General features: G+C 39.9%; 1 protein-coding gene across 2 annotated transcripts; it reads left to right on the forward strand.

The window, feature by feature from the left end:
* The first annotated feature begins 6667 nt into the window (after window positions 1–6667).
* Window positions 6668–57036, forward strand: MN1 (MN1 proto-oncogene, transcriptional regulator). 2 transcript variants are annotated; one of them, XR_015876507.1, is made up of 3 exons: window positions 6668–10969; window positions 43134–43238; window positions 49538–49622. XR_015876507.1 is itself a non-coding variant. In XM_088465362.1 (2 exons), exons 1-2 carry the CDS (start codon window positions 7510–7512, stop codon window positions 49720–49722), a joined length of 3645 nt encoding a protein of 1214 aa, XP_088321488.1. In that variant the 5' UTR covers window positions 6668–7509; the 3' UTR covers window positions 49723–57036. The 2 variants fall into 2 exon arrangements, 1 of the variants encoding a protein (XP_088321488.1); XM_088465362.1 differs by lacking the exon at window positions 43134–43238 and having other exon boundaries at window positions 49538–57036.
* The last annotated feature ends 15053 nt before the right edge of the window (window positions 57037–72089 follow it).

A 72089-nucleotide genomic window follows, 5' to 3' on the forward strand; every position in this document is an offset into this window, starting at 1 on the left:
ATTGGCTGGCACCTTATGACTTCCTTATCACTTTTCACTCTATCTCCTAACACTGCTTAGTAAATAGACCCCATAAACACAAAAGACTGACCGACTCATAATCGCACAAACTTCTGGACTTAAAAACATGAAATTTGGAGAGTATATTCCTTCCATGACCAAAGCACTTGCTAAGCAGGGAATTTCAAAATTAATCTCGTAAAGGGTTGAAAAGGGGTAAAATGTTTCCTCTCGACTGAGGTGTTTGGGTGGCAAAGCAACATGGCCCAAGTTCTGCTACACTGTAAGCTCATTGTCTGGGATGAGTGGCGGCTCCAGAGTTGTGGCTGCAGTGCAGTCCAGTATTCAAATAGGGGAGCCACAAAAAATGCCAGTGTTCATCGGCTGTGCTCGGGGGGAGTGAGTGTTCATATCACGCATGCCACTCATACCATCAGAATACCCCTTCAAGTTCATGAGGCTGCAGTTCCCCCTCAAGGTCTACTTTACAATGACCATCAACAAGTCCCAGGAGCAGTCGCTGAAGGTGGCAGGGATGGACTTGAAGGAGGACTCCTTCTCACATGGGCAGTTCTACATGGCCTGCTCCAGATTGAGCTCACCCAGCAGCCTGGTGATCCTAGCACCTGAGGAGAGAACCACCAATGTGGTTTACAAAGAAATCCTTAAGTAGAGAAAAAAAGGTTTACAAACATCTTATAACCCACTTTCAATTCATTCATATTTAAAAAAAAAAAAGTTTAAAAAATCAATTTATCTAAACTAAGCATACGAGGTATAAGTTTAGTTAAAATGGGATGAAGGAAATGGCAATAGTAAATATCTAAGGTCTACTCTGGCGAAACCGGGCACATCAGTTAGTATATTCATAAATAGGCATAAAAAAATCTTATGTTATCAAATTAGATGTTTTTTTTTTGTTTCTTCAGAAAAAATACAGTAAGTAACACAATAAGCACATATTAGAACCATACAAGACATTTGTTTTTCATTTTACCTTACTTATATGCAAAAAATGGGATTTAATGGTTAAAATACTGTTCCATGGTAATAGGGCAATATTTTATGTTGTGGACACATGTTGTCCACTCAAGTGGACACGTGTATACCTTCTTTAGCTTTACAGATTAAAAAAAACTAATTTTTTTTGTGTTTTTATAAGCCCTGAAGACTAATAAAAAACATTTTTAAATATGCTTGTGTTAGGTTATCATAATTCATGCATGAAACAATTAACTGATTAAGTATATTTAAATAAATATATTGTTATTTCTTAAGCAAAAATGGATTTTTGAAAAATGTGGTGTAAGGTTCAGCTATATTCATTGAATTTGATCTTAGTTTATAAATTATATTGTGGGATATGGAATGTAAAGCAATAATATACTAATTTGTTATTGTTAAAAAAGTGGAAAATATCTATCTATCTAATATGTTATCTATCTATCTATCTATCTATCTATCTATCTATCTATCTATCTATCTATCTATCTATCTCATATGTACTGTATGTATGTATGTATCTATCTGTCTATCTTTCTATCTATCTACCATAATATATAGCTCATATCTATGTATATCTATCTATCTATCTATCTATCTATCTATATCTATCTATCTAACTATAATATATATCTCATATCTATCATGGAGACCTGCACATGTGCATTACCCTCTGGCGCAGTGCCTTTTGTGATGTCTTGGCATAATTATTATTATTATTATTAGTGATCAGTTCAGTTATTACAGCTCTATTTTACCATTTTTTTTTACTAAAATAGTTTGAAAAAGGGTATTTTCACACCCGTTTCACATTATTTTAGTTTCACTGAAATGTATTAAAGGGCAATTGCAGTAGTTTTCATGAAAAACGACTCCAAGCCCTTTAATTCGCATTTCTGTAGTGCTGGCCCACATTTTTGCAAAATAATACAGTGAGGATAGTGCGATGATGATTCGCAGGGACAGAGCTTTCTTGCAAGCTCTGTCCCTGCTTGAGAATGTTGATACATTGAGAAATGTTGATATCACGTGATAACTCCTAAATTCGCAATGCGAATTTAGGTGAAATTATCACACTACAATCCATAATTAGGGGCCTTAATATTCTATCTATCTATCTATCTATCTATCTATCTATTTATCTATCTCCATCCATTTAACTATTGTTTCTGCTGATTTGGATGAATATCAGACAAAACAACTGAGAATAACAAAACAATAAATGTAGAAAAGACTAACAGGACCCTAGTTTTAAACCCACAAATTAATCTGGAAATGGAAATGGCTGCTGAGTATTCTACATTTTTCACAAACCTTGTTATTGTGTAGAAATATTTGTTGTTGTCACATATTTACCTTTATTAACATGAGTGAGGGCTGATATATTTCTCAGTTATGTCACATTAAAATATTAGCAATAGATTCCAAAAATAAAGCACAAAATACTAGCTCGATCATAACAACAACAACATCATACAATAAAACATGTTTCAGACATGGGAGATCCCTAGTTCTACTGACCAAGAACAGTTAATATACTGGATGCACTCTGTATTTTTAAGATAAATGATGTTTCAGTATTAAGTCCATTTAAAGCAAGCACTACAAGACATCCAGACCCAGTGGTGGGAGTGTCCTTTAAAACTATAACCACCAATCAGAAGCTAGTGTTAGCTGCTCCAGAACAAGTTAGACCAATGACATCTAGTGTCTAATAAATCACCAGCAATAATGGAAGGCAAGAGGCTGCCATATTTATCTAGGCTCTTTACAATAAACTAAAAAATGGCTTGAAGCAAAGTGAAGATGAACTCAATGCTAGAACATAATAAAAATTATTTAACATTTGTATATTTAATAATACGGTCATAAGAGCATAAATCATAGGAACCGTGTGCTTGTGTATATAGTATATTTAAACATTTTTAAGGAGGATGCAGCTGCAGTTGTTAATACTGTCATTTCCTCCTTTAGAATTAATAGCTTCTCACTTTTCAGCATGCTGCAAACAATAGGTACTGTAGCTGCATTATCACTAATTAACTGCTAGTATTGTCTATATTCTAGGTAGCCTGTGCCAGGTTAATTAATTAAATAGGGAGATGACCCCAGATAAGAATCACCTGCTGTGAAATGCTTTTGTGGGACACATTGGATGGCTGAAGTGAGTCTTATCAACAAGGTGCATTGTGCACAAATATTCTGTAACCCAAAACTACAAAACAAATTCTGTACTAAGTCTACAGCAGCCTGGAAAATGAAAGCAAATGTCTGATTGGTTGCTATAGGTAACAGAACTTTGTGACTACACTACCATATTATTTACGTATTAAGCCATTGTGATTCCAAATAATTAAACCAGAAAAGCGCACAAGATGATAACATATTTTTGGATCATAAATCTAATGGATTTATGGTTTATTTAAAATCACACCAACAAATATTTATTAGTAGTCTAATCTCAGGTCATATACAAATGTAAAATACTAATTTTCTGTCTTAAATATTAAATTTTTTTTTTTTAATATTAAATATTTTCACAACTAAGAGAGATGTAGGAGTTTAAAATAACATAATTATTAATAATGCAAAGACTATAATACATATGCTTGTTATTGTGAATTTGACAACTGCAGACTATATTTGTGGAATAGAATACATAACATTTATAAAATAACTATCGTGAAGCAATATCATATTGTAATAAAACTTTGTTAAAATAAAGCTTTCTTACAAAAGGTTGTCAGCACACAGCTCATAAAATCATATATATGAAATGGTTTAAGCATTGTTTTGTTTAAATAGACTTTACTAATAATTCAATATATACTATAATATAGGGCTAGTCTACATGTTAACTTTTAATGTAGGATTTCAATCAAAATGCAATACAAATATATTTAACATTTTTGGATTACATCCACTAAAAGAAAACAAAACTGCTAAAGAAACTGGAATGATATTTGGATTTAATAGCAGAGCATATGATCTATCTCTGGTTACTTTACACCTATGCAAATGGATGTAATATTATGGAAATGCTATTAGATGTGAAAGTGAATGTAATTCCTAGCTACCAGGCCACAAGGTCTAAACGCTGCTGGAATATTCATAAGGATTGCGTTTCCCAAGAGAATTTTCTCAGTGTTAGTTTCAGTAGAAAATAGATTTTTTGTTGTTGTTGTAAATACCATAGTCTGTACAGGCTTCCTAGAATGGTATTAAATGTAACTAATTTGTTGAGCAGCGCAGATGACTATATTATATTAAAATAAGGCATTAAAAGAAAAGTTACTTTAATATGAGTGGTACAAATCAATTGCTGCCGAATGTGTTTTTTTCCTCAGGCCACAGTAATTATTTTCGTGCGCTAGGGGGCAGTGTGGCTGTTTCGAAAATAAAGACCTGCTACTGGCTCAGTTGCCCATTCGTACACTCTTATAAGAAGAATCAGCTCCTCTTGAACTGACTTTGAACTAAAAAAAATGTCATTGTTACATATAATGAGATAGAACCCTTTTGGACTTGGGCTACTGATAATTAGTCTTAGATCTGCCTTTTTATGTTGTAGAAAAACAAGTTATAAAGATGCCATTTACCAACATTAAAATGCACAACAAAAGAAGACTCCTCAATTCCTCTATAATACCTCTGATGCAATTTAGGAACGTATCAATTCAATAAAAGAGTTCTAAAAATGTCCCTCGATTAATATAAGTAGATTAATATAAGTAGTACAATTGTTTTCTTAATCAAATATATCTGCAACATGACTGCATGTTTATCTGAAGGATGTATATATTATTACACCGTATACCGACTCAGTGATCGTACTGCACTGGATGCTCTCATTTTATATATACCCTATAAACTGAGCCAAGAGAACTGGTCGCAAGTCCCCATTCTCCCGTCACTTTGCAAAGTAATAATTTCCATGTCCAAATCCATTTCTTTTCTACTTCTGAAATCTCTAAGCCATCAGCAAGGAGGATAGTTCACATGAAAACTAATTACACAAAATCAATATTTAATCACAGCACAGCATCCAGATCTTGCAGGAAAAAAAAATCCTTTTAAAATCTGCTGCAATATACAAATTGGCTTCCACCTCCTTTAATTTACACATGTCAAGACTTAGATTATTTTTATTTATTATTTTGTAATATTGTGTTCTAGCAGCGCTTAATTGATTACAGGTCTTTTATTGTACCTTATAGTGCGATAAGAGCTTCTCCCATAATACTTTGCTGTTTATCTATATATATATATCTATATATATATATATATTATATATAGACCCTACGATGTATAAACTGTGTGTGTTTGTTAAAGACGACGATGTTGGTTACTTTTGTTTCAAATAGTAACATTTTATGTCACACATGCCTAATATAAAGTGTTCCAATACCATATTAAATATTGTGCTTGAAGTTCATGTACTTGTTATGGAGTGAAAGGTGTAACACTGCTGTTTTCATTTGTTGGCTAAAAGCTGATACATTTTCTTTAACCGTGTTAATAAGTTACCAAATAGTGATCTTATTTTGCTGAATGTTATTCCATAATGCAGTGTAGCACTTGATAATGGCATGAGATTTGTGCGTGCCATGCTGACTGAGATAAATATTTCATACAGATCAGAGTGAGATATTAAATTACAATGATCGATTTTTTGTATCAAAACAATTGCACATCATAGTGTCAGCGGACTAATTGATCTTTAAGGAGCCTTTTGTTCGCTATAAACCATATTATTAGTATCTAAAAATAAAATTAAAAAAACATTCACATTTTATTTCACAGGTTTGATAACTGCAGATGTCCAGTACTGTATGCTGTGACTAATGCACCCAGCGAGTCAGAGCCATCATCATGGCTAGTGCAAGTCCAGCCATAGCCCCAGTGATTGATAAATACACAGCTTAGCAGTGCAATGGGAAGGTGCAGAATGGTAGGGTCTCTAATATATACATACGTAGAACAGATCTGTAAGTGCCAGCATGTCAGAACATATTAAATAATAAAATACTCTATACCAAATCCAGGTAAGTAGGTCATTATTCTAACAGACTCGTGTGAGTTTTAATGAATGCACACAAAGGAGAAGAGGGAATTGTTCACCAATATTGAAACTACTGCATTGCAAATATATAAATGATATATGCATGGCATAATATGAGGATCCCATAGAGACCAGACTGATTCATCTGTTCCACAACTTCAGCAAGTGCATTAAGGACAGTCTGCAGCAATCCCAATGCACCGTGTAAGCTGAGCTAGGTCTGACTTGTCATTATACAACTGTCCCCTCCACACCTCTAAATAAGCATATTGCTCTGTATGTGTCAGTGCTCAGCCTGTGGTGCCTGCCAGGGGGAGCCGGCAACAAAAGGATACTGCGTCCTGATAGCCAGATAGCGCTGCTCTCCCAGCAGTCAGCTGCGCCTCTAGGAACGGGACAGGCTCATCTGGGTACAGACAGACGGAGCCAGCTAGAACATTGTTACAGGATGGAGATAAATGGCAGCAGATCTGTATAGGTGTGTGACTGCTGTAATGTGGCAGGACCACCTTAAGAGATCGCCGCGCCCCCTCCGTGCGCTGACATTGGCTGGGAGCTAGTGTGAGGAATTGATTGCTGAAATGCAAAACTTGTTGCTGCTCTCTGGGGCTGGCTGATCGGCGAGGGGAGACACACAGAGCTCACTCATATCGCCGGACCGCCACTAGCACAGAGGACGCATCTGCTGCGCTCACCAGGGCGCCCTGCAGCTCTGCCTCACAGCCCGGCAGCTTTACATTCAGCGCACAACAATAGCACCGCTGACCGGGGGACAAAAGCCCATTGCTCTGAGCCTGCAGCCACAGATCTGGTGGAACAAAAGTGACTGCACCTTGCTGACAGCAGGGCCGATCGCCTGTTCTGCCCGTCACAGTCATCAGATGGCATACGAACACATGGCAGCGCGCTGCCAGCACTGACAATGCAGCTGGGGCAGCCGAAAGTTGCATTCAGTTGGACATACCCCGCACCAAAGACAATCTACAGGGAAACCCCAGTGTATGCTGCTGGTCTACGGGAAGACAGCTAAGCTCGCCTGCTGGTCACCAATACCATTTGCACTGATTGCTGGGGCTGAAGTATTTGCAGGACTTGTGCTATTTGTACTGCAGAGCCATCACTTCGGGACTATAGTGCAGCTAGATGATCTGGGACGTGGTGGCTGTTCCTGAGCTCTGCATGAGAGCCAGACAGAGAGTGTTTATGTGTGATCTCACAGCAGCACAGGCCCTATCAGGTTACACCATGTGAGCTCATCTGTGAGGGCTCCGCAGCACATCGCTTACACTCTTCTCTCACACTTGTATTCAGAGCTCTGCATGACGGCTCTCCGGGCTGCTCCTTGCCGCATATCCTATCTGTTTCCTCGGCAGCTGGAGGAGGACTGAGGGTGACAGCGATCTAGGGAGAGAGCACTGCCATGCCTTATTGATAACTCTGGAATTATGTTTGGGCTGGAGCAGTTTGAGCCACAGATCAATAACAGAAGCGCCGGCCAGGGGGAGAGGAACTTCTCTCAGCCCGGGATGAGTATGAGTTCTCACTTCAAATCCCCTGCATTCCACTCCGGGGGGACACCGGCTGCTGTGGACCCTTCTATCGGTGCTCTGACTGAACCTTCTATGTTAGGCATGAACCTCAATTTAAACGGAGAGCCTTATGGGTACCATGCCAGGGGGCACTCAGACATCCATGCCAGTGGCATGCAGCCGCAGCCTGTCCATGGTTTCTTCAACAACCAGCAGCAGCAGCAGCATCATCACGGTCACCCAAGCACCCATCCTCACCAGCACCATCCTCACTTCAGTGGCAACTTTGGAGGGCCTGATGCCACAGCATCCTGTCTGCATGGTGGTCGGCTTATGGGTTATAACAATAATCTGGGAAATCAGCAAGCTTTTGGTGAAGGGTATGAACAGATGGCAGAAAACCAGTCAGGAGAAGGCTTTGGACAGCAGAGATCAGGTAATATATCTGAATTTCAACACCCTAACTCTACTGCCTCTAACCACGCTGTCCCTGCTCCTTGCCTTCCTCTAGACCAGTCTCCAAATCGTGCTGCCTCTTTTCATGGGCTTCCTTCATCCACCTCTTCTGATTCTCACAACGTGGAACAAAGGCGAATCCACAATCAAGGAGGTGTCGATCCACTGGAATACAATTATCCCAGCGATGGTCCATCAGGACACTTTGAGGTACCTGTGTTTTCTCCATCTGACTCAGAGGGCCATTATGGTGCTGGGAGACAGGTTACCACTGGTTCCTTCCCTGGGGCTTCAGTTTTACCGAGACCTCCTGGCATAGTGGGAATGACTAAAGTTCATCCACAACAACAACAACATGGGGTATTCTTTGAGAGGTTTGGTGGTGCTCGAAAGATACCGGTGGGCATGGAGCCTGCAGTAAATGCCAGACACCCACTCTTGCAACAGCAGCAGTCAAGTTTACTTGCAAGACAAAACTCATGCCCACCAGCAATTACCAGGCAACAGCAAACAGAAGGCAATACCTCAAATCCAAACTTGCAGGACAATGCACCAGTGATGCAGAACCAGCATTCACAGTTTGAATACCCTATTCAGAGACTAGAAAATAGAAATATGCATCCGTATTCTGAGTCAATGTTCAATATACAGCAGGCACCTCCACAGCAGCCTCCAAATCAAAGATTGCAACACTTTGATGCTCCATATATGAATGTCACTAAAAGGCCTAGGTTTGACTTTCCTAATAACCATGGAGTTGATAATTGTGCTGCATGGAATAATAACAGCATTCACAATGCTGCCATTGACAGTCACCTTTCACCCTCCACATACCCTGGTCTCCCAGGTGACTATACTCCTCAAGTGCCAGAAAGTTTTCCCACAGGTCCAGCCCTGCAACATCCTGGCTCAGATCACCAGTCCATTCAACAGAGACAAAATGCAGCAATGATTATTAAACAAATGGCTTCCAGAAACCAACAACAAAGAATGAGACAAGCTAACTTACAGCAATTGGGCCATCATGGAGATGTTAATCAAAGTGGCATTGTCCATGGAACTCAAGTTGGGACTATGCCGCAGCCTAACTTTGATCGTGAAGGAGGGAGGATTGGTAATTTTGACCCCCAAAATCCACATGTGGGTCAGGAAAATGCTTGGTTTCCTGGACCTCACCCACCTGGAGATATTCTGCAAAGAAGGATGGGTGGGTCAAACATGTCCACAGATCCCACATCCCATGATATTAGTTTACAACAGAATGGGTCAAATATGCTTTTTAGGCCAGGAGTTAATAGGATGGGTATTCAGGAGCCTTTGGGGATGCCAGGAGAAGGACATGTTCAGGCCTTGCATTCTCCAGGTATCCACTCTCAGTTTGGAAACAACATGGCTAACCTATCACAAATGCAATCTCCAGGTGGTGGGGTGGGTATGAACACTACCCCAACTGACAGAAGGGGCGCTCCAGATTTTACAGCACCAGCCTTAGGTCAACAGTCGGGCTTTCCATTCGTTGGAACAAATAGACAGTCAACACCACACAATCCACCAGGTGTAAATTCATCTCCAAGTTCCTACCCTCCACAGTCAGATTTCCAAGCTAGCCAGCGCTCAACAGCCAGCAAATTAGGGGCACTTTCCCTTGGTTCATTCAGCAAGTCTAGTACAAAAGAAAATATGTTTGGACAAAGCTGCTTAGCTGCTCTTTCCACAGCCTGTCAGAATATGATTGCTAGCTTAGGTGCCCCAAACCTTAATGTAACATTTAATAAAAAAAGCCAAGCAGAGGGAAAAAGGAAATTGAGCCAAACAGAAACTGAACTAAATAACAACAGCGGGAACAACAGTTCTGATTATTTCCCTGGAGGCACATCCCAAAGCAATCAGGGGCCTGGTGCTTCCAGTAACAACACTAAGTCTACAGGGCAAAGTGGGACATCTCAGCCCACACAGGGGGAAACTAGTCTTTCTCCAAACTACAATATTGAAGTTACTCCTGGAAATGATGGCAAACCAGTGACTGGTGGTGGACGAGGAAGGGGCAGGAGAAAAAGAGATAGTGGACATGTAAGCCCAGGTAATTACTTTGATAAGTATTCTGCCGATAGTGGGGGTGCTGTAGTGAGCCCGGGCCAGCAGGGCCAATCTGTAAGCTCAGTAGAACCTGGTGTGACTTCGCACGACAAGCCTCTAACATCTCCATCTTGGGGTAAAGGTAGTGAGTTACTTCTTAGTGACCAACCTGACCACATGTCGTCTTTGGACAGTGGAATTCAAAGTGTGGCTAAATCAGATAGTAGCTCACCTCACGTTGACTTCTCTGAAGATGTCAACACTAGTTATGGTAATGAGGAAGAAGTTTCTTCTAGTTCAGATAACAACATATCTAAACCCAATAGCTGTCCTTTGGTAACAGGGTCTCCAAAAATTCAGAGGAGTGAACATGGACTTCTTAATGGACAAAAAACAATGGGTCTAAATTTGCTAAATAACACTACCTCTCTTCCGGACAGTTATGGGTTGAGCAGTACTGGGGCTGGCCATCCTGGCACTCCAGGGATGGAACAGGTCCGCACTCCAACTAGCACATCAACCCAGGATGAGATTCACCCTCTAGAGATACTGCAAGCACAGATACAGCTTCAGAGACAGCAGTTCAGCATTTCTGAAGACCAGCCCTTGGGGATGAAGAATAAAAAAACTGACTGTACTGCTCAAAATGTGGACAGTGAATTGAACAGTTGTTGCTCTGACAATGTCAAAAATTCTATGAGTACGATAGACCTTGACTCTCTCATGGCAGAGCATAATTCTACCTGGTACCTGCCTAATGAAAAATCATTGATGGAGGGGGAAGAAAACGACAAATCTATCACACCTTGGGAAAAATCAAAGAGCCAACAAACCAACAAAGAAGGTATATACATTTAATTATATACTTTGAACATACTTAATTTTCACATTTTAAATATGTTAAAATATCTTTTATTTCACAGTATTGCCATGTTAAGAATGTATTATGTGTCAAATTATGGCTGTGATTATTATCTACCAATAATTTTAACCAAACAATAAGCTTGACTTCAGTACACAGTGACCAGTAAATAATAGTGAAAAAAATATATATAGGTTCCATTACTTTTGATCTTTTTATTTTTGCATTCAAAACATGCAAATGGAAATGCACATTACATAGTTCATTAAACAACTTAATATAGGTTTAAGACGTAATCAACTGTATCATTAAGCACAAAAAACGACTACACTAGGCACCAGGTATTTGCACATTTCATAACTTTTTCTACATGTGGATGTTAAAACACAAAGTGTGAATGTGGATTTATCTAACAACCCACATTTTATACCCAAAGAAAAGAGGAACAATTCTTTCCCATTATACTCCTGATAACATGCTATCAGTTAATTAATAGAAGCTGCCTGCAGGGCAAGGACAGAGGGTAATCAATGTTTACAGTTCAATTTACAAACCCTAGAAGAGATATATTGCCCTTTACCTTTTTATTCATTACGGGTTACCATTCTTCACAAGTGTACTAAAACATAATTCTGCTTGTAATATGTGTAGTGCTGTGCTGCACAGTCTGTGCTCGCATACAAATGTAACATATTCATTATTTGAGGTTGTATTAGGGACCAGAATTAATTTTATTCTATTCGCCTAAGATGCTGTATGGCATATTTCCCTCTCTGTTAAGATAAATGTAAATTGTACAGTTTTATTTAAAGTGTGGGTGTGCTTATATATATGTGTGTATGTGCGCACGCACATATATTTATGTACATGCATATGTGTACACACATACAATAGTATATTGTTGGATTTTATGAGATGTGTTACAGAATATTTTATTCATGTTGAATAGCTTTGTTGCTCTAAAATCCTTCAAGGTTTCATAAAACAAATAAAACTTTATGTAATGTATTTATTTCTTGCATCAATATATTTTGTATGTTCTTGAAATTCAATCTAATATAACTTTATTTTCACAAATGCCCTGGTTTATTGTCTTCGCTTTTGTCACACTGTGAAATGTAGGTAGTGTAACAACTGACAGTGCTGTGTGTGGACTGGTGCTTGGTAATTTTAGATTGATTCACTGTTACAAACGTAAGGTGAAAGAAAAGCATTACGTTTAATCCAATCTTTTTTTTAAATAGGCAACACTTCATTCAATATTGTAATACTATGGGAATCACAGTTTGGTTTCTAAATAGCTGATTTTTACTACTGATGTGCTTTAGTCTAGCATTTACTGAAGAAGACCATTAGAGGATCAAAAGACTTAAGATATTAGGGAATAGGTTAAAGGGAAATAAAAAGAGAGTTTGGATGGTTTAAAAGTGCACCATTTAATGGCCATGGTTTTGGTTGGCTTTACAGCTTTGGGTTTTGAAGCATGAATAGAAGCCCCTGCTGTTTGCCTCTTTGTCCCTGTTTAATGCTCAGCTCAGGAGGGCCACTATTTCAGGAATGAATCTTTAGCATGCACAGCAGACTCCAGAGCACATCAGCATTCCCTATGCCTTTCTCAAGCAAGAGCATAAATTGGTGTATTTGGGGCCCTTCATCCTGAATTTTAAATGGATCTACCTATAGCAGCGTCCACTTCCATTGATGTTTACTATGTGTGTGCTTGTTTAATGTGTGTGTGTGTGTAGTGTATGTATGTATGTATGTATGTATGTATATATATATATATATTATATATCACTCCCCTCATGTATAATTTTTATTTCAGACATTGCTTAGTAAGGCTTCATACGATATATATACATGAAATAACATTAAGTGACACACATAGCCATACTCTTTTGTTTATTGCTTTCAGACAGAAAGTGTTAATTTGGGTACCTTTCAAAGAAATCAATAGCGTACATTGGGTACCTATTCCAAAGAAATCAATAGCGTACATTGGGTACCTTTTCCAAAGAAATCGATAGCGTACATTGGGTACCTTTTCCAAAGAAATCGATAGCGTACATTGTTTAATGGAACGTAATATCCTAAATTATTCTATATATAATAGCGAAATTATACAGTTTACTTAAGCAACAGTGATGGTTTTTTTTATTGTTGTACTTTCCTGCCTTTTTGCCTTCATACTTCAGATAGATATTGAGATGAGTATATATGCATATACATATATATATGTAAGTATGTACAGTATCTATATTTGCATGTATGCATATATATGTGTGTGTGTGTATATATATATATGTGTGTGTGTGTGTAAAGCTATATCTATATACATATATAGAGACAAGTATTTGTATAGCATCTACCTATTATTTTCCCTAACTATATATGTGTGTTGTGCTGTAAATGATTCTTTCTACTGGAAATATGAAATCAGATTGTATTATTTTCCCCCCAGTATTGTTCATCTATTAATTTGAACTAAATGTTTATAAATATTTAATCAACCCATTGGGCAAATGGTGTTTCCAGGCACTGGAACAAACTGATCAAAAATGTTTAAGGAGAAATTAAGACGTAAGTTAATATGGGATATTTTGCGGGAAAAAACCCCATAGAGCATTTGTTCTGTATTGTTAGTAGTATCTTATGCAATAGTTGAAAACGATAAAACCCATTTTATATTAGTAATCAGGTTCTGTCTTTACTTTGTCTACACAATATGTTAACTCAGTATACAACAATTGCTCCCTGTTCTTTTTCAAAGCCATTTCTGTTTATTATATATGGCCACAAGCATTTAACCTTACTGCATAACCTTTGTACTTCAGTGACACATTCTAATTTAAAGCAAAATAACTTAGTTTTTGGGAAAGTGGAGAAAAAAAGGGTGAAAACTTGAAGTGTAATGTTTTGATCCAATTGTTTTGAGGAATCAATTTATTTAAAATGTTATGGTCATTGGACATATGCAGACAGGTAGATTAATGATCACAGAGCTCATCTCTTGATATGTCCTATTCTGTGATGTGTATATATGTGTATATATATATGTGTGTGTATGTATGTGTATATATATATATATATATCTATATATCTATATATATAGATATATATATAGATATAGATACCTGCAGACTATGTAATTATATGTAGTGGCAATCTTCGTTCTGACTCACAAATACATAGCTGTATTTGTGTCTTGGGGAAAGGGAGGTTTCTAGCAGTGTAAGGGTTAAATCCATTATGTTTTTTTTTCCCTTAAAATTCCTAAGGTCTCTGCAAATGCCTTCATTTGACATTTGCTCTGCAGGAACATGTAACTTAAAACCACACAGGTGTTAATCGAGCTGGATGTAAATGGATACAAGTTACCCTGAATGTGTATTATCACATGTATTTGCCTCTTTTCAAAAAATTTATTTTTTTGCATGACTTTTCCCGGACTTGTTCAAAAACTCAAGATAAATTTAATCCAGCATCTCCTTTACATACTTGTCAGGTTTACTTCATTTTAAACCATTTTCATCAGGCTGCTGAAGCTGTATTTATTTTTATAATGCTTAACATTTATTGAATGCATGGCAATATGTACATTTTTTTTTTATACAGGATGGAACACTGTTCTTTTATTATCTAGTTAATAGCAGGACCTTTACTTCTTTTAAATGTAAAATAGTCATCTATGAAGCATTTGTATGCAATAGATTTAGTGTCTTTTAATAAATGATTTTGATGAGCTGATTGCAGTGATAAAGAAGAGAGACAGACAGTTCTCTCAGTAAGTGCGATGCTGCTCTTTTTATGTCACATTGTATGGTGCTTGCTAAACTTTTTTTTTTTCTTTTTATAATTAGCCATCTTACCCCATGGGCAATTAAAGTATGTCTAAATTTCAATAGCGGCAGGGCATACCCTGTGACAAATTATAGTCATTAGCCAAAATGCTGTTAAATGTAATTTAAATTGCTTTTTATTTATTGACTTTCAAAAGTAGAGTAGCTGAATATTTTTGCATATTATTCTTATGTAACGAATATATATATATATATATATATATATATATATATATATATATAATGTTTTGTCATTTTTATTTATTTACTTATTTCTTTCTGTTTCCAAAGGGTATTACATGATTCCATTTTATAGTTTTATGCAATCTGTAGTCCTATAATATGGTTTTATGATACACAATGTGTATAATAGTGTTTATGTCGGATAGTAAACAATGGTGGATGCATCTATCATTATCTTTCCTATAAAATTAACCGTAAATGGTATTACAGAATTTATTCTCTCTCTAGAATATAATACAAATATTTGTAGGAAAGTAATTATTTACATGTTAAAATATGCAGAAGTGTGCTATGTCTTAGAAACACTATATATGTAGTGGTTAAGCTGTAGTAGTGTGTTTTTGAAAATGCCAAGACGTGCATCTTTAAACATAAATGGCCTTGTGTAGTAGACTTCCAAATAATAACCTGGATGTTTAGAAAGCACCTAAGTAGGTACGATTAGTATTTTTGTTTAATTTAATATATTTACAATATTGCACAAACTCCCAAATTGCGATTCAGTAAATGCTTGTCCGTTAATATCATTTAGCAACTTGATTTAAAATGCCTTTGCATTTTCATATGATCTGATAAAGGAAGTTACTTTTTATTTATGCTATTATGAAATTTAACAGTATGAACAGGTAAACTATATCTTTTAGTGACCTTACAAGCTGGTAATATTAGTAATTGTCACTGGACTAGGAGATAATACTTTCTAGTTCAAATGATCAGTCACCATGTATTTCAAATAAATTAAATATAATTTTTTTTACGATACAATTTAAATGTGGAAACTGTTTTATTTTTTCCACATACATAACCTGCATGAATTTTATTAATTTGATCTTATTTATCTGTACCAGTATACCAACACAGTGCAACTGTATAAAAAATAATAGTAATAAAAATATATATATTTTTTATATCTATATATATATATATATATATATATATATATATATATATATAATATTATATTATATTACATAGTATGTGTTTTTATATAGACTGCAATAGACTATTACAAGTAATTTTTCATTTTGCTCAAAATGAAATTGATCACTTTTGACGCACTTCATGATATTGTAAGGAAATATGACCATAGGTTTGATGATAATTCTCATTCTCTAGGTTACGTAAAATCTAAAACTAGATATGGTTAAGGATACATAATTTACAATAATAATACAAATGAAATAATAATAATAGCAAAAGTTTATGTGTGGCATATAATAATTTTAATGGGTGTTCAACTATTAGTCACAGGAGTAGATGTTTTTTCCTTCACTCAGTTCTCCACCCACATACGTCATTAAAAGCAGGGGGTCTAAATTCAATATTGCAATGCTATGCAAGTTATTAAAGGAGGAGTTAAGAGCAATTGAAAAATGTTCTGTGATATGGCAGCAGTTTTTAAACGTCGATTAGATGCAAATATAATGTCATTATGTCATAGTATAAAGAAATACACTGACCAAACAAAAAGATAATACAGTGAAAAAATAAAGCAAAACCCCTTTACAAGCAAAACAGCATATTTCACACCATGGAAAGAAACAGGGTTTGATGAACAATCTATATACTATAAAATTACATAGCATATCTCCCTATGAACAATATAGTCCACCAGCTCTCATCATGTAATCTTTTTGCTACCATTTGGGCTGGAAAAAACATCATATAATGGTATATATAATTTGTCATTTCATGTAATTAAAGATAATCTGTTTTACTCACAAATAAACTATAAGTATTATATGACAGTCACTACCTTACTGTACAAAACAATTGTTAGTTGTAAAAGTAATGTGATTATTAGGTGTTTTGTTGTGTTGCTACTATACCATTCAACATTTTAAGAAGCAATAAGGGCATTGCATTTAATAAAAAAAAAACAAGCTGTCAAAGATACGTGTTTGATTCCACACTTGTAGAATCTATCTAGTCTTCTTACGAATGGATATAATGAAGCCAGTATGTTTTATGTAGTTTAAAAGACCCAACATTTACTAATTTTAGTGTATTTTATTTTATTATATTATGTGTGTGTGTAGTATGGCTAGGGAAAGTCATATTGAAGATCAAGTAGCAGCACTAGACAAAATGGAAGACTTTGGAAAAGAAAAAATAAATTAAAATAAAAAGTTTGCTTTATGCAGTGTACAGAGATTCTGTATCACTTTGATTCCAGGTTACAATGGTAAAGGGAGGAACAAAGTTTGATATAGATGTTTTGATGTTATTGCTGTGTAGTGGCAGTTTTTAATAAAACATTTTTTATAATTATCAACAATTTTCTGATAATATACATATATAATATTGTACATATTAAAGTAGTTTATTCATATATTTTAATATATAGTTATACCTATGGATATTTCCAAAAATGGTATGTCCCAGAGCCTAAGTTCAGTACAACATTATCTAGCTGTTTCCACTTTCATGTGTATATGTATAATATATATATTGTTTTATTTCTAATATACATAAAATGCTGACTGATAACAATATTTATCTGTGCAAAAGAATAAGTAAAAAGCATGGTTACTATATATTTATAGATACATACCACAGTCTTAGGTTTTTGAGTTCATGTGATTTATTTCCTTACCATAAGTTCGGAAGAGGGGTGAAGTATGACAGAAGAGGGATAAAAAGAATCTGACCTTCATATTGTGTGAGTACCATTTATTTTTGTATCATCAATTTCCCACTCTTTCCAATATCCTATATTGGTTTCCTTTTTTATAGGAATCACGGTAAAGCAACCATTATCCACTCTATTGCAATCAATAGTGTAAATAGCCTTAGAGAGTGTTTGTATGAAGAGGTAATTAGTCTACAATGTCATATTATGTTTTGACAAAATGTAAGAATGTTGAGTGCTTATTTTCCATATGATTGGTGTTATTTATCTCTTTTGCTTATGACTACATTTTAATAGTTTATGGTTGTAACCCCTTTTTCAACCAAAATACTTTCTGATTTTATATAAGCTTGTGAGCAGGGCCTTCCTACCTATATAGCTGTCTGTTATTACCCAGTTTTGTTCTATTAATGTTTACAATTGTAAAGCACAACGGAATATGCTGCGCTATATAAGAAACTGTTAATAAATAATAATAAATATACTGAAATAATATATTTGGAAGACATTTTAATATCTTTAACTATTTCATAAAAAGCCAGCACATTGATTGAGAATGTTTTTTTTTTACTACAGTTCCGACCTTCTCATAGTAATATTTCAGCTTCACTTTCTCATTCAAATGAGCTCCTTGGATTTGCTATTATAATTACTGTGTACACATGTAAATTTTGACCTAAACGTCAAGCACTGCTAAATATTTTGTTGTTGTAGAAGTGCTAAAAAAGTATAAATAGTGTTGCATTGCTGTACTTGTTTTCACAGAACCCTAGCAGCTGATGCTCAGTAGGACTCATATGAATCCTAAAAATCGGATTTAAAAAATTCTACATAAATGTGTATTTATGCATCTCAGGAGGCATCCAGCTTTGCACCAGAAGCACATAGTTTATATCAGACGTACTTACACCCATATGCACTTTCAAAACTTGTTTTCAACATTTACTATTAGATTTGCATGAAATAAAAAAAAAACTACAACCCTATAATACTGTGGGTCAGATGTACAAAATGAAAGTAGCAAAAAAAATTAAATTCTAATATATGCTCATAATGTCATATAATATAAGCACGATCAATGAAGAAAGCACAAATCAGGTTCAGGGGTGAATCTGCAATCAGCCAATCAGAAGTGACTAACAGTGCAGGTGGCTGTCATCTTCATCATTAAGGTATATCTACGCCAGCCCTCCTGCCATTGACAGGCATTTGTGTGTCTCCACTCTGATCTCTCCTCAGTTCACAATTATGCAAACATGCTCAGTCTTTGTTTGCATGCCCTCTCCCTGTCCCACCTCTCAAAGTATAAGGAGGTGCAAGTATAAAATCTGCATTCAGACGTAGGTATACTGATTGTTTTTAGTGGACTTGGGCAGTACAAATTTATGTATTTTACTCTAGGCAAACTGGCATATGCCCAACTCACTATGAGCCCTATGTTTTTTAATGTGGTACAAAGATTATAAAATTGTCCAATTTAAGTGGACTCTGAAATAATATTAATTTGCAGGCTTTCATCAGAAAATAGATCAACTTGTGAGGATACCAACATGACTAAGAATGCCAGTACTGCAGGAGGGGATGCTGCTCACATGATGAGACAGACACATTTGCTATTTTAGACCTTCATGTACTAAAATAACTTCTAAGTCCCTAACATGTAGTCAGCATTTTCTACAACTACTGAAATTTTCAATAAACTTGAAATAGATCACAATGCAATGTCTTATAGTGCATCAAAAGTGTCACAAGACAGATGTTGCTGACACATTTGCCTATTACATTTCCGCTTAACTGTGACATCTATTGTCTTATAACTGTGTGAGCAACACTACACCAAGACCTTTTAATACATTTCCAAATATGTTGTGAATAATATTTACCATTTTGATCAAAACAAATCAAGAATTGCCCATTCACTTAAGGGGCCCATACACCTGAGCCGCGATTCCCCGTTCTGCGGACGCCGACCCAATCCGCGGATCATCAACCGAAACCGCTGAGCTGTGGACATTGATGCTTAGCGATTGGGGATATTCTGCTTGTTAATCTCCCACTCGCCGATTCCAACAATTTTTGGGTCGGGATTGGGGAGTTGAGATCTTTCATATGTTGAATATGCCAAGTCACCCAGCCCCAATGTTGGCAGAACAGGAAATTGTGACAATCTTATGCAAATGTATGGGGGCCATTGGATTTGCAAAGTACCTTGTAGAACCAGAATAATTAAATGTTCCCCCACCAAGCCTGTGCCTCCATTTCACATGATACAAGAGGCACTAGCTTAGATTCTAAGGTGGGAGTAAAGCAAATAAAAGTAATTGTGCACTTGGACAAACAATTTTGCAATGCAAGGGGTACTGCATGATATGTCGGCCACTACCGCATCCCGCTGATTGGGGTCATCAGTCGCATTGTTAGATTGAGCTGCATGTAGGGCCGACAGGACTATGCGGCCGACGACCTTACGGGAGTGCCAGGGCGTTTCAAGACAGGAGCGTGTGCAGTCCACGTCATGGGCCCCCTCCTCTCAGGCCGGCAGCGCACTGAGCGCAGTGTGAGCAGCGCTGCACTGATAGACTCTGGGCACTACAGTGTGCCCAGAGTCTATAGCGCATGCGCAGGTCACTGGGAAAATAGCCTGTGGCGGCCATTTTCCTTGTACTACGCATGCACAAAACGATGGGAAAATGGCCACGGCGGCCTTTTTCCAGGCGTTTTTACAGCACTGACACCGGCCCTGACGTGGAACTCTGGAGAGGTAAGTATAATATGGGTGCAAGATGTGCGGTGCGGGCCCTCTCTGGACCCAGGGATCCTTGTGCACCACACACCCTGCACCCATTATAAATATGCCCCTGTTAAGCGCGCAACGGCCACCATAGTGGGTACAAACTTGACTATTTGACGTTCCGATCCATCGGAATAGGGCAAATCGTTCAAAATATCGTTAAGTGTATACCCAGCTTATTTTTACACTGCAATTTAGATGTGAGTGTGGATACGCCCCTTCCAAATCTAAATCTTCCCCACCTGTAGTGTAACATGGTAAGGTAAGGTGCACAGTTACTAGCTCTTTTTCATTGAACTGTACAGTTTACCATAGGGTTGAATTGTGCCTTATTTCTGATAACATACAGTAATTTGTACCAGAGTTGGTTACTCACCTGAAAAGGAATGAGCGATATCGTTAGTGTTTAGCCTTGAAAGCATACACACCGAACAATATCGTTAACGATATCGTTCAGTGACGTCACCCTGCACTTCCCCGAAAATGCAGTTCCTGACGATATTGTCAGATTCACCTGCGTGTTCGGACTACAACAGACATCGTGGATGACCCGCGGGAGCGCACGTCATCCATCGTTTTGAGCATGCACACTGGGCGATATGAACGTTAACGTCATCGTCCATATCGTTCACTTTCATCGTCTAGTGTGTATGCCTCTTACGGTTTTGCAACTTGGTAAAGTCAACAAATAGTGTATAGGCAGTCTCTTTCTTATTTAAAAGCACTTACACATTGAAGCAGTGACAATTCTAGTAGTAAAGCAATGCCAAAAGTGCAACAACATAGACTGAGCATCTGAACGTTGACGTCCCAGTGTTTCAGGGTTGTCATATATACACATTATAGTATAATGAGGCTGTTATATTTACTATGTACTACATATAAAATATATGTGTGTGACACTTTTGGTAGTGGCGGCAAAATTATATGGTGAAAAACAACCAAATCAAATAGCTTTACCTATAAGATGACATTTTTTTCTGTATTCTTGGCATAGAGAGATTGTCATATTGGTGTTCAGTGAATTTCAATCTCTGTGTAAAGGTAAAAGACAGCAATAGTGCTATTAAAATTACATCTAAAACTGTCACATGCTTCAATGCAAGTATAGAAACGGTGTCCTCACATCTAAAGGCAAGGCAGAAATAGCAGCTGTATGTCAAAAACAAAAGTGACATTGTTGAAGGTGCTTAGATTTCTTGCAACATATGACAAACACTAATGCATCTTAAATTGTAGTTAATGTACTGCGAACTGCCCCTTCACCATGAAATAAAACCCATTTACAGAATATTTTGTCAGCATTCAATGGGGGTTATAAGTAAGAATCAGCCCAATGTTTGTGTGCATCAGTATGCATTTGCTCTGATTGTATTGCAACATGATTTATCTGGGTGCAAATTTAGACCCTTTAACTTTTTGTGCCTAAAGGGGCCTATCCATTACGCGACCTGAAAACTGAACGCCTAATATTCAGTCCTTCAGGTCACCAGGTGCGGTGCCCGCACTGAACGGTGTTCACTGAACGTCATTCAGCGCAGGAGACCAATCTTCCTATCTGTGAACATGTGGAACCTGACGAGCGTCGTCAGGTTGACCAGCATGTTCGGCAGATAGTCTGGGTCGGCAAGGACCCAGCATGCACGTGCATTGCTGGTGCTTGCCGGCTATCCATTAGACAACTTTCTGAACGATGCGTCCAAAACCTCCTGGTTTTGGTCGGATCGTTTAAAAAGTCGTCTAATGGATAGGCCCCTTAACTCTAAATGAGGGCTGTTATGTTTTTCTAGCATTTTCAGTATTATGGGGCAGATTGCCACAGTTTATCAAAATACTGAAATAAATCTGTCAACTAAATAATTTTAATCGGGGTCAGAATACACCTTCCCTAGCTTGCTCCTGTTTAGCACTGGGTTAAACAGACACTTGCCCTTGTAAACAGTCATCGTTTGCAGGTCAGCACCTGACACTATGCAATGCAATAACACTTTAAATTTGGAAGCAGGAGGCTAGTACTGCATCAGAAGAGCCCTGCACTGTCATAGCCCAGTTCTCAGAAGCCCCTCTATTTGTATTTTAATATTGGTGGGTTATACACAAAGTTACCTTTGTTGTGCTGCATCTGATGCCTGGCTAACAAGCCACAGGTGACTTTCCTGTTCCTATTACCCTATCCAGACTTTGGTGACATTCTGTACGATGGCCTGAGTATGCCTAATGACAAGGGAATAAATAATTGATTATATTTGTGTGGTCAATTTATAAAGAATAAATATATTCTTGTAAAAATGAGAATCTTATAGTCCACGACTAGCTGAGAATAAGTCAAATAATATATAATGTGAAGTAGAGCAAAGAACATTTATTTGTTTCTATTTATATATCGCCTACATAATCCGTAGTGCATGAAAATTTAATGCAAAAGCATGTCTTTTCAGTTGATAAGGCTATTACAGTATAAGCAAATCTCTCCAGAATTAATGTGTATCATTTGATGTGTACCATCTGTACTATTTGATAAGGTTGTGGAAATATACGCAAATTACAATTATTTATGCAAAATGTTGCAACTAATTCATGCAAATAAACATTGCTAATATATACAGAACATATACAGTTATTAACGTCTCACTAAGAGTTGAAATTGTTGACACATTTTCATCTCGCACCTTATTGAATAATGAGAATACATAACTTGATGGGGTTTTATCACCTTTATATATTTCTTATGCACTCCATGTTTTAGTAAATAGTTACAGAAATGACACATTTCAGACTTAAATATGTAAGATGTGTAACATCCAATGTGATAAGATTGAGTTCAGAGTACTTCTTAGACTTAATAAGCCTTAGGAAAAACATTCACACCTTAAGTTCTATTCAATCAAGTGTGATATTTAATTTTTTTTTATTTTCTAATTTGTTCACATTGTGAGAAAATCTCCAAATACTAATGCTGGCTACACATGCTGCAAATTGTAGCTGGCATTGAGAAACTCGTCCATTATAGCAGTGTCGTGTACGTGACTCAAAAATTATGCCCTATAATAATACAATCAAAATTGACACTATGTGGCATGTTGGTAAATGTAGCTGATTGGCTGGATCTCAACAAATGTTTCCACTCTTATGCAAAATCAGACGGCAATCATTCTGCACTTGCATCGTGGGACAGAGTTAGCCTGTATGTCATTGATGGGGAACCTCCTGCCCGGGGACCATATAAGGCCCTCGGAATCATTTGGTCTGGCCCTCGGAATTTTTGTCTGCTAGCCTCATCTGGCTAGCAGTGTGCCTAGAATGGCACCCTGCAGCCAGTATCTATGTAGCACTGCAGCCTGGAGCGTCCTTAAGGCGTTTCAGACAGTCACACCGCTGCCCTAACAGTTCCCCGAAGCATCCAGGGATGCTCTGGGCATTGCTGTAATCACCAGCGATTGTGGCCCCGCCCAGTTTGATGTCATGCGGAAGGGGCATGGCCTGCACCAGGTCCGCAAATAATGTTATATATATCAAAATGGCCCTCGGCAGAAAGAAGGTTCCCCACCCCTGCTGTATGTGGACAGCTTTGGCTGCATTATCAGCATCCCTATCAGGCAATAACTCAGTATAAATTAGCCATGATCTTGTTAAATGTTGGTGGAAGCATGGGCATATCTATAATGGATGCAGGGTGTGCAGCGCACACAGGCTCCTAGGCCCAAGGAGGGCCCACACAGCACAACTTGCACCCATATATTATACTTACATCTCAGGAGTCTGGTGCCAGCCCTGCAGAAATCACTGGGGAAATAGTGCAGTCACCATTTTCCCAGAGATTTGAGCATGCGCAGAAGGAAAATAACCGGGATATGTTCATGGAGACCTGCACCCTCTGGCGCAGTGCCTTTTTTGTGATGTCTTGCAGATTTTCTTTTAACTGGCATATTTATTATTAGCGATCATTACAGTTATTAGTATTCTATCGATCTATCTAGTCAAAATTGGGACTACTTCCCCTTTTGTATGTTTCATATTTTTAGGTATATAATATTAGGTATATAATAATTTTCTATCTGCATTTTTCTTTTCTTGTCTATCTCTAGAATGTTATAGTTTTACATGAAAGGAGTCACGCAGTAAAGTGTTAAATAATGACGACTGAAAAACATAGATTTACATACCAGCAGCCAATGACGTTAATGGGTGTTTGGATCACATAGTTTCATCACTGCTGTAGCAGGAGTGTGTCACTCACACAAAAGAAGACAATCCATACTTCAGTATTGTTTGTTTGTTTTCTTGTGGACTTTATTTGAACATTATTTTTTTTACGTCCTCTTTATATTGTTTTGAAGAATATATCATTGACAGATTCTATGTGAATTTAGTGCTAGAAACTAAAAGTTTATTTGGTGGAAGACATCACAGTTATGTATGTGTGCAGAGATACATTGTTTTTCTCTAGATTTGAAATAGATTTTATATTGAGCACTTTGAACCCATTAGGAAATAAGGATATTACAGACAAATGTTCAATTCTAGAGCATTATTTATTGAAAAAGTCTTAATGAGAGAAGTTATACAAGGACTGTGGAAATATTTATGTATATATATATATATATAAATATATGCGCCCTACTGCTCTCTTTATGGCGCAGAGCAGAACCCGATAATTAACATTCTAACTCACGGCGAGCACCAGAACAATTCTTCATTGCTTTGGCACTGAAACAGCTGATCCGAAATTTAGCGATTTCCCCGAATGTTTTCATTGCTCCTTTCGTAGCAGTGAAACTTAGCACTGCCGAGTCTGACTCCGCAATGCTAGTATGCCTGCGTGAATTAGAGTGAACTAGAGTTCACGCAGGTGCACATATCCCTGGCGTCCGGTGGAAGGAGCCGGACAGGGGCGGAGGATCCCTCTTCGCAACCTGGGACTCCTACCCATTAGGGAAGGAGCTGGTGTGCGGGAGCAAATGCCATCTGAAGATGGTGAATGCTCCCACAGTTAAGCTCCGAAAATATTGTATTTTGAAAGCTTGATGTATTTAGGTCCCCATACTAGTGTATGGGGACAGCGGGCCACTTCGGGAGAGAAAGGTAAGCAGGAGATATCTGTGTACCTTTATGATGAATGGCACAAAAACTTAATTTCTCCAAAAGTAGGTGAAAATTTTAATTTTCACCTGCTTTTGGAGAAATTAGTGATAATGAATAGACCCCATAATATTGCAGTATTACCTGTAACGCAGCTCTGCTGTAAAATGAAATGTGTTACTCTTTCCTCCATATTTGTCTTGAAACATGGACTTGTTACTATGTAAAAGGTAAAAATAAATCCACTTTTGTCTACTTACAGAATACTCTAAAAATCTAAATATGTATTGGTCAACTGCTACTATATAGCCATGATCTATTTCGTGCAAGTTAATGGGAATATTTATCAAATCTTGGAGAAAGATAAAGTGACTACTAATTAGCTGCTTACTAAAACTGTCATTTGTGTTTGAAAAATGTCAGAAGCTGATTGGTTGGTTCTTTATCTCTCTCCACTTTATCTCCTAGTTTTGGTAAATCACCCATATGAGCTAATAAAAACACTGCCACTATTAATACCCTCTTCCAAAAATTATAATATTTGGTTCAAAAACATTGGAAAAGCCACATGACAAGCGGCTCCTACTTTCTATTACCAAGAGGTCTGCCAGTCTGAAATATGCGCATGCGCTGGATAGTGATCCCGTGCATTCGCACAATAGAACAACTAGGCTTCTAGTAACTGCATCGGCTGCAGACCCTAGAAGGCAGATAGGGCTGCCGTTATATCAGGGGAATGACTTACCATTGGAAGCGCTCTCTCTGATAATTGCAGTCCGGACTGGCAGTTCCAGGGGAGAAAACGCATCTCCCTCAGACTGCCTGACTGGCTGTGGTTAGCAGGAAACTTCAATGGGCAGCTTCCAATGGGAAGCTGCTGCCACTGCCAGGCTGTCCTGCAGCCCCTAGTTAAAATCCACCACTGCACATGACCTTTCTCATTTTAAAATAAGGATAAATGGAAATTGTTAATGTGCAATATGACCACTTGGTGCACATGCTGAACAACAGGATCAGTGAGCATTTTGGCCACAGACTAGGATGGCCGATTAAATTTGTAGGTACACCCAACAATTGTATTTATTCTAAACACATTTCTCCCCATACCCAATCAAATATGATTTAATAGGATAGGACATGGATTGTGCATGATGAATTTTATTTCGTAGATTTTAATAGCTTTAGTGAAGGGTAGCAGCTTGGTGTCAGTGTTCATTTGACAATACTTTAAAATGTATTCTCATGTTTCCTATTACATTCTCATGAGTACATTTTTACTTTTAGTGGTTTATGTAAAGTTTTGGTAACTGCTATCTTACTCTACTATTCGGCGTGAATCCTGCTCCTTCCTATCTCTACAGAACTGGTATTTCCTGGCCCAAGTTTTTTTAAACTCCGTGAATAAACATTTTGATAAACCTCCAAACTGATTAGCATAACAATGAAAGGATGTTTTTATTAGAAATGGCTATAGCACTGTGCGCTAATATGAAGGTGCATGCACACTGGAAATGCATATATCTCAGGTCACCCTAACATAGTTAACAAGCTGTGTTGTTCCATTATAGTGTAGCTTTTCTCTAGCAACTGATAAATATTTCCAAAATAATATATAGGTACGTGTAATGTCCATGTTATAGTGCATAATGTCCATGACTATGTCAAGTGGACTAGGGGTCTCCAATTTCGATAAAATGTTATATGAATGTTTGCATATATGTCAGGCTAATTTTGGGAAAAATTTAGTGTACAATATGCAATAATAGCAAAACTATGGCCCTCAAAGTGGGGGTGGGTGCTACTGTCACCCTCTCTGCAGAGCACAATCAGCAGGTGGGGATTGGTTCACTTGACATGGAATGACCCTATAGTTGGTGTTCAGGGTACATGTACCCCGTGTTGATAAAACCTCTTGTAAAGTATTTTCACAATTTGAATACTGGATGATTTCCTCTAGAGCAGGGGTTCTCAGCTCAAGTACCATCAACAGGATTTCTGTCTGTGGAAACAGGTGGCATAATTACTGACTCAGCAAAGTAGATTAATGATGAAAGAGATCCTGAAAACATGACCTGTTGGTGGTACTTGAGGAAGTTGGGAACCCCTGCTCTAGGTAAAAAAGGTATTATCACCTCAGTCTACTTCTACTGCCTGTCTAACAGAGCAGTGTCAGATAACTTCCAAATTATATGAGTGATTGCAGATGCCAGGAAACACCAGCTACCGCTATTTGGCCCTAGCCACAATTGCAATTTTTTTTATATCAACACCAAACTTTTAGGGTGGGATGCATGACGCATTGCATTCGGGATGCGATGCATGTCGCCACTCTTCGCATGCATGCCAGTGCTAATTACGCTGGTATGCATGAACAAAATCACAAAGGACATCTCTCTCTGTAAGAGCTGTCCTTTACGAATGAGGGACTTCCAGGTCTATGACCCAGAAGTTCCTCTGGTGTCATTCTGTGCATGCGCATCCTAAGGCGAGCTCAGGGAGGACAGAAACCTCCCGTTGAGCAGAAGGTGACGCTATGGGGGTGACGGGAGGGATCCAATTTGATCCCTCTCACAGTGCTCTCTGAATAGAAGCCCATAGGCTTCAATAGGATAACGCCCTCCGAATATGGCATTATCCACCGCATCCAAGCCCCTGAATTCATCACATTCTGGGGCTTGGTGCAATTGAGAAATACGGTCAAACCCGCATTTTTGGGGTTTGACCGTATTTCTCACGTTGTTACATCCCGTCCTTAGTGAGACAAGACAGTAGAAGCTATATATGTCCAACATTCCTATTATTTCTAGAGTAGTAAATGGAATGCAAATAGTGAGGCACAAATGTTCAGAAACCCATAGTATGCCAGCGCTGAGCAATTCAATGAGTGGCCGACACCCCCACGAGTTAATTACCAGAGGGTACACTTCCGAAGCTGCGAGAAGTCTGCATAAAAACGCATCTCAGGTAATTAACGTGCAGGGAAGCCATTGGGTTCTGCTTATAAGTGGAATCAGTGGGTTATCGCATGTTACCAAACGTTTTACCGAGAGCAGGGAAAAGTCTAAATAATTGAAACCTCTTCTGTGCATCAGGATTGCCACCCAAGATTCCGGAACCTCCTGGAGTAATATTGTGTCTATCTAACCCCCCCATCTCCGGGCTAAGTGTTATACTTACCCGTCAGATGGCGATCGGGATGGCGGGGGTCGGTCTTCCGGCGTCGGGATTAAGATAGGCATTTCGATGCCTATCTTAAGTCCTTTGTCGGGCAGGAAGTGTCGGGATTTAGACCGACGGCATTGCGTCCGCCGGTCTATTAACTACATCCCCCCAGAGCTATTCAATTACAACCCCACAAGCAGCCCCAAGACAGCAGTTAATGCTTATTTCTGCTCACACCTCCAGATGCTTGTTGGTTGGCTGTGGGTCTGTAATTGAATAGCTCTGGGCACTTTACCTAGGAGAAAAGACTGTGTGACTCAACCCGCTGTTAATCAAATCTGCTCCTAAGTGTTAGGTATAAAGGGCCTGACTTAAAATTAGGAGCAAAGCAAGTAAAGACTACAGAATTGCGCCTGGACAATCCATGTTGCAATTGTTTTTGCATGAAAGGAAAATACTGGCTGCTGGGTAGCACACTGCTTAATTGAAGCTTTCTTTGTACACTGAAATTGAGAGTTGAACTAGGACATTCCAACTACCAATTCTTAATCTGTTTATACATTTTAAAATCGGCTCCATTCCCACTTTACAGTGCACCATGGTGTTGCCAATATACAACATGTGATCTTCTATCTGCAATTGCTCTCTCTACATGTCTTGATTGGTATTATAAATATGTTCATCTAAAAAGTGGCCCCTTATTTCTGTGATGTAGGCTGTACGTGCAAAAGGCCTTGATTTGCTACAGTGAGATTTTGTTTAGTATTGTTTAGTATCTGACAGTTAATATTCCTGATGGCCACAATGGAACGAAACACATTATATTCTGTAAAGCTGGGTACACACTGACAGATACATTGGCTGATCAATTGATCGGCCAATGTATCTGCTGCCCTTTGGGCAGTGTGTACCTGCAATATGTCAGTGAACATCGGCGTTCACCGACATATCGCATTGGCTGCGCTACACAGCCAATGGCAGATATGTCTGCAGACATATCTGTCCATCGGCAGGTGTGTATGAGCGGTCTGCAGACTGCCCGTATACACATAGCGGCAGCCGCGGGGAGGGGGGCGGGATACGCCCCCCGCCCACCAGGACACGCCCCCTGGTTGTTGGGACACAGATGATGGTTGTTAAGTGTGTACGAACAACCATCATCTGCAGATATATCTGTATAGTGTGTACTCACCTTTAGTTACATTCAAATGGTTCTGAGTAAAAATATTTTGAGATGTAGTGGAAAATATACTACTGGTAATATAATGTGTGCTTATTTAATGTATACGTATGTAGAAATGCAAGACAGAGCCCCATTTAGCAACAAATTACATTTTGTTTAGGATCGCAGTGATACTAATGAATATGCTACTGGTATTCAACATTATTTACCCCTCTTGCAAGGTCCAGCAATGCACCCCTCCTCGGCGTCATCCTATACTTTGTTGCTGGCAGCAGGGCCGGCTCCAGGGGTCGGAGCACACTGTGCCGGCTGTTAACAGGTTAAGCAGCGAGTGACCGAAAATGGAGGCATGTCCTAATTTCCATAGGCCACACCCCCTACGTGACGTTATTTGGAGGCGTGGCATGCCTCCAAATAACATCAGGCTGGGGGGAGCCTCACTAGCTGGGCTTCCCCCAGCCCTCCCCCATCATTGAATGGATGCTGCCTGCATGCACGCAGCATCCATTCAGACTCCGGGGTCCGGCACCACCGCACAGCTGCGGCGGTGGGGGTCCCCAACCTCAGAATTTGACCACCCCGCGGGCCACTTCAGTACTGTCCCGCTGAAATCGGTATGTTGGGGAGGGGTGCGCCCTCTATGGGTGACACCCCTGTGCAACCGCACTGGTCGAACAACCCTAGAGCCGGCCCTGGCTGGTGGCTGGCAGCCTATAGCTGCCAGCGACAGGCTATTGTGTCATGTACATGTGTGACAGTCGGTCTGCACAAACACTTTTACCCGACGGGGACATAGCAATGCCTGTAAGGCTTTGCTGAATTCGAAAGAATGTTGCTGGGTCCCCATTGCCTGCAATGGGGCCGTATCGCTCTCACCATCTATAGAAGGTATAAGCGATTCAGTGACAAACAGTGGTAATCTTAGTTTACCAATGTTTGTTAAATACTAAAAGGAGGACATAACCTATTTAGCGAGTGCTAAAGGGGTTATGTCTCATTGTTAAATGGGGCCCAACATATGGTGAGCAATTGGTAGCATTTTCTGTTTCATGAAATATATCGTGTTTAGGAGAAATAACCCTGAATCTTAGAACAGCATTCCATAAATTCACTTTAGTTTTGTCTTTTAACATAATAAAGTTTCCAAGTTTGCTGCAAATATTTTAACAATTTGGGATAGCAGGCACTCTTGCCATGGTTATTTTAATGAACGGGCTTATTTAAAGACAAGGGGCCTGATTCAGAGCCACTCGTAAGTGGCAGCTCGTTCGCTCCGAGCGATGTTTGCCCAACTGCGCATGCGTACGGATCGTTATACGCATGCGCGAACCAGTCAGTGCGGCAGAAATTCATGTGCTCGCAAAATAGCGAATGCCTGCTAATTTGAGTGACAGACTGAGGCGTATGTGGGTGGTAACAGGGGAAGGTGCTTGAAAACGGGGAGTGGAGATCCGATCGCATGCGTGCTTAAAGGTCAAATATGGGCGTTTTATGGGTGTGCATATTTAAAACAGCTGCGTCATTGACCTCGTCACTGGGTTTTTTTTAAGCCAGAACTGTTCGCAAAATTGTGGTAGCAAAAACCAACCACAAGAATAGCGAGCAGTTCATACCCTGTTCGATGTACTCGATTGATCTAATAAATAGCGGACATGACGTAGGATGCGAGTGGCCAGGGGGCGTAGTTTCCCAAAAAACGAAGTTTTGTACGCTCGTTCAGACCTAGAGGCGTGAACAGACCGCAAACAGCGAACGGTTCATTTGAATAGCCACCCCTATTTTCAGGATGAGCGAGCGCTAATTGCGTCCGGCTCTGAATCAGGCCCAAGGACACAATGTGTTAATAAATAATGCAGCAAGATCCTTCTTATAACTGAAAATATTATCAGTCCTATAGTTTTATAACCACCAGCAATACTTTACAGAAAGAAGAATTTGCATATAACTACCCAGAATTCCTATGGTGACTTAAGTTGGATGCACAGTAGACGATACCACGGACCGGAGAGACATATCGGGTATATAGTTTAGTGTGTACCCATGATATGTGCACTCCCGCAAAGTTGTTAACGACATCCATTGTCGGCCCTACTGCAGGGCCGACGGTGAATGACGCTATCGATGCCATGCTGCAGCATGGTGTGACCCCCCCCAGTCGGATCCGGCATTGTCAAGTGTGTATGCACTTGCCGCATTCCCGGTCCCGTCGCCCGCGACGTCGGGCTAGGTACACATCGTCTAATGTGTACCCAAGTTTAATGCTGGTTGTCAATGAGATTGGAAATACCTTCTCTTCTAATAAGCCAAACAACATTATTTATATTGGTTGGTTCTTAGTCATCTTCCAATACGTGTGTCACTCTAACGTTCATGGGTGGTTGGTAATTTATTATATGGAACAGACTACAGAGTATGCTGTTCTAATCATTCCAATTTTCAGCTGTAATTTTGCACCAAACTAGCAAATATTTAGACGTATTGCATGAATTCGAGTTTGAACTTTAATTTTTACCATTTTTTCTAAAAGACAGTCTAAATGTGTCTTTCTTATTTAATATTCTCACACACATCTTAGCCAAGGGAACGTTCACCTCTCAGATAAGATCAAGTCAGTACCATGACCACATTCTACAAAAATAGCCAAGGCATCTTTATCCATGACCTTTTCAGAGCATTTTGCCTATGGATTTTAGCCAAAGAGCTAATGAGACATGGCTACCATTAGGCAGTATGCAGCTAATCAGTAAGCTACAGGTGTGAGTCTCAGAGTGGCCCAAAGGCTTCATCTGCACTTTATCCCCTGGTACAAACAGCATCTTCTTAGATGAATTTGCATTTTAAATATTAAAAGCAGAAGCAGATGTAATATTTGTGTTAAAGTTACATTCTCGCATTCAGAATTATTTAAAAAAAATTGTTATATGACACATTGGCTTCAGTCACTTACTTAGATGAATATTTGGATTTATTTTCATGAGTGAGACCTATCAAAGTATTTATTGGCTAATGTAATTGAAAATATCACCGATAAACAAAAACACTACCAGCATACCTGATTTTTGGTTTTAGCAATCCATAATCAAATGTCGGAAAACAAAAAAATGGCACACTCTCTTCCTAGACAAGACCCCAACTAGACATTTCCCATTCAGTGGCGTAACTACTGCCCCCGCAAACCCTGCAGTGGCTTGGGGGCGCGGAGGCTTGTGTGGCGAGGTGGCTTGGGGGCTGCAGATTCCATGCGGACTAGCCGTCCATATTGGAATCTGCTGAAAACGCCCCCCCAAAAACTGGACCTCAAGCGTCTGTTAGGCAAGCGCATAGCGCTGGGAATGCTGCCGCTGCAGGGAGAAGATGCAGAAAGCTGCATCTTCTCCCGTAAAACCCCTGGCAGCGAGAATAAAACCCTTGTCAACGAGTGTGAAACCCCTGGCAACGAGCATAGAACCCCTGGCAATTAGTATGAAACCCCTGGCAACGAGCATGAAACCCATGGCAACGAGTATGGGCCCCTGGCAACGAGCATGAAACCCCTGGCAACGAGCATGAAACCCCTGGCAACGAGCATGAAACCCCTGGCAACGAGCATAAGACACTTGACAACGAGCATGAGACCCCTGACAACGGGCAGGTAATTTAAAAGTGTTTAGAAGCTTTACTGTGGGGCAAATATGTAAATGGCACTTTGGCAATGGTTAGGTCTAGACTACACAGCTCCAAGGGACCAGTGACGTCGCACCCACGTAACCTGTCATCCAAGGGGGAGGGGCAAGGATGATAACGGGGGTCCGAAACTGTCTCGTTGCGGGCTCGCTACGATCGCCACAAAAATGTATTCCCCCTCTATGCCCACGTGGATGGTAACACAGGAGCGATCTGGCCCTCCTGCAGCTGTCATGTGACTGCAATGTCACAGAGGTCCTTTCTCCACATAGGATCTAGCAGCAACCCTTTGGGTTGGTAATAGGCATTACAGTGTGTGGCATAATGTGTAAGGGGCATTATGGTGTGTGGCATAATGTGTAAGGGGCATTACTATAACAAGGAAAAATGCCAAATACTGTAAACTGTCTATGGGGGTGGGGGCACATTTTTAACATTTGCACTGGGAGGCAAATTTCTTATCAACGGTCCTGTATTCATTTTACCAAAATGCCATGGGGGAGGGGGTGTCAGAAACCTTTTGGCAGGGGAGAGCAAAATTTATAGTTATGCCACTGATCCCATTGTCATAGTCGATGGAACAGGGAGGGAGGAAGGGCAGCTCTGTCCCCCCCCAGCCCACCCCAAACAGAAAGGCAGCGTGCGCGAATGGTCAGGGGCTGTGCTTTATAGCAACAGGCTGCATGGCCGCTGCACTGTACGTTGGAACGATTTTATTGCCCCCTCCAACATAAAATCGTTCTGACACCCCTGCCTATTTGTATAGTAATAATGCAAGAAACAAATAGCCTATACAAGCTAATGGGTTCAATCAGAATGATGACACCTGATAGGATGTAATGATAAATGTACTCTTCTTTTATCATTTTATTCCAGTATGCCCCAAAGTTTATACTGTTAACTGGTAGTTAAAAACCAGTCAAGAAGTGACAATTCATTACTGAGTAGGACTCCCATGTGGGCTCTTTTTCTCAGGAGTGTCTTGTGTTTTCCAATACAAATCTTTAATATACCATACTCATTTTCCCAGAAATGACACTATTGATGCACCCAGACTAACAGTAGAGCATGCTAATAGGTTTTATGGTTTTTGCTCCCACCTACCTTCAGCTCAAATGGGTGTGTGAGTTTTTTTTTTTATTTCAAAATTGTGGGAGCTTTATTAGTGAGGTAAATTGTAATCGATAATGCACTTACACTATTTATATGCAATGCTGTCTTACAGCACACCCACACTGCTGGCTTTCCACTTATAGTAACCCGTCCCAGGACAAATAGTAAAACACACTACAACCTAAAATAAAATAGTTTTTGTTCAAACAACCCCTTGGATACAAAGAATCCTCCTCCGCCTATACCCCCTTAACTGTGCAGGACTTCATGCAGAAAGCCAGGCTGGAGAATTACAGTGTCTTCCCAATCTTTGGCTGATTGGCCATGCAAGCATAGGGCTGCTAGTGATAATTGCCCTCCAGTCTTCCATTTTATTGACCAAAACACAATGGTAGAAGCAAGGAGTAGGACATCACTATTGGCCTGATTCAGCATGGATCGCTATTGCGATAGCATACGTAAACGGGCGATTCTTGCGTACTGCGCATGCATATGCACCGCAGTGCTCGTGCGTGAGTTAGCATTGCGATCACCATGCGATCACCTATGCAGATACAAAACCATTGCAGAGTGAGTGACGTCATATCAGCATTTGGGGATGGTGACGGGAGTGGTCGGAGAAACACCGGTGTGCCTGTCCATTTGAACGCCGTTACTTGGGCGTGTATAAATTAGCCACTGCGACAGCATACGCAGCTTGACGGTGTGCGATGAGGTTAGCAATAAGTAAGGTCAGACCTGTTGTAATTGTGCATGAGGGGCCGATGTTACTCGATGTTCCAAATGTATATGCAGGATTGCAAGGTATTATGGATGTGCGAAAGTGGTAGTGGGCATCTCTATACTGGCTTTGGGTGTCTGTGTACTGGCTTTGAGGTTGAAGTCATTAGCATATTTTCGCAGGTGCGATCGCAATAGCAATCCATAGTGATTCAGGCCCTATATTAGTAACAGTGTTGTAAGTTTTGTAAAAATTAAATAGTTCCATGTCAAAGTCCACACTTTACCTAGAATAGGGTATATTCTCTTTTCAACCATGCCATCGTTGTTGCTGACTCTTCAGCCATTGCATTCACTTGACCCTGTTCCAGGGCTGAATTGCTTTGCAGAGGGTTATACATTATAGGCACAATCTGCATGTTACATCTCTTGCCCTGTTTATACAACACATTATGAACACTGTTATCACAAGAGATTTAGTGCACTTCAGATAACACACTTAACTCTTCTGAGATACCACTAGGCAAGTGAAATTAAAAGATCTACGTTTCTCACAGACCTCTTCTATAAAAGTTAATGCAGCTCATCATTCTTTATGTGAATGGGTTTTAGTTGCTGATGGCATTTTGGGCTGGTGGCGCTGTTGCTGTTTCTTTTACAAAGGAGAGCTGTTATGGTAATTGTGATGTGTCTAATTTGGCAAGACTGGTGAATGGATACACTTCTGTTTTTTTCATTCATTTTCTGTGTGTTATTAAAGCATTTGCATCTTTTCCCTGAGACACAACCTGTCCTGTTTCTTTGCATTTCCCTTGCTGTTCTTTGCGATTTGAAGCAAACAGCATAAGAGATACTGGAGGCCATGCAAAAAATCTACTGTATAATTTTAATGCACTTCTTTTTAAAGCAAGTACACAAGTTCTAGTGTGCCCTTATGCACAGACAGGTTTATCCCTAAATGTACAGCTTACCATAAGATACTGGTGTAGCAAAGAGCATAGAGCTCTAGATATTTGCATTCATACATATGCATAACATGTCTTTGTCTCACTGGAAACTGAGAGGTGGAAAGACAATTGCTTGCTGTGGGTCTGAAAATGAGAGGACCAGAAAATCACATATTGTATACTGCAATATCCATTATTTGCATCTTAAAGGACCGTACTAACTCCACACTGAATCTAGTATCTAGATGAGCTATAACATCTATTGGCTGTCCCGCTTCTATGGGATAAGCAGTTGTAGAATGCTGAGACTTGCAGTTCTAAAGGAACTGGAGAGCCACAGGAACCGGGTGACAGGATAATCTGGGAGCCGAGTCAGTTCACAGTATAGAAATCCTGCTACTAATTGGGATCTCAATGGAAATATATATAGATTGTAAGCTTGCGAGCAGGGCCTTCCTACCTATATATCTGTCTGTTATTACCCAGTTTTCTTCTATTAATGTTCCAATTGTAAAGTGCAACGGATTATGCTGCGCTATATAAGAAACTGTTAATAAATAAATAAACGTGTTGTTCTCGATTTGAAAACAGTATATCATACTCATAAATATTATTTTTTTCATTTAAGTATACTGTATCATAAGGACCTAAATCCGTAGCTATTAATACATTACACGTCTTTATTTCCTTCAGTACCTAGCTCATTGCATAAGATACAGTGAACTGTGGATGGACCAATAAATGTGAACTAACATGCTCACTTATCTCGGAAAACATACGTTTATTTACCTTTTAGACTTTTTTTTCTCTGCTTCTTCCATCTACGCTGCCACTGGCAATGTATGGAAGTTAGAATGTTCCTTGACAATCGCCATATCTTTAGTGACAAAAGAAATACATTTTAATCACTGAAATTTAAAATATAAAGTCAACTTACAGTGAACAAGACAAATGTTTATATTTAATTAGTTTAAGACACCTGACTGGTCTTATATGGGAATTATTTTAAAAAGGTGAGTTTATTATATACATCAGGAGTGTGTTTTTCTTTCCTTTTTTTTTTTGTATTCCCTTCTGAGGTTTTACTTTCCAGTATGTGGCATTTCTGGAATGCTGCAAAGATACCAAAACTCCACCACCGCGCACATAGTTTAATAAATGTACCAAGAGCAACAAAAGGAAATTATCTATTTTCACAGCTTTCCTATACCAGGCTGTGATCCCTAGCATCCCCTGCAGCCCAAAGGTGCTCTGCTGTCCTGACCACAGCATTTTATAAAATGATCTGTTGGAACAAGTCTAAGAGCAATGGTTTTGTTCTCCGTCTGTGAGCAGTGTGTGTGTATGTCTGCTGGAGACAAGCAGAGTGGAAATGTCAGGGGTCAGGCAGAAGGCGGAGTATCAGGTCATAGGCAGCTACTACCCCAGTGTGAGAAACCTGAAACGTGTTCTGCAGCTTAACTCTTTACTCCCCAGCTGGCTCCCTAGCACCGGCCGGCTAGGCATCTGCTGCACAAGCTGGATATAATATGCAAAGTTAAATGTCCTGATGGATTCTCTTTCTGCATATTATTACCCGTTGGTTTTACAAGCTTAAGCCATTTTCCTTTTAACAACAAATATAATATCACATTATGGCTCTTTCAAGCTGTTATTAATATTCAAAAGTAATAAAATGAATGCGATAAAACCAAATGCCTGTGACCTCCTTGCAGTTATGTTCTGAATAGCTAAACAGATCATCTTCCAAGAATAGATACTAAGTGATACTAGGAGCATTCTTCACTGTTAGGACACTTGTGAATACTCTAAATTGGATGAATAATCCAGACAGTATTGCAAAGTACTGTGTGTTGATGTGATTGTATTTGTAAGAAACTACTGATAACATGATGATGTTTTCAAGACGTTAAATAATTACCAGAAAAATGTGCAGCTAAATTGTCACCTTGTGTATAGTAAGGGTTATGTATACCCTGATAGGGGATGGGTATACTGTGCTGGCAGTTTCAAAGTGGGCATTAATATACTAACCTGAGCATGTCTTTATTGTTTTGTCCATGTGCTCGGCTGCTGAAACAAAGACAAATATATTATTAAATAAAGTCTTATTCTTTGGTGAATTAGGCAACAATGCAAATACTATAACTTCCCAGTAAGCACTAGTTTATTTCTCCAGTTATCTGAGCTTGTATAGTTAGCCTTGTTACAGTATATAATGCAACAACACATCTATAGTTACCCTATATTAGGACATCTGTGGAACTTTATTTTTTTGAGATGCTGGATCTTGTTTAGGTGTAGCAGACTGCCTATATCGCATTTTCTATCTCATGATATGATAGTATTTGCTAATAAAAGGGCTCACACAAAGTGGCTGTAGTTACGGGCAGCCACGCATGCCAGATTTACTATCTTAGGTTAATGTGAGAATCCGCAGTACTACTGCGGGTGTTCGTACGTCTGCAAACGGGAAACCGTGATGCCTATTTATTTTTCGCCAGCCGCTGCAACCATCACCATTAGTGCAGGTACTTGCACCAGCCCCAGTCTAGGTGCAAGTACCCAGAAACAGGCTTCCCTTCACTGTGTGTGCAACTCAGAATTGCCTGGAGTTTTAGCTACACACCCACAACACTCCCATGACCCTCCCACAAGTCAGGTCGGTTCTCCCACCTCAAAATGCCCCATTTCATGGAAAGAAGATATGATCGAGTTTTATACAACTGAGCAGAGCCGTAACTAGACTTTTTGGTGCCCTGTGCCAGAAAGAGCATTGGCGCCCCCCTCATTTTTCAAATAGGGACATAACGATTCCAAAAAAGGGTACTGGCTTCATGGGGAAAGACCAGGGAAGAGATAGGGGAACCAGGAGATGCTGGGTATGAAAGAAGAGGAAGCTACAAGTAAGAATGTTAATAAACAGAAAATTGACAGGCCCAAACAGAGCCCCTTGTCCTGCGGGGCCCTGTGCCATGGCACAGGCCGCACTACCTTAGTTACGGCCCTGCAACTGAGATTAGGACAGAGGTACGCAATAATGTGTAAATTCACATCTGCCCATGCGCTGTATACAAAAACTCGCCGTTTGCGTCTACTCAGAATCACACCCTAACTTTGTAAAGAGATATTTGGAAGAGGACTGTAGTGAAAAGATCATTTGTTGTATTTGGGTTTGAGAAAGGTATCACATATGCTTGTACTAGGGACTCTATAACTGGAAGTTCTAGAATGTAGTTGTTAGCCCTGTCTGTAAGCTGATGTTACCAGGTCTAATATCATTGCGCCAGCAGTAAAAGCATTTATCAAATACTTAGTTGAAGCACAAGTTTCAAAGACCATTTTATTGCTTTATGGAAAGATGCAGAAAGCAAGAATGGATCTGGAGGATCTCCGTTATTATCTATATATAGCAACAAAGCAATATATATTGATAGCAAAATAACCTCCACATATTTGTTAGAAAGGCAATAAGGCAGTATATCCTTTCTTGGTTTACTAATTTCCAACCATGCACATTCTTTCATGTTTAGGGGCCTATTCATAATCTGTTATGGTAAGAATCTTCTGTAGTAGTGTTAAGGCACACATCCACTAGACGATTAAATTGAGCGATATAACGATATCATAATCGTTTACAGACCGTTTAAAAAAAGTCGTAAACGACCAGCGATGCGCACTCCCGCTGGTCGTTTAGACATATATATCATCGGACAAATATGTTGTACAACCTGATGACAACGTCAGGTTCAGCATGTTTGCAGATGATTTATGTACCTACACTGAACGACTGTTCTCTCAGTGTAGGCACAGCACAGACTGACAAACGACTGCACGATTACAATGTTGTAACCGTGCAGTCCTTTTGAGGTCTTTTAGTGGATGGATGCCATTAGAGATCATGGGGACAGCTGCTTTTCGGAGTAGCTGTTCCCGCTGCAGAGCAATACTGAATTGCTCCGGTAGTTAAGTGTCCACCACCGCAACTAGCGGGGAGTTGTAGTCTTAATTATGTAGTCTTAATTATGATGAATAGGCCCCTTAAAGAGAAAAGTACATTTTAACAATGTCAATTTAATTTTTTTTTTAAATTACTTTTTTCTTTTTTTACAATGATTATGTAAAACTAAGCCGTTTGCTAGAGGAAATAAATTTACAGCCACCTGACAAAATAAAACAATAAATCATATATAACACAAATAAGTTATTACTTATGAGCTTTTTTCACCTTTATCTCCACCTACTGTCCTGCAACTTTTACTAAATATAGTGATTTATCTTTCTGGCATCTCTCTGTGCTTTTCATCCATGTATTTATTTAACCAGAATTAGCTGTTTACTTTCGTTGCCTGTGATCAGAAACAGCTCTCCTGCGCTCTGTGCATTGTTTCCATGTGAATGCTGAGAGTGGCTTTCAGCTGTATCCCCGGGCAACTGACATAAACAACTGTGCCTGACAATATAAATAGATGGGTGAAAACTACACCTGGTATAGATAAGTCAAAAGCAAAGTACTTGGTAAAAATCACATGGAGGCATGCACAAGACAATAAGATGGGGAGATGTACTAAGCCTTGGAAAGTGGTAAAGTGGAGAGAAAGAAAGTACCAACCAATCAGCTCCTAACTGTAATTTTTCAAACACAACCTGTAAAGTGACAAGAGCTGAATGGTTGGTACTTAATCTCTTTACTTTATCGCTCTCCAAGGATTAGTATATCTCGCCCAATCTGAATTTGGGAAACACATAAGCAGGTCACACATTTTGCTCGTTACATAATAATTTAACTATCATTAGTTCTCTTCTAATGGGCTCTTCAGGTGACATCTAATAGTACTCCAGCTCCTCCTTTAGTCAACATCTAGTTGAACGTTAGAGGTGTTCCATCCATATTTCCAAGATTAATGCCAATGTTAACGTACTGCGGTGTGGTTCTGTACAACACATCCTTGTTTACTAGACCCTTCAGCAAATGAATGCTAATACATGGTATTTATCTAGGGAGAAGTCCATGTTAGTGGGACAAGACATCTTTTTAATTGTACGATCCTGCTGTGTCTGTTGTTGTTATCACTATAGTACATATGCTGTGTTTTAGTCATTCAGTTTTCTATATTACATTAGGAGACATCAGATTATGGGGTCTTTCTATTGAGGCACAGAAAGCTGTTTTTGCAGCTGGCTCAGATAGAAGAAAATCTCTTCTTACATTTGACACAGATCATTAACCAGGGAGTTTAGGCCCATTACGAGCACAATAACACATGTGTTAACTCCTCCTGTTGACACTACTTGGACTATAATGTAATATATGTGAAGTGGGTGAAGTTACATACACACCTAGGTGGATACGGTGTAAAATGTCTATCTGAGGAGTAATTCTTTAATGCCTGACATGAATCATTCAGATATGTTATTGGATACAGTCTTATACTGATGTTTGTGTATGAGATTTAACCTGTGACATGACAGAGCCTCTCTTACTGGGATTATTTAATTGTCATCTGATGCTTCTATTTAATAAGTCACTAGGCTTTTACATGTATGTTTACATATTAAAAACTCGTTATTTTTATTATTATTAAGTTACACAATGGAAGAGCAATTCACTAAAATTAGAGGCTATAGAACTGATTTATATTTAGTTGTTGCGTTATGCCTGCAGTACTTGTGTGTATGTATGTAGGTACATATACTATATATGTAGGTATGCAAAGCATACGGTGAGGATGCAAGCAAATACACCCCTTGCTGCCACAGACATTATTTCTATTTCGGAAGGAAAGACAACCACTTAGAAACAGGAGACAGCAGCTGCCCATGAATAATCTTGCCCCTAAGCTGACTGAATATTCTGTCAAGATGTTTGAAAAGATGTACCCCTGTGCAGTCGGGCACCTATGTGCCCATGGCAGATGCCCCTGCAGCCTAACCCTTGTTCTAGCACTGCGTGGATGACACCTACTTTCATTTTACATCATAATGACAACTACTGCACAGACATAAAAGTATAACGTACTTCATTTCTATGTTCATAATATATACATTCCAGTGCGCAAAAGCATATTATTAAACAGATTAACAAACTCAACCATGTTTTACATTTGCTGGGTAAGGGCGGATATGGCATAGATTGTTCTTTATTTCAGAAACAATTTACTTTCGATATAAAAATCACACGTAAGCTGGGTACACACTACGATGTGTTCACCCAGCGACTGCGTGCCACGATGGAATTATACTGTATGTCGTGCCGGCCGTACGCACTGCATATTCCCGTGTACGTGTGCGATAGTTCCAATCTGCATTTAGCAGAGTGGTGTCGTTCATTGCATCAGCAGATGAGACAATGAGATGAACGACCGCCGTACATGCCCCATCGGGTATACACACTACACTATCCTTCCGACATACTGTTCCAATTCACATCAGAACGATATATATCATAAGACGGACTGCATAGTGCGTACCAAGGTTTAGTATATATTAGTAAATATGCCATCACTTCAAACAGATGTTTTCTGATTTGTAAATTGCACACATCCACCTTGAGATATCCCTAAAATATTAAATTGCTTTAAAGAAAAATGTAAGTTTCTCAGCATAGCTACAGAGTTTCCTTGAACAGACAGAGTAAAATATAATAGCATCTGCATCTGTAGTTTGCATTGGGAACAAATAAGTGTGTTGTAGGAATTTAAGCCTGTAGTGCAAGTACAGTTATATATTTTCTTTGCTGACTGGTAAAATTGATTGAAATCCTTTTGATTTTAGGGAAGAAAATTTGCTAGGGTTCTATGTAGCTGCTAGCTGGAGTTTGCTACTTCTGGGAATAGAAATTACAAGGATGCCCTAAAGAGGAATGAGAGATATTTTCAGGTAACATAAAATAAACAGGAATAAGAAGATGTCAATATTAGCACACCTGAACCTGTCATTGTTCTGCTAATTCCATTGGGTATCACAGATCATGTTTTTGTCATTAGAATAAAAAAGTGTATTATGCATTGCTAATTTAAGTGTCAAGTTTGTCTCATGTTGTATGCCTACTTTAAAAAAAACAAAAACAACAAACAAATGATAGTACTTTATGTAGTGTAAACAAAGAGGTTCAAGACTATAAAACAATTTTCAATGTAGCCTGGTCTAAAAGTAAAATTTCTGTTTTTTGGTTTGCTGATAGTTGCTTAAATGACGATACACTGGGGCCCATTCCCCAGCCGTGACTGAGAAAGTTTTTCTGAGCCATATACTTGTTCTGCTGAGCAATATAACATCATGATCAGTGCTTATATTGTAGCTTTCACATTATGCAGTGCATTAACAGTAGTGGTTCCTGGCACATGTTGTACCTGGATTTATTGAAGGTCACCACCATTCATAATTGCAACATCTGGTAGAAACCTGTTACTATACCTAATAAATCATATTTAAAATGATTATCTGTTTTGTGGAAAATGTTCTTTTTGATCAGCCTTCTAGAACTCTGAGCATATGTAGCTGAACTGTATACATGTATACACGCACACACAAACACACACACATCGCTACTTAATATATTTCCTTAAAATCAATCCTCTTGGAAAATCTGTCTTCTTGATGTGTGTGGATTTCTCTGCCAAAACCAATATGTCATACTGTCATGTTGTAGATTTGTCAAAAACAAATACACAACTACAACCTGTCCTAAGGCAGTGAAAATGCTTTCACAGTTGTCCTTTGATTCATTCCTGGTAATGTTAGTAACTTCTGCAAATTAAGTAAACAGAGATGGGAGCTGTAACTATACAAATTGCTATCCGAGACAAGCTTGGTTCCTGATAAACCATTCCAGTTATATGATCCAAATGAACTGATATTGCCTTAACGAGATCGCTAGCACACTGGTTCACGGTTGCCTGCCTGTTGGGGGATGGCTGTGGCATACTGGTCTCACGCTGTGTGAGGGTACGGGCAGCCAAGGAGCAGTAGCTGACGGTTTGTCAGAGCCTTTGAAGCAGTGTAAGGGACGAGCCCTAAGGCAAGTAGCCTTTCTAGGGATCCTCACCTCCTGTTTGTCACTTTAATCTTGTGAGCAAGCTGAAAGAAGAGAGCTGATTCTTCTTCAGACCTTTACAATGCTCCACTCTTTCCAAAGTCTTCTCTTTTGATTCTGATTTCCTGTGACAAAAACAGCGCACAAAGGCTAACAAAAATGTGAATATTTCAGCATTCCATATATCCTGCAGAATTTTCACAGTTGTGTGCTTTAAATATGTAATATATATATATAAAATACATGTGTGTGTGTTTATATATATATATATATATATATAATTTGTATGTATGTGTGTGTATTTATATGTGTATGTATATATATATATATATATATGTATATAGGTTGAGTCTCCCATATCCAAATATACCGAAATACAGAATATTTTTAGCATGACTGAGATAGTGAAAACTTTTGATTTTTGAATGTTCAATGTACATAAACTTTGTTTAAGGCACAAAATTATTAAAAATAAAGTATAAAATGACCTATAGGCTGTGTGTATGAGGTGTATATGACACATAAATTAATTTCATGTATGTACACAAACTTTGTTTGAGCCACAAAATTATTTAAAATATTGTATAAAATTACCTTCAGGCTGTGTGTATAAGGTGTATATAAATCATAAATGTATTCTGTGTTTAGATTTGGGCCCTATTCCTAAGACATTTCATTATGGCATGCAATTATTCCAAAATACGGAATATTCCGATATCCAAAATACTCCTGGTCCCAAGCATTTTGGATATGGGAGACTCAACCTGTATGTATGTATGTATGTATGTATGTATATAATACTGTATATATAATATATAATCAGCAGATACCTGTATACATTGAATATAAGCAGTTAGGAGTTGTGTGTGACAATATAACAGCATTGGCCCACAGGCTAAGCACTGTTACACAGGGCATTGGGGTCCAATGACTGCTCATAACCTTATATCCTTCAGGAGTGAGTGAGTCATGCTTTATCATATTTTCTTTCCTAATAAATACTTGAGTGATGATGTATTTTCTCAAACTTAGATGTAAAGACATTAGAAGTCACTGATGTTACAAATATTTTTAACATTTTATACATATATTTACTGTGTTTATATGTTGCTGTGTGTCTTTTCAGTGGCCACACTAACTTAAAGCATCATTACAACTACAATACTTACAGAAGGAGAATCTGGAGGATTACAAGCCAGGAATTTATTTTCAGTATAACTTACTTAAGTATCACATGGGTTACTTTAAATATTCCATCTTGAGTATAGAACCAACAACAATTTAATATTTTATGCTGTGGCAAAACTGCAGTGCAACCAAGTATTTACTGCCAAGTATAAATAATTTATTATTTTTAGAAGTAAAGTAATATTTGTGTATTTTGTGTTCTGTAAAAGTGATAACTAGGCCATTAATAAATTTACATTTTTTCAGAACAATGCAGTATATTGCAAAAGTTGGGGGTAACTGGTACCCCACCAACAAACAGGTACCTGGGGAAAGTATCGGAGGCTAATATCTAATATTACAGAAGTAGAAGTATATCAGATACAATTTTTAGAAATAAGGTTCTTTGTGCAGAATAATCTACTTGATTAGGAAAATATGTACACCTGTTCAGTTCACCTATATTGGAATATTAATATCTACTTTAAGATCAAATGAAAGCCACATTATTTTCCCTGCCTTGGAGCAATTGTTTTGCGATGGCACCAGCCTGGGCTTCAGTGACATTGATGCACCTCACTAGGGTGACACCAGGATTAGCCATGCTCTTATTAACATTGAATACTTGGGGCAAGTTCACCCTTTTCCTGTATTCAAAAGAATATACATTATTTTATGTTACAATATAATAAATTCATATAGAAGCGCCCTTTCATCCAGTGTTACAATGGGGGATTGTACTGATGCAGGTTTGTGTAGCCTCTTGCCCTTTAAGGCACAACATAGCTCTGGAGGAGCTTAATAAAATATACACATATTTACCTATGATATAGTTGCCAGCTGCACCTTATTTTCAGAAACAGTCTTTAGTTTTCATGATTTATCCCTGAAGGCTTTTGTCCCTGAAAATGTCCCCTTTTTTGTGCAATATCCACTAAAAGCATAATACAGATGCTCTTTTTTTGCATGTTAGATGAAGTTCTCGCCATCTAATGTTATTCTTTGGGACTTAGAATTAATTTGTTACTGAAAAGCAGTATTCAAAATGAGCACATTGCATTACATATACTGAAAACATTACATGTTGTGGATTTTAGTGCTTTAAGGCTCAACGGGACAGTAACACATTTAACTGGCACTGATGGCTTAGCAGAGGTGTCTCTGCAAAATATTGTAAGCTGTTGCTACAACTGTCATTATGCTTCCATCATTATTAGGAAGATATTGCTGTATTAAAGTTTATGCAGAGACGTTTTGTATAATGTGGTACCAGAACTGCCGCGTAACCATTCAGTTATTGCAGAGTATTTACATTTTATTATCTTTAGAAACAACCTAATATTTCTGTATTTGGTGTTCTGTTAAGGTACTAGGTAGACTTTTAATTATCAATATAAATTTTAAACTTAATTATTTAAGTGCAAGTTGCTTACCTCAGTTTCCATTCATCTTAGAATACATTTTATTTGTATGTAAGAAATATATTTACATTTTATACTCCTCAGGAACTTGACAGGGACTTTTCCCTTAGCCTCACTATTTTTATGTTACACCATAATCATTTAAGTTCATCTTGTTAAAGAAAATATGACTGAAGAACACTTCCCAAGGTTTCTCTGGAATCCTTATTTCACTGAGTTCATCGGAGCAGAAAAGCAGAAGTACTTCTGCTATCTCTCACTGTAAACCTGTTATCTCAGGCCCCCCTTCCCCTTTGCAGTTCCATGCTACATTACATGCCATGCATATTTAAAAGATGCGGTAAAATGAATTTATCACTGCTGCCTCTGAGATAACAAATGGTTTAAACCCACATATACATTAACTGTTTATAAGCTCAGTGCTTTGTCTTGGTTGTTCAGATTAGTATTATTTATCATTAGACAGTTGTGTTTAACAATGTGTGGGAGATAGAAGTAAATTGGATTAAGGCCTGCATTCGGATGCAGCCATGTTACCATTTTGGGATTCCTACAATAGTCTGATTTATACTTGTATCTTGGCCAGTATCTATGTCACTTTAGAAGTTTTTGTTCAGCGAGTGTTGTTCCGAAGGAGAAAATGATATTTAGTTTTGTGAGATGTGGTTATTTACATGAGTTTTTTTGGGGGAGGAGATGAGTTTTTGATTTTATGATTGGGGGGGGGGCGCTATTTTATCCATATGCTATGTCGTGCAATGTGATGACGGGGAATTATATGGCACATACCTCTTGAACCAGGCCCAGTACCTGGGTGTATTTGGCTTCAGGATATAACAGAATTATCTGCACTGTTCCCTGTTTCACGGCAGCCATTTTTCCGGTGATTTCCCTACTGCGCATGCAGAGAAAATGCCAGCAGCGGCCATTTTCCAGGCGTTTTGTGTAACGCCTCTCCAGCAAATGTGGGACTTCGGAGAGGTAAGTATTAGAAAGTATGGGTGCAGGGTGTGCGGTGTGGGGCCCGTGTGCACTGCACACCCTGCACCCATTATAGATACGCCCCTGGTAGTGCCCTTATACACATTTGTAATAATAACACTGGACTTTGGTGCAACCAGGACAGAATTATATGGTTATACTGCAGCAAGGACAGTGTATGCTGCTATATTGGAAAATGTATAAATGAGAATAGCACAACATGGACATACTAAAGGTGCTGCTGCCTGCTGCCCAGGGAGGGGGGCAGGAAGATATTGAAGGTGCTGCTGCTGATCAGAGGGGGTGATTGGGGGGCGGGTGTCTGAGGGGGGTTTGGGGACCCTGAAGGTGCTGCTGTTTGGTGTGTGGTTCGGGGGTGATGCTGAAGGTGCTGCTGTTCGGGGGGGGGAATGTGCGGGCATGCAGAGACAGTGCCTAAGCTGCTGAAGCCGCTAGTGTCCTCCTCCTCTGCTCCGCTCACAGCCTCACATTCCGACCTCAACCGCTATTGGCCACTGCACTACTTCAGTATATTAGAACTCAAAAATTTTTTTTTCTGAAAATGTTTGCTGTTTCCAGACCTAAAAACATGAGTGGGTATGCTGACAATGGAAATAATGGGATTCATTGTCAGACTAATTAACATGTACTGTGCTTGTAACCTTCCCATTTAATAGCAGTGTATATGAGGAATATATATATACATGGCTGTATCTTACTCTATTATGGTTGTTGCCGTCATTTACTGTATGTTTACAATACCTGTACGTATACATTGTATCACCACATACACTAATGTAGGCTGTTGGCCTAAGGGAAACCATCTGTACCAAATTACTTTGACAGTGTAATGGCAATGAGGTTAACATTTTAACAATGGTCATCTAAGTTTCTGCAAGAATCTGGTAATCATATAAAGGGAAAATATATCTGTAAATCAGGCCACGTCATAATTATGTTATTATTGCTGTTCCTGATATTTAAATTTTTATTTGTTTTCTGCTTTAGGCATATATTTTTGTATTTGAAAACAATATGGGAGAATAACTTTGTTAATGGACAATACAAATATGCAACACAAATTTTTTAATTGGTTTCTTTTGATCAAATTCTGCAACAAAATAATTGGATATTAAGGTTAGCAATATAGTTGATTTTTGTAATGGCTCAAAAGCAATGTTTTTGTGGCCAATGTTTTTGTGGCCACCTACTATCATTGCTTCATTCATAACTGGAATAAGAATATAGTAGTGTTTATTATATTTCAGTTTGTTTTAAAAGAGCTACATAGTTACAGAGGTATTTAAAAAATAATAATAATATAATATTTTTGTATTATTATTCATATAGCGCCTTTCTCACAATAGGACTCAGTTTTACATTACCGCAGAGGGTGAGGCCGTCATCTTGTGTATCCTCATTTTCTATTCACAGCAGTCTCTGTCCCAATGGAGTTTACAGGGTAAATTTCCTACCACACAAACAAATGAGGGTCCTTTTTAGTCAAAAGCCAAGTACTCTACCAGTATGTATATAAATGAGTTCTTAATGTCTGTTTCATTGTTTCCTTGCAGGCCACGATCTTCCCCAGAACAAGACCTCAGCAGCGGCACAGAATGGAAGCCATTTGCAGTGCCTATCAGTCCACTGCACAGATGATATTGGGGAGTCAAAGGGTAGGACTCCTGTTCCTACGTGGAGGTCACTTCATTCTGATATCTCCAACAGATTTGGAACTTTTGTTGCTGCCCTAACTTGAAAATTAAGAGAGAACCCATATTTTTTTTCACTTTCCTAAGAGGCCACTAATGATGGGTGGACTAATTTTTCTAGGTTGGTACCTGCTTAGTGGTTTTCGGACTTGGAAGGGTTAGTTTGAAATAAACCTCATATTTTTGAATCTTTTTGCCACAGTATGATACCAGTGTTAATTCTTCTTCATCCAGCACATTTTACGCATATTTTTTATTTTAACTTTAAGTAAATTCCCTGTTGCTCTATAATCCTGACATACGGTTTATCTGGGCTAGAGAAGGGCTTTTGTATATCAAAATGGTATATGTATTTTCTTTTATGCTTTTTTAGTGCTACATAAAAATATTGTTTCTTTTGTAAGGAAAAAAGTTGACATTTCTAATTAATATTTTATATGTTATTTGGCCATGGCTGATCCACCAGAAAGTAAACAATGATGTTGAAATGAATCCTGCTTCATGATTCTGTGATCCACAGCGACCCATAAAAAATGTCAAGACTCAAGCTCTAAATGGATGTCCACTGCTATTTTGCACATACGTTTATATGTCAAGGTTTCTACAGCCTTATACGAGTTGTTGGGTGCTGGTTGCAATATAAATGATAAGATATTTTTTGCTTACATTGATGAAAATGCAACATTTCCTGCATCCCATGCATAAAATCCAAGTCATCAAACATATTTTTATAATTGTGCCCATTGTATTCTAAGTGGTTTTCAGTACATAACTCCTGACTGGTCAGGTAGTCACTGCTTTTAACGTATACAAAGGTACTTATTTGGTGAGCTTGATATATAGGTCTGAATTCATCAAGTCATTAACATTTTTTTTGTTTGCACAAACATTACTTGGTAACTGCTATAAAATGTCACATGATATAATTTACTTATATTTGGAACATACTGTGTACAGTGTTTGACATCTGGCAATGTCAGAGATTAAATCAGACGACTCATTCAGTGATTTGTTTGGTCACACAGTGGAGTTCTGTGATCTTCCTGCAAGACTCTACATTTCAGTAAGACCTGTTACTGAACCTTAATGACACCAGAATAACTCCTTAATAGAGAAAAAGAACTGCATAACTATATTCTATATCTGCTATTTCTATTGTGTTCTTTGACAGACATTATTTAATGGCAGTTTCTAAGAAAAGTGTACATTAAATGGTATCATATTCAATAATTCTTGCTGCATTAGTGAAATGGATGTGTCTAGATAAAAGAAAGTAAACTGAATATAAAGGTACTGTTTGCATGATATTTGCCGAACTATGATAATGACGAAACCATGCTGTATGTACAGTATTTCTAAACATTACAAACAAAAGATTTTATGCCCCCGGATTTCTTTGCAAATTAAGGGACCACAACCAAATAATAATGATGGAAGAGCTCATATCCCATTCTTGGTCACAAACAATTAAAGGATTTGTTGCTGCATCAATAACACTTTCAAATTTGGGACTGCAGAATGACATTATTGTGTATATTTATACCCCTTTCACACTGTCAGCAATAACCTGGGTTATTTCACGTGAACATGCAGCAACCCGGGTTATTGTGCAGTGTGAAAGGGCCAGGTTGAAACAACCTGGGTCGAGCGGCCCGGCATTTCAACCTGGGTAATGAGCAGAGTTGAATATGGGTTCAACCCGGCTCGCAGTGCATTTTGAACGGGTAACCCGGGTCAATGAGACAGGGTTCCGTTCACAGCATGGGAAGAGCCGGCCCCTGGAGATGATCTCATCCCCAAGCGCCGGCTCGGCATGTAATAGCGGTGACGTCATCAACCTGGCAATAAGCCGGGTGGGGCTGTCAGTCTGAAAGGGGTCTCACCTAGAATGGACCCGTGTTTAAAATCCCGGGTGCGACCCGGGTTTGCAGTGTGAAAGGGGTAATAGAAACATAATTAGGCCCATTAAAACATTATTTTACTGACATCAAGTTATGACTTGAATAACATAACTGACTTATTCAAAATGTCAAAACGTCAACTAGAGATGAGCCAACTGTTTTGGTATGTTGTGGATTAGGTACAAATATTACTCTTTACTACCCTAAACATTTCTAAAAGTAGAACATAGCACTGTAAACTTTTCACTTAGCATGAACCCTTCAGCAGCCTAAAAAGTCACAAAACCTATTTCTACAGCGGGTGACAGGTAATAGTGAAATATGCTGATCGACCACTTGGCTTAAGTGACAGAATCAGTTTATAATTTGTTCACATATAAATGTGGTCCGATTGGAAAAAATCCCACACTCCTTTGCTGCTGTATCCAGTTAGGGTCTGTTGGTGCAGCTGGTTGATGCCCATGCACAAGCTGCTACTGGACATCTGCCAACAAGACTTTTGGAAATACCCAGAAGAGATTTTCTGCAAATCATTTTTGGGCATACTGATCATTTTGAGTCCATGTGCATGGGTTTATTGGGGCAGTTTGCCGATATTCATGTGGTCACATTAAAGAAAGGTATTAGTTAATAATGTGATATTAAAAGAATCAGTGAAGAATAGGATATCTTGTTTTTCTCTACGTTTAACAATTTGCTATGATATTTCATAGAAATTTGCCACTATTTTTGGCTTAAATTGCATTAATATTCTTCACACTAGTTCCTTGATTAGCAGTAGTGAACCAGATTCTGGACCTCATTTATCAACGAGTTTTATCACTCACAACGAGTGATAATATGTTGCGTATGATAAATGGTTCTCCAGCCAATCAGCTCCCAACTGTCAGTTTTCAAACAGATGACAGTTGGGAGCTGATTGGCTGGAGCACCATTATCATAGGCAACAAGTTTTATCATAAAGCTCGTTGATAAATGAGTCCCTCTATTTTTAACATTGAGCAAACGATTGGAATTTTATATTTCAATGGAGATATTTTCCATAGTATTAGTTGTATACCTCTTAACAGAGCTATTTTGAAAATATCAAGCCAATAATTAATGTTTATTCATAATAAAATAAGATGTATATCCACACTAAAAGTGAATAAAGCATAAAGTGTTAGAATTCATATATACTTAGGTGCTGCCCATTGCATTTGCTTTGTATTAATGGTGAACACTGCTCCCTTTATTAACAGGAATATCAATATATAAATTAGCATTATTTTCAATCAGAAGAAAGCTTATACGCCATGGCCTGTTGTACGTTTTAAAAACTGATCGATCTCTTTTTATGTGAAAAGAGATACAATAGTGTTTGTGGTCTTGTTAGTGTATGAGGAATCAGTGCTATCTCCAGGTTTACAATGCAATACATGTCACCACCGGAAAAAATTGGTTTAATTCAATTAATCTCTGCATCTAGACCCGTCCAATCCCAAATTTAAGCAAAAGATTTCAATCCTTTTTTTTGCTTGCAAAGTATTTGACCTACATGCATTGTATAGTGGATACAAATCCTTGTAATGGTCAGATACTTGCAAACATTTCTATAAACACGCTATTAAAACCAAATAATGAAGAATAAAAGTATCAGAAGTTAACAACAAAATCATGTTCTATTTCTATATAAAGTGTATTTTTTCTAAAGACGAGCTAAGAAAAAGTAGAGCGATAATCTTTATGTCTGGAAATATGTTATTTACTGCTGTTCAGCTCCTTAGCAGTTTACAGGAATAATAATGTTTACATTAAAGGTGTCTTTTCATTTACCGGCATTTGCTGGATATTACAAAGTTTTAAAGCAATCATTCATTACATGCATTTACTATGGTGAATTGCAGGTATTGGAACATTGTCATTATGAACATCGCATATCAGAAATATTTGAAAAATGAGGCCCCATTTATGAATGGTGACAAGCACAAAACAGAATACAATACTTGTACATTAATAGAGCTTAATCCATACAGAAGTCATTAATAATGTTACCAAAACATATTTATATTTGCTGGTCTATTGTTCAAAATAGACATTTTGTTTTAATGGCTTGGGTTTTCTGAAATGTCTATAATGATCTGTGCAAGTGAAATTGCACCTTTTAAGTTAGAATATAAATATATATATATATATATATATATGTGTATATATATATATATATATATATACAGGCCTCAATATCAATTATACAGTCAGTTATATAGTCAGTTTCAATTATGTATCTGTTTTTAAATGGATATTAAATATTTTGAGATCATAGTTAATTTTGTTTAAACTAGAGATTATTTCCTAAATAACTTGCCATTTAACAGAGGCTTAAAGTTCAACCAATCTTTTTGTTTTACTAATCGTGGGGAATGGTCAGCTTACATTTCAATGAATGCCAGAACTTCTTATTACACACTGCCATAGTTCTGTAAAAATCTATCCCACATTCCAAGTCTCTGACCTGAAAAATAAATAACGTTTTGGTGAACTTTTTTTTAAACTTTATTCCTTAACATCGAATGTTAGTACAATAAAATAGACCTTCAAAGCAATTATTACCATTGTCACGTATTTTTATGATCCTAACCTATACAGTACCACCCACATTAATACATTGTTTTAGCTCTCACAGAGACTGTGTAGAACAATGTTCGTATTAAGCAGAGCCGGCCTTAGGCATAGGCAAACTAAGCAAATGCCTAGGGCATTTGGAATGCTAGGGGCATCCAAGCCCACCTAGGGCTGGCAGAGATTTGGGGCAGGCACAGGGCAGCAAACAGTGAGCGACGGTTTGCAGGAGCAGGGCACCTGGATGGTGGCTAGCGGTTAACGCTAGAGTGGGATGCGGCTTGCCAGGTACCTGGAGTTGGGTGACTGCAGACTGCATCTGCTGCGCTCAAGTAAATTAAGTTTGGAATTGGGAGAGGGATGGGCTGCTGTGGTCCCCACTGCTGGGAGAGGAATTCTCTGCTGGGATAGGGGTGCTGGGTGAGGGTGGGTGCTAACACCATGCTGTGCTGGGAGAAGAGGGTGCTGTGCTTAGTGAGGGCCGGGGTGATGGGTGCTGTGCTGGAATAGGGGTGATGGGTGCTGTGATCTTTACTGTGAGAGGGGTGATGGGTGGTATGCTGTGTTGGGTGATAAGTGCTGTGATCTGTGCTGTGCTGGGAGAGGGGTGTTGTCATGCTGGGATAAGGGTGCTGGGTCAGGTGAGGGGTGCTGACACCGTGCTGTGCTGGGAGAGGGGGGAGCTGTGCTTGGTGATGGCCGGGGTGATGAGTGCTGTGCTGGGAGAAGGGTGATGGGTGCTGGGAGATGGGTGATGAGTGCTGTGCTGGGAGAGGGGTCATGGGTGCTGTATCTGTGCTGTGCTGGGAGAGGTGTGAGGGGTGCTGTGCTGTGATCTGATCTGGGAGAAGGGTGATGGGAGCACAGCACAATGGAAGAAGGGGACACAGTACGTTGACCACGTTTCTTCTGTGAGGCCACATCCCTTTTCAGGATCCCTCCGGGGGAGGGGCACTACCCAAAATTTTGCCTAGGGCACCAATTTGGCCAGGGCCGGCTTTGGTAATAAGTAGGATCTCATATAGTTTACAGCCAATGTGGTATATATGCATTAAGTTATCTTCCCATCTCTAGTTTAACATAATTAACTTTATTCTACACATAACCTTGTTTAGAAGGAAAGTTGTGCTGTGCAGCAAACACTGATTTCTATTGCTACATATTTAAATTAATTTGCTTAATATTGAATTCTCTGGTAGTCTATAAAATGCAGGCTTGTGATTCACTGTAACATTGGATCATTTGTGACATTAAGAATTATGTTGCACATGGAACAGAAAACAAATATACTGCAGACATTGTCTCAGATCGAGAGATATTTCAGAGAACTGCAAGTAACGTTACAATTATTTAAAGTGTGTTTACTGTTATTGACTCCTCTAATTTGCTGAGTAGAGGGAGGTGGGGGGCAATGGCAATCAACAGGCACATTTTTGGGGAAGTGTAATGGTAATGTAAACATATTTTCGGCATATTCCAAATGTATGTGCATGCTGTGAAGTTTGCTCCATCAAGGGACCACAAAACCTAAAATACACATTTCATTCAGAAGAGTTTTAACATTCACAAATATATATGTAAAAGTTCCCATCCCTAAATAAAGCTTGGGATTTTCACATATGCAGTGCCTGCTAATTAGATTAGTGGACAGGAAGCATGCAGTGTGGAGGAAATTATACTCTGCCACCATCATACCTATGTGCAAATATCTGCAGTTTTGATAAGCTGCTGGAACTTTTATGTATGTGTTTGTGAATGTTAGTATTACTTTAAGATAAAAATAACTTCTATTTAGGATTATGGACCTTTAAATACACACACACACACACACACACATATATATATATATATATATATATATATATATACATATATTCATAAACAGCGGGGATGGCTCTCCAGGGTTTGTAAATAGAGAAAGAACTGCAAAGGACTTGCAACGTTGCCGCTTAAATTAAACCGTTGCAAGTCCTTTGCAGTCCTTTCTCTTGATTTACAAATCCTGGAGTGCTACCCACATTGTTTATGCCTGTTTATGCTAATATATATAATATATATATATATATATATATATATATATATATATATATATACATATACACAAGGCACGCCAAGTGCAAGCAGTGATTGATATCCGGCAGCATTTCACATCAGGAAAAAAAGCCACAGAAATACATGAAATACTTTTACTATACAATATATTCATCCCATAAATATTTTTTGGGGGTAACAAATTGAATTTTAAATGTATTTTTTTTTTTAAAGTGTACAGGTTGTCATATTACTCCAAGAGCGACCGTTGTTTTTTTCCTCTTTTGTAAACTGCATCTTTTTTCATGGAACATATTTTTACGGTGCATAAATTTGGATTATGATTTTTAATAAAATGTACAATTTGGGAAGTCCTTTAACCATTCACTTTATCAGACAGGACCAGTCATTGTAACAGTCTTAGTGTAAGCAAGTACTGCTCCTCAGAGAAGTACAGCTTTAACATGTATGTGAGAGCAATTCATCCATCATAGGATTTGGTTAATGGAATAGGAAAAACAAACACTGGTAATCAGTACTGCATAGCAAAGTCTTCTTAAAATGTTATTGCACATGTAAAATATGGAAATGTTACTCTGCTGTGTGTTAAGCAATCTGTAATCTTTTATTGACTATTGTTAAATTCATTTTTAAATGCTTGTTTGGAAGACTGTGACAATAGCTCATAAAACCGAGTGTTATTTTTCTTTTCTCTCTTTTTTTTTTTTTTAAATCTGTAAAGTGCAGTCTTCTGTATTCATGCATATTGTATATATCTGTATATGTTTTACCAAACAGCTAAATAACAATAAATATGATGTTAATGGTGAATGTGTCTTGATCTAGGAAATATGTTGGAGTTATATTCATATAGCATAATCAGTAATAATATGATATATTCACCACCCCCCCCAAAAAAAAAAAAAAATAATGTCTGTTTTTGGGGATACCTGAAAAAATTAAGTATCGCCAGGATTTATGAAGGGGGACTGCTGCACATATTGGAGCTATCTGCTGCAGTCCACATGTTTACATTCACAGGTCACATAGGTTTCTATGCAGGTTGCAAAATTGTGAAGTTTACCAAGGATCTTTAGATGGCATTAATAATTTCACCTTTTTGGGGAGAGGGATCCTGAAAGATCCATCCCCACTAATGTCTGCTTGCATATGTTCAGTTTGATGATTGCATATGCTCAGTAGCTGTGCTGGGGTCCAAAATTAAGTGAATAAAGTGATCACATTAGCAATCCCTATATTCTTTACACACCGCAGGGATGGGCTGCTTTTGGCCCTGTCCCTGCATGTGCTTTTTGGTAAATTCCCCATGGTACTTGATCTGGTTTTGCCACATTATGTGGCGATAAGAAATGGTAATTATTGGGACTAATCCCTAGTTATTGTTAAAAATGCCCCATAGTGAGGGATGTTCTGTGATGAGCTCCAATTCATGTAAAGCTGGGAATACAGTGCATTATCATTGGTAAGAAATGACAGTTGTCAATAATGTAGTGCATGTAGTGTGGTGTGTAGTGTGGGAATAGGTGTGTGTCTCTAACTGGGCTTTAATCTCGCTCTGGTTAAAATTAGGGTATGTTGACACCTTCTGGTAGATTTGTGAGGGAGTAATCACATAGATTTCCCATCTTATTAAACAATATATTTAGGCCTCCCTGATCAGGTATCTAATTTAGATCTATGTGGCCATGGAACGCTGCTTGTATGTTGTTGTTGTGGTAGTGCTATACAGGAGCTTGCAGATAAGAGCGTGTAATGGTATAATGAGATTCAGGATGGAAGTGCTAGTTGGTGTAAAAGTTAATACTGATAGATGTTTAAGATGGGGGATACACATCTTCAACACACATTCCAATACACATAGTACCTCCGGGTCTCATACCAAAGGGGGCGAGCTGTCGATGTTGAGTGACAGCTCACCCCGTTTGGTGGACGGGCCGGGGGGTGGCTGCCCAAACGGAGGCGTTCCCATGAGAATGCCTGCCGTTTGGAGGCGGCCCCACTGACAATTGGGATTTGAATTTGGATTTGAAGCCGAAAGCTCTCTGGGGCTTGCGATGAATGAGACCCTACCACAATCCCGATGGTCGCGATGGTCTTGACCATCATCATGGCCACTCGCTATAGCTGTGGGTGGTCAGCTATGCAAGCGGCCAAGAGGCCGCTCCAAAAATAAAAAGCCCGGCCCTGATTCAGAGAGAGCGCTCTGTCAGAGCGAGCGGCTCTGAATCAGGCCCTCAGTAAGCACTACCTTTTTTTAAGCAAGGCTGGGGATATAGAGAATGATGGGGTCTACACAGTGCTGGATTACCAAATAGGCAGAGTAGGCACTGGCTTATGGGCCCTGCGCCTTTTAGGGGCCCCGTGTCAATGGATAAAAATAAAATTGATTTGATCTTGAAAGAAAACCATAGTCATCAGATTCACAGTACAGTTTGTCTCTTAAAAGCTCATCTTCTGTCAGCTGTCAGTTTATAAAACATTTTCGGTGCAACCTACATATGTTTTATAAAAATTGTTGGTTGGTAAAATGAAAAACGTATTAGGGAGATAATTTGTGAGGGGGACCCCGAGATTTCGACTGCTTAGGGCAGGGATGCAATTAGGAGGGGCTAGGGGTACATGCCCCCAGGAGCAGAACTTAAGGGGGTACTTGTGCTGCTGAGGGTAGCCTGGGTGGCAGAAGGTGTGGATTTGAAGCCGTACACCTGCACCTGCAGCCAAATGCCCGCAGCCCTAGAGAGAGACAGCGCCACCTCCACCGTCATTCTAATCATAATGTGGCTGCTTGTGGCGCTGGTCACGTACCAATTGGAGCTCGTGGACCAGCGCCACATTAAAATGACTGCGGTGGGCGCCAGCACTGTGTTTCTCTAAAGTAAGGGGTAGGGCTTTGGGCGCCGGCTGCTGCACAGGCGTGTGGTTTCAAATGTACACCTGCTGGGCTGCTGTCGAAGAAGGGGGATGAGGTGAGAGTCTGAGGGGTGGGGGCCATAATGTTGTAAGGAGCATTACTGTGTGTGACATGTATAAAGGGCATTACTGTGTGCGGCATAATGTATAAGGGACATTACTCTGTGTGGCTTATAATGTATAAGGGGCATTATTGTGTGTGACATAATGTATAAGGGACATTATTGTGTATGGCATAATTGTGTAAGGAGCATTACTGTACGTAACATAATGGGGGAGGGCACCAAATTACTGCCTTGCCCCGGGTGATGAAACTTCCAGTTTCAGCCCTGCCTATGAGCCTCCACAGGGTTTAATCCAGCACTGGGTCTACAGGAATGTTCATAAAATGCTTGAGAATATGCCTGATCTGTAATTGAGGAAAAACATTTTTGCATCAGAACAATTGCAAGACTTCACAATACAATAGTCAAAGCCAGAGCCGTAACTAGACTCTTTGGTGCCCTGTGCCAGAGAGAGCATTGGCACCCCCCATTTTTAAATAGGGGCATAAGATAATGCACCAGAAAAAGGGCCATGGCCTCATGGGGAAGGGCCAGGGAAGAGATAGGGGAGGCCAGGAGATGCTAGGGATAAAAGAAGAGGAATCTACAAGTGAAAATGATAATAAACAGGAAAATTGACAAGCCCAAACAGCGCCCCCTGCCCTGTGGTGCTCTGTGTCATGGCACTGATCGCACAACCCTAGTTATGGCCCTGGTCAAAGCCAAAGAAAATGTAAACTGGGTAATGGGATGCAGGAAGAATCTGATGAAAGGCTTTAATTATCTACTTGGGGATACATTATTTTTGTTTATCACAGGCAGGGGCGCCGAGAGGGGAGGGGGGAGTGGGTACTAAGGTCTGATGCCACCCCCCCTTACCTGTCAGCAGCCCAGCACATGCTGCTCACAGCAGTCTCCTCCGTCTGTGGGGGGGAGGGGGGGAGCTATCACACTGATCGTGCCTACCCCCCCTGGATTTGCACCAGGCACATCCTAATTTAAACATAATAAGAGGTCTACCATGCTGAGACCTGTAGTTCTAATACAGAAAATAGTGGGGGTGCAGATGCACACTCTAAACACTAGGAATGCTAAAAATCAAAATATATATAATAAAATGTGTCAATTAACATGTGTCAGTATTAGGGATGTTAGGAACCCACCTGATGAGGTCACCGTGATGTGGTAGGTGGGCAAACATGTACTAAGAACCTCAATAGAAAACCATGTTAATGGATATAGTTTATTATATATATTTTGATATTTAGTATTCTTACTGCTTAGAGTGTGCATCTGCATTCCCCCCTTTTTTCTGTATTATGAGCTTGTCACATAACTGGTTGTGAACTGAGATGCTTAATTGCTTGCATACTCTGACATAGAATCTGCACCTACTGAGGGGCTAGTACAAGATTCGATTGGCATGTCTGTTAGCCAATCAGCGACCTGGCTGTTGATTGACAGCCAGGCCACTCACAACAAATCAGTGGCCGGTTACTATAGTAGCAGTCGCTGATTGGCTGGCAGGAAACCTCATGGGCCTGTCACTTGCAGAGAAAAGCTGTATGTATATACACATGCAGCTCTACTGTGTCCAGATGGATCGGGATTGTGCTTTTTATTCTTAATAGCCTGGGGATGCTACTGGAGAAGAGGACTGACCTGCATCAGGGGTTAGGTGAGTATGTTCTTTTTTTTTTAACCATATAGCAGGATTCTACTGAAGAAGAGGACCGATCAACACTGGGGACAAGGTGAGTATGGTGTGAGTCTGTATTACATTTAAACTTTCTATGGTGTGCGTGTACTAATATTTCCTTTACCAGCAGCCCCTTAATGCCCCCTATCTAGTCAGCCCAGACTATGTATTCCTGGGGAAGTGGGAACCCCCCAATTAAAGGGGTCCTCCAGGTAACCCCAGGCTGGGGCTGAAACCCTGGGTTATCCCTCGCACCACTGGGTGGTGGGTGCGTGATTGATAGCTGTTTTGTTAAAGTTAGATTTCAGATAATATTGTACTTTACAGGGGGACTACAGGTACAAGCAAGTCTCCCCCTAATGCTGGAACTTGGAGAACCATAAGTACCAGCATTAGGGGGAGACTTGCTTGTACCTGCTTCCTAACTGCTTTTTCCCGGCATGGTTAAATGACAGGTGTCTATATCTAGATGCCTGTCATTTTCCCGACACCGGGAGACATGCGCCCGGCATCCCGATCGAAGGGATACCGGGCGCCGTGAGCGTACAGCTGCGCGGGGGGGAGGGTTAGGTTTAGCGCACCCGGGGGGGACTTAGGGTTAGGCACCCCCCAGGAGGGATAGGGTTAGGTTAGGGGGAGGGAGGGTTAGGGTTAGGCACCCCTGGGGGGGACTTAGGGTTGGGCAATCCCCAGGGGACTTAGGTTTAGGCAGCGGGGAAGGGGGGGTTAGGGTTAGGCACTTACAGGAGGAATTAGGGTTAGGCACTTCGGGGGGTGGTTAGGGTTAGGCACTCCTAAGGAGGGTTAGGGTTAGGGGGGTTAGGTATTTCATACTGATTCCTGCTCAAAGAGCCTGGGGCTGGTTATGCTTGGGGGGGAGGGACCCCACACATTTTTTTTCTCTGATTTTTAGCTTTCTTTTACACCTGCAGATGGCTTCATGATCGGGAGTGTTTGGTTGCGGTCAGACAGAAACAACAAGGGGGAGAAAACAATTAAACACGATTGCATACACCATTGGAAAACACGATTTTGTCCAACACGATTCTTAGTAAATTTGAGTGTTTGATCTTGAAAAACTCTCATGAATTTCAATGATGCCAATCATGTTTAACCCCGTCCAAACCACAATATTTTGTGAATATACCCTTTAGGGGTATATTTACTAAAAATACGGGTTTTTAGATGTGGAGTTGTTGCCCATAGCAACCAATCAGATTCTACTTATCATTTATCTAGCTCATTCTAGAAGATAATACAAATTCCAATTCTAAAAACCTGCACTTTAGAAAATATATTCCTTATTGTATATAAAACTTCTGAGAAAATGTTGCTGTTATTTTTCCATATAGAGGTGTCCCAATATTAAAAATCCTGCCTTGAGTGCCAGGATAGTGCTTCTGGCTGCAATTTTTAAGATATTTGTTCCAATTGCCTATTATAGAGATGCCCTTTGATTCAATTAACTTCAATTGAGACCATAGCTAGAGAACTAGTCCAACTCTTAAGTGGAATGGGAATACTGAAAGAAATCCTGGCTGACCAGGGTTCCCCATTTATGTCACTTTCATGAAGGAACTGTGCAGATTGTTCAACGTCTCACAACTCAGAATTTCAGTTTACCACCCTTAGAAATATGGTTTATTAGAGACAATAAAACCTTAAAACATGTGCCAAAAAAGATAATAGTCCAAGACAGGAAAAAACTGCTGCCATATCTATTACTTGCCATTGGGGAAGTTCCGTAATCGTCTACGTGGATCTCTTTTTTATTATAGGAGAGGCACTCTAGGGGATTGTAGGAAATAACAAATGAAACATGGGATGAGCAATATTTTCCCTACAAAAATATTATCAGCCATATTTCCCAGATGCAGGAGAGGGTTGTTGTGGTAGTGCTGATAGTAAGAGAGCACAAGACGAATGCCCAACAGGCTCAACATTGGCTGCACAATCCTAATTCCCAAGTTGTACCTTTGCCCCTAGAAACAGAGTGCTTGTTTTAGTTTGGCAAAATTGCAAGAATATTTGTGATCACAAAAAAAGGGTATAGATAACCACAATGGCACCACTGTACATTGGTTGCTGCAAAGGGGAACTGGAGTAGCAGTTAGACCAGATGAGCCCTAATCCTCACTGAGCCACCAAAGTGATACCCCTTTTAAACCGGAGCTAAAACCCGGGTTATTGCAGGGTTAACCCGAGCAGTTCCCTGGTGTAAAAGGGGAGAGAGTTGGATCACCGGGTCGAGTGACCCGGCAATCCAACCCAGGTAAATAGCAGGGTTTAACATGGGCTTAGCCCATGAAACCCTGCTGTGAGAACAGCGCACTCCGGGTCACGATGACCTGGAGTGCGCTGCAAGCCAGCCGATTGGTCCGGCCTCAGTGGCGCTTGGAGATGACATCATCTCCAAGCGTCCACTTGCACGCCGGGAAAGCTGGGTCTATGCAGACCCGACTCTGGTGTGAGCGGCGCCGACTCGGGAATATTCCGGGTCTGATCCGGATAGGAACTCAGGGGGTCATTCAGACCAACTCGCAAGCGGCAGTACTCTCGCAAGTGGGTCGATGTTCCCCACTGCGCATGCGCACGACGGAGGGAGCTCCGTCGTGCGCATGCGCGAGACCCGGACTGCGACAGCCAAGCTGTCGCTCCGGGTCTCGCACCAAAGGGGGCGTGCTGTTGATGGTGACTGACAGCACGCCCCCTTTGGTAGGCGTGCTGGGGGCGTGCCTGCCAGACGGAGGCGTTCCCATGGGAACGCCTACCTTCTGAAGCCGGCCCCACTGACATCACTAGTGATGTCAGTGGGAGTGATTTTGGCTCTGATAGAGCCAAAATCACTCCAGGGCTTGTGGCTGGGAAACCCTACTGCAGAGTTTCCCTCGCAAGTCCGATGGTCGCGATGGTCAAGACCATCGCGACCATCTTTTTGGACGCTCGTAAATGCTGTGGGTGGTGACCCACAGCTATACGAGCGTCCAGGAGGACGCTCCATTTTAATGGAGGAGGGCCCTGATTCAGAGCGAGTGCTCTGGTCAGAGCGTCCGGCTCTGAATCAGGCCCTCTGTTCCAACTCCAGGTCAGACCCAGAATTTTGGTGGAAAAGGGGTATGAGTGAAACGTTGTTGTTTTTAACATTTATTATGTAACACATTTCTGTTTTAAACCAATATATGCACACATTTTACACTCAGTGCACAGTGCCCAGATTTATCCTTTTCAGTGCTGAAGCAACAGATATTAAATCTTTGTGGCATCATGATTCTGTACATAAGGGAGGACCCTGTCACTGATGGATAGTTTTATTGGATGTCTACTAGTTGGTTAGGTGCAAAGCAGATGTGAGCAATGAGGTTGGTCCACACCTTGATTCCAAACCAGAGTTGGTTTTATTGAAGATAACAGGATACACGTGATAGAAGACAAACAGCAATCAATACGATAAGTTATTAATCCCTCTTGGGCTAAATATTGTACAGCTGTACAGCACTGTGGTGCTCTAATAATACAGTGACATTATTGTCCACATGTATATCCTTTTATAGAGGCATATACAGTGCATCCTGAAGTATTCACAGCGCTTCACTTTTTCCACATTTTGTTATGTTACAGCCTTATTCCAAAATGGAATAAATTAATTTTTGTCCTCAAAATTCTACACACAATACCCCATAATGACAATGTGTAAAAAGTTTTTTTGAGATTTTTGCAAATTTAATTAAAAGAAAAATCTAAGAAATCACATGTACATAAGTATTCACAGCATTTGCCATGAAGCTCAAAATTTAGCTCAGGTGCATCCTTTTTCCACTGATCATCCTTGAGATGTTCCTAAAGCTTAATTGGAGTATACCTGTGGTAAATTCAGTTGTTTGAACATGATTTTGAAAGGCATACACCTGTCTATATAAGGTCCCACACTTGACAGTGCATATCAGAGCACAAACCAAGCATGAAGTCCAAGGAATTGTCTGTGGACCTCCAAGACAGAATTGTCTCGAGGCACAAATCTGGGGAAGGGTACAGAAAAATATCTGCTGCTTTGAAGGTCCCAATGAGCACAGTGGCCTCCATCATCCATAAATGGAAGAAGTTCGGAACCACCAGGACTCTTCCTAGAGTTGGCCGGCTGTCTAAACTGAGCGATCTTGGGAGAAGGGAGGTGACAAAGAACCCAGTGGTCACTCTGTCAGAACTACAGCATTCCTCTGTGGAGAGAGGAACCTTCCAGAAGGACAACCATCTCTGCAGCAATCCACCAATCAGGCCTGTATGGTAGAGTGGCCAGACGGAAGCCACTCCTTAGTAAAAAAGCACATGGCAGCCCACCTGGAGTTTGCCAAAATGCACCTGAAGGACTCTCAGATCATGAGAAACAAAACTCTCTGTTCTGATGAGACAAAGATCGAACTCTTTGGCATCAATGCCAGGCGTTATGTTTGGAGTAAACCAGGCACCGCTCATCACCAGGCCAATACCATCCCTACAGTGAAGCATGGTGGTGGCAGCATCATGCTGTGGGGATGTTTTTCAGCGGCAGGAACTGGGAGACTAGTCAGGATAGAGGGGAAAGATGAATGCAGCAATGTACAGAAACATCCTGGATGAAAACCTGCTCCAGAGCGCTCTATACCTCAGACTGGGGCGAGTTCATCTCAGATTGGGGCGAGTCCAAATAGAACTGCGTTCCGTCAGTTCTATTTGGAGGCAGAACCAGTTCCACCTCTGCCAGCCCACCATAACTGGGCCATCAGCACTGCACCACAGGGAGTTGCCAGGAGCCCATTTGTTACCAGTGGGGCACCCGGCTTCTTCCCTACAGCAGCAGCCAGAGGCTGAAATTCCCTCCTGAGCTCCGACTTCCGGCTTCCGAAGTGGGCACTATGGGAGAGTTGTCATGACATCTCTCCCATAGTTCCGAGGAGCAGCCAGTCGGACGGCAACAGATGCAGGAGTGGGGTGTAAGGTAAGTATTTTTGTTACTGTTTATTTTAAGTATTTACTGTTTCTTTTTGTGTAAGGGGCACTACTAATTACTACGGGGGCATTACTACTGGAGGAATTACTACAGGGGGCATTACTACTGGGGGCACTAACACTGGGGGCACTACCAATGGGGGCATTGCATAGGGAGCACTGCTTAAGGGGCACCACTACTGGGGGCACTGCATAAAGGGCACCACTACTGTAGGCTCTTTATAAGGGGCACTACCACTTTGGGCACTGCATAAGGGCCACCACTACTGGAGGCACTGCATAAGGGGCACCGATACTGGGGGGAAAGCATAAGGGGCACCGCTACAGTGGGCATTGCATAGCAGCCACTATTGCTGTGGACATTATGTGTAAGGGGCACTACTGCTGTGGGCATTGTATAAGTGACAATACTACTGTGGGCATTGTGTATTAGGGGCACTACTACTGTGGGAATTGTGTAAAAGGGGCACTACTGTGTGTCATAACATGAATAATGGACACTACTATGTGGTGTAATGTGAATCAGGCACTATGTGCGGTGTAATGTGAATAAGATTGTGCTACTATGTGGCATAAATTGTATTGGGTACACTATTGTGTGACCATACCCCTTTATTTTGAGACTATGACCCTTTTTGTGCTGCGCACTGTCCCTTTATTAAAATATCACTGAGGACGGGTAAATGGGGGGGTATTGGAGGAGTTCCACCACGTCTCTAGGATGACTTTAGGCACTGCATCTATTCAATGTCTGAATTACAGGTGTTTAAGCATTTGCACCACACCAAGGACCCAAAGGACTCATGGACTTGCTACCTCAACATGGAATGGAACCTGCCAGTGACCCCAGGATGCCTTATAGTCACTGAACTGGTTTGTCCTGACCATTACTGTTCATGGGCAGTTGATGTATCAGAGCTAAAAGTCTAGAAAGGTGATGTGGTCAATCCTGAGAGACCTGCACTGCTGACAGGCTAGGGAAGCCAGCATGAAGGAGCAGCCTGCCATCATAGATTAAGGTAAGTCTCACTATCTAAAATAGTGTTGGAGAAAGGAATAGGGACACAGGGAAGGGGGCATGTTACTCACTAGCACCTGAGCTCAGGACTTCTTAATTTCGCCACTTCATCAATTCAAAGTACAGACAGCATTGGGCTCCATACAAAAGGCAGGTTTGATAACTAACCCAAACAAGTTATGTATAGAGATAGAAGAGGTAAACAACCGTGGATACAACCAGAAACGGACTGGGGCTCCAGATCAGCCTAAAGGGGTGTGATCTCATCACAAAAATGGGGCGTGGTTACATCTCACGGTAACTTGGCCTCGCGTCACATCCCCATCTTTCAATATCCTGGCCAAGCAGAGCACAGTGAAGTGGAGCTGCTCAGCCAGGTTTTAAGACCGGACCAGCCCATCAGGCCATTGACCCTTCTGACATTTGGCAGAAGTGCCAGGTGGCCAGTCCAGCCCTGGATACAACATACTGTAGGAAGACGATAAAACTTCAGGGTATAAAATTGAGGCTGTACAAAACCGTGACTGACTTGTATAAGAAGACAAGGCTTTGATCGATATTATTGGGGACATTGCTAATTTTGCCATTTTAGCTGTCCCTTTGACTTATTTTACTAAAGAAGCCATTCCTTTATGGTGGAATCCTGAAATGGAAAAGGCTTTTATTAATTATATGATATCATCTTATTACACAGTGCTGTACATAGAATATTTAATAATTTCCCATAGAGAAATACAGTCTAATTTCCCTATCACACACACTAGGCATAATTTTTTTTGTCAACATCCACTTGATCAACCAGTATGTTTTTAGAATGTAGGAGGATACCACTGCCAGCATGGGGAGAACACACAAGCTCCACACAGATAAAGAATTGAACCCAAGAATACCAATCCTGTGAGACATAAGTGCTAACCATAGTGTCACTGTGCTGATCAGGCTTATCGTATGGCTTTGTGTATTTATTCAGCCAGTGCTGGTTATATAGGATTTCAAAAAACATTTTAGCATGTGGATGAATAAGATGTAGATATATGAGTTAGGTTCCAGAAGAAAGATGGGGATGACCATACAGTGAATTATCTGAGCAGAAAGTTTAATTATCACAATACAAATAAATTCCATTAAAAATGCTCAGGAAATGTATCACCAAGCACATCTCTTCTAGGTGTATGTGTGACAAGAAGGAGAACATTGACAATTTTACTTAATGGTTCCAGACTTTTCAAAATGTTCACAATACAGCAACTTCATTGTTTAGAGGCTACAGGTGTTCAGCCCCTTGGATCAAAACAGGAGAGGGGGTATGTGAGACCACTTGGACTGAACTTTATTTATTATTATCTATTTTTACCTCGCAACCATTGATATTTCCTCTGGTGCCTTCCCTCTCTATACTTTGCTGCCGGTCATTTCGTTTCTCTATATAAACCGTGGTTCTCACGAAAATCTCCTTCTCTAGCTAGATGATTGATTGTCGACTGACATGCGTCCGATAGTTGTTAGGTTTAGGACTAGATTTAGGGCTAGATTTAGGGTTAGGTTTAGGGTGAGGCCAAAATAACAATAAAATTATGTGTCAACTGTCACATGTGAGGATTTGTCTGTACCTGGGCAGGGTTGGGTGGCAGGAGCTGGGCTGGAAGTTACGTGCAGGAAGCTAAGTGACTTTATTTGGTTCCTTTGCATGGAGTAGAAGGAACTGGTACTGGATAGTCGAGAAATATATAATCACTTGCGCACTCACGCTCAGGAAGGCTGCTTGATCCCCAAGTGAACAACACCAGATAACATAAAACTACTGGAACAATATAAAAACAAGGTCCAAGCGCTCTACCTCATAAGGTACAGCTTTGCCAGATTAGTGGGAGAAACTTTAAACAAAAGTAAATAACAAGTGTACATGCATACAAATAGAGATGGTAAAAAAAAAGTCTCATATTATAGTTGCGTTTCTGAGGAGCAGAATTTCCTGCTGCTTATAAGTCCATTCCTGATCCTTCACTGTTGATATAGTATTCAACACTATGTGTCCCTTAGTGGTCTGCTGTTCCTCATGCAGTTGTCATATAAAACATATGGGAAAATGCAATCACAGTGTAACAAAATCCAATTTTTATTTCAAAATGAAAACACATATAAAAATTGCTCCGTAGCATAAAATTCCTTTTTTAAAAAAGGTACAAATCAACGCATATAGGAGAAATTTATATTAGCTCCCCCTACTGAGCTGTACCTTCTCTCTCACAGGATGTGGATATGGCTGCCACTAGATACTCTACCGATGCATTTCAACCATAGACTGGTCATTTTCAAGGTGCATCTTGCAATGGGGTAGAGCACTTGGACTGAGGTTTTGTATTGTTCTGGTACTGGATAGTGGTAGCTGAATGCACATCAAAGTTACTAGATGTAGATGGCACTGAAGGAAGACTAGAGCTCAAGGGTAGCTAGTCGGTGGTCAAGCTTGGGTGACTGGGCTGGAACCAATATTGCAGACAGATTAGGTCTGGTAGTGTGGACTGGACTGGAACCGAGAATGCGGACAGGGCTGGAACCGGAAATGTCATGATCCATATGGGATGTTTCTCAGGTGAGGACAAGAGCCAGGGGGTTAGGGTGGCTAGGGAACAATTATGAGAGCGACAGAGACTAAATCTTCCTATTGTGGCCAAACCCAGGTTTAGCTAGACCTGTCCAGAGGTGCAGAGTCTAACTCACTTGGTGGTCTTCACCAGTGACTCTCCAGTTGGGATTTGGGTTTCGCTGTACCAAGTGAGTGGGTTGTGGCCCTCTGGACAGGTACCTGGGAGTGGCAGGAAGACCTGAACTATATTAGAGAGAATTAGCCCTTGGAACACTAGAAATGTATTAACACTAGGAAACACTAGAATTGAGATAGTTACTGAAGATGATCCAGATACAGACTTGCTCTGAGGAACACAGGGAATGTAGACACAGGGGTGTACTGAGAATTGTTAGAGATCCAGTCGCAGACTTTCTCTGAGAAACACAGGGACTGTAGACACAGGGATGTTCCGAGAATTTATAGAGATCCAATTGCAGACCTGCCCTGAGAAACACAGGGAAATGTAGACACAGGAGTGTACTGAGAATTGTTAGAGATCCAGTCGCAGACTTGCTTTGAGAAACACAGGGAAATGTAGACCCAGGAGTGTACTGAGAATTGTTAGAGATCCAGTCACAGACTTGCTCTGAGAAACACAGGGATTGTTCTAGGAAGCACTAGAGATCAATATATAAATTGAACCATGAAATATTAGACAACATGAGAGCTTAATACAAGTAACATAAGGAATCAGCGTGGAAGCTGATCAGCACACTAGTAATCGGTATGAGAGTAGACACATGTAACACAGAGCTGTTACATGAAAAACTGAAGTTCAATAAGAGAGCTGAAGTGACATGCTGGGAATCAGCATGGGAACTGTTACAAGTAACACTGGAGGACAGCGTGAGGGCTGAAGCAACACACTGGACATTCTACATGGAGAAACACCGGAGAGTATCCCAATCACTGGAAAAGCAAAGTTGAACAGCCATTTCCTGTTCCTGGAGTCAGGCTAAATACCTCTGGGTAGCTGGTCATTGGATCATAGGAAAAGCAGAGTGACCACAGTACTACCCTTGGGAGAGACTAGTCAGGTGATATGGACCAACATGGATGTGCCCATGCCCGCCACCACGGGAACAAGGACGCACGCATGGAAGCCCTAGCGGAACCTCGGGAGAATACTCAGTCACCACTCACCTCCACTCCCAGCGACTGAACACCTAAGCCCAAGGACGCCAGTGCGGAGGTGAGTAGCAGCCAATCCCAGGCCACATCCTGACATGGTAATTGCAGAGTATGCTGGGACTGGTAATGCTGACCAGCTGGAACAAGTAATGCTGACCAGACTGGGATTGGAGGAGCGGAGAGACGGTAGCCCCAAAAATAGGCATATGTCTCAGCATAATATCTGATCCTTCAGACTTCTCCCATGAATTACCACTTGTTAACAATTTTTAAAAAATGTATTAACCCTTTCAGACACTACCTAGCAAAAAGTATGTGAACACCCGACATTACATGCATATGTGCTTGTTGAAAATATCATACCTAAAATAGGGTCATTATTATAGAAATGGTCCCCCCTCCTCCCTTTGATGCCATAACATCCTCCACTCTTTTGGAAAGGTTTTGCTCTAGATTTTGTAACATATTTGGGGAGAATAACATTGATTTAATGTCAAGAGTATTAGTAAGGTTGTGTACTGATGTTGATCAAGTACCTCTGCAGTCTGCAGTTTTTTTCACTCCAAGGTATCTTGTGATGGACCTTGCTTTGTGCACAGGGGCATTGTCAGGCTGAAAACAGGAAAGAGATGTCCTCAAATTGTTGCCACAATTGTGGAAGCACTTGATTCTCTAGAATGCCATTGTATTCTATAGCATTTAGATTTCCCTTCACTGGAACTAAGGGGCACATGCCAAACAAAAAAAAGGCTTCAAACCATTTTACTCCTTCACCAAACTCTATAGATGGGAACAAGCATTCAGGCAGGTAGGGTTCTCCTGGCAGCCACCAAACCCAAGTTCATTTGGCAGGCTGCCAGTTGGTGAAGCATGATATGTCTTTCCAGAGAACCCTTGTACACAACTCCAGCCGACATTGGCACTGTTTATAATGATCTGAGGCCTGGCTGCAGCTGCTTGACTATGGAAACCCATTCCATAACGCTCCTAATGAACAGTTCTCTTGTGCTGATATTGGAACTTAATAACGAGTGTTGCAAATGAAAAGAGATGATTTTTAAGCATGGCCTCGTTCTTCAGTTATTATCATTATCATTTATTTATATGGCACCACAAATGTTCCACAGCACTTACAAAGTACATAAACAAGTTGTAGACAAGCGACTTACAGAACAATACAATACAATACAGGACCAGGACACAGATAATATATATTGCTACATTAGCGACCATAACACCCAGATAAGCAACAGAGCATAAGCAACCAAGTGTTAGGTGCCCTAGTGGTGAGTAAGAAGTAGATGAAACTAAAGTAGGGAGAAGCACAAGAGGGTAGAGGGCCCTGCTCGTTCTGTGAGGTTGTGTGGTCTCTGATTCCATGGCTAAACTTCCATGTTTATACTACACATAAACAGCACTTTCAGTTGACTGGGCTAGCTCTAGTAGGGC

Source organism: Taudactylus pleione, unplaced genomic scaffold, assembly GCF_031769625.1.
Source record: "Taudactylus pleione unplaced genomic scaffold, aTauple2 ptg000062l, whole genome shotgun sequence".
NCBI classification, from domain to species: domain Eukaryota; kingdom Metazoa; phylum Chordata; class Amphibia; order Anura; family Myobatrachidae; genus Taudactylus; species Taudactylus pleione.

Coding starts and splice junctions, on each gene's coding strand:
- MN1 (XM_088465362.1), top strand. CDS start 7,510: ATGTTTGGGCTGGAGCAGTTTGAGCCACAGATCAATAACAGAAGCGCC. Junction 10,970..49,537: donor CCAACAAACCAACAAAGAAG/GTATATACATTT, acceptor GTTTCCTTGCAG/GCCACGATCTTCCCCAGAAC.